Source organism: Pteropus medius, unplaced genomic scaffold (genome assembly GCF_902729225.1).
Source record: "Pteropus medius unplaced genomic scaffold, Ma_sr-lr_union100, whole genome shotgun sequence".
Lineage (NCBI taxonomy): Eukaryota > Metazoa > Chordata > Mammalia > Chiroptera > Pteropodidae > Pteropus > Pteropus medius.
This window is the reverse complement of record NW_024355206.1, coordinates 1447110-1519198: the sequence shown is the minus strand read 5'-3', so window position 1 is coordinate 1519198 and position 72089 is coordinate 1447110.

Here is a 72089-nt window from a genome sequence, read left to right as displayed (position 1 = left end):
GGTCCCAGGTGTGGGGAGAATGCTTGGCAGGGGTCTCCTGCCCCGAATGCACAATGCCGCCACCCCTTCCCTTGGCAACACCGACTATGTGAGCACAGGAGGGTGACGGGGTCTGCGCTTGATAAGGCTATGATTAAATCAAGGTTTCTGCTCTGATTATACTGCATTTAAATAAATGCAGCCTAGTAAGTAATTGTAATTGATGTGCAATTAAACATGTATTTATATCGCCACTGCCTTCCCCCCCGCATGCAGCTGTCTCCTCCCGCTTGTCACTGTGGCTGGGGACCCTGGAATCTGCCTGCTGCTCAGGAGGAGCGAGCCCCACTTTTGTCACATGGGTACAGCTCAGGGGACAGAGGGGACTATCGTTGAGATGCTTATCCCCCTGACTATTCTGGAAAGGTCAACGGAGAAGGCCTGCATATATGTCATTTAGACCCTGGACCTCAGGGGGCACTCTCAGAAATGTCACAGTATTCACAAATGTGTGGTCTTCTAGATCTCCTTAGCTTGAGTCTTGAGCGCCTTCATTTATTCATCAGATTTGTTTAGGTTCAGTGCCTGGCACTGCCTCTCTCCCATGTAATAACCACCCGATACGCGCTTTAGAGAACCAGTTTTCAACATGGTGAAGTTACCCACTGACTCTACATGACTCATTCTTCTTACATCTAAACGGGCTGTCATAGGTGAAGAGATTGACTTTTTTGCTGAATTTTAAGGTTTAGATCTTGACCTTTTATTAGGCAAACAGGTAAAGATGATGTACTAAGAATATTGTGATACCACATCTTTCGGTCCCATTTCTCCCTACTCTTGTGTGTCCTTAATCTTTGGGTGGAAAACACATTTTCTATCTTCTCCATGTGCCGGAGGGGGCATTGAACATGAACACGGTGTGGGAGGTGGGCGGCCAATCCCAGCTATGTAAGATACCCTGGGAGTCATCAAAAAAAACCAGTGATGATGGTATGCGAGATACTAGGTAAGCCTGAGAATTTCTACTGATTTTACCTCTCTGGCAGATAACCCTGAAATGCTGCAAGCTGGAGAAACACAGGTAAGAAATTGCATGAAGATTCAAGCTCTATTTATATTTCCATGAAGCTTCCTCGAGGCTAGGAGCTAGAATAAATCATAAGGCTGAAGAAGTTATGCCCTCAGGTTGTTTACAATCTAAGCCAACAAGAAGGCAGAAAAAGAGCTCAGGCAGAGGATTAAAACAATGGAAACAAAAGAAAAGTCAGGGGCATTAATGCTGAGCTCAGAGCTGACTTCATTTGGGATCTAGATGAATATCACAAACCTTTGGCCCGATTTTCCAGCAGCTGCGATGACACACATTTCAGTTGGGCCTTTCTTCACCATCAGAGTCCTAATGAAGGGGCCAGAGAAATACCCACCAGCCACCTCCTCTGTCCTTATTCTCTGGCTAAAAGGACATCATGCATCCCCCTGACAGCTCGTCGTTACACGCTGGGCTTCTGTCAGGGATGGCTACGCCCCCTTGCGAACCCAAAGGGAGACCCGAACTACACCGGGGCTCAGAAGAGACACACACTGTCCCTGGCTAAGACGGCTGGGCTGGTGCGGGTGTTAAGAGTCCCAATGGAGTGGAGCGAGACAAACCTCAATGGGCTGAGAGTGTTGGTAAAGGAGAAAAATAGGGAGGAGGGAGAAACAGCTATTTTTTGCTGCTGCAACTCCCTGAGTGCAGTTTCAGACCTCGGGCACCTGCGAGGTGCAAAATGGTTTTCAGAATATTAAAAAAAAAAAAAAAAAAAAAATGGAGTGTCTTCCAGGTTCTTAGCTCTTCTTACTGACCAAGAACCTCTCTCGCTATGCAGAATTTTATCAGACATCTATCTACGGTCGGTAGATAGATGTCTGATAGATGTCTGATAAAATTCTCTGATAGATGTCTGATAGATGTCTGATAAAATTCTCTCTAAATGGCTAATTTAAAAAACCGAGACCCAGAGAGATTACCGAATGCTTCAAGGTCAGAGGACCATGTAAGAGACAGGGCTGGGACTACGACCCAGGTTTTCCGATTCCCAGCCCCACGTCCTTTAAAAGGCAGACGGGTCAACAGGTACCGGGGATGTTTTAGAGATGATGGAAATGCTTTTGAGACTGGACGTGGCGATGGTGACACAGACAAATGTTTTAGAAGTCACTGTGCACTGAAAACATGTGCACTTTATGGTATGTGAATTCTATTTCAATTGGCTCCTAAAGAGTTAAGGCAGCCACATGTAGTGAGCAGAGCGCGGACTTTGCTGTCATTCTGCCGCGGTCCAGATCCTGATTCCGGCTCTTAGGTCCTTGAACGAGTTCCTTAACTTCTTTAAACATCCGTTGCCATCTCTAAAAGTCGGAATACTATCTACTATTCAAGACTGCTACGCCGATCTGGCACTACAGCAATAATAGCTAATTTTAGCTCTGTTACTTCCGATGACTAGGAACCGTAATGTAAAAAAATAAGGGAATTTGCCCTCCACCATTTGGTCCATCACTAGTGCTTATTCGTGTCAAGGCCGAACCTTGTATGAACATCAGGCGCATGATACTGTTTTGGTTAAAGCCCCACGCTGGAGCTTTTAATTGATGTCCAATCAGCAGAGGACGGTGGCTCCACACATGGAAGGTGTACAGATCCTCCCTTCTTAAACTGCTGGTTCTCAAATCTGACGGCCACTGGGGTCATCCGGGGAGTTTTAAGCATGCTGCATCTCAGAGAATCTGATTTAAATGAGACAGAGTAGGGCCTGGACTTGGAGATTTTTGAAATGTTCTCACGTTATTCTAATGGCAGCAAGGTGAGAACACCCCACATAAGGACTGAAAAAGGGGCAAATCTGAGCCTCACACCCAGAGATTCTGAGATAATCGGTCCAGGGTAGTGTGCAGGCATCTGTACGTGTCACAAGGTCCCCACGTGGTTTTAACGTGCGGCTTAGGCTGAGGGAACCGCTGCTTCCAACCTTCTCAAGAAGCCAGATGCCTTGCATGTGGGGGATCTGCTCTGCAGCATCCCCCCGCCTTGGTCCCCCCCCCCTGCTTCCAGGCAGAGAGTCACAGGATGGTATGTCAGGCATTGCCCATCACCCATTAGAGACCGGCCTCACATCACAGACCTGCAGCAATGAGGGGAGCCCTGGGGAAGAAGACCTCCCAGAAATGTAGGAAGATCATCGGGGGAAATGACTGAGTCCAGTGTGAAAGGGCCATTGCAGGGTGGCTAGCATCCTCCGTGTCACATGGTCTACGTGGTGCCTGGAGATAGGGGTGGGTCACCACGGTGTTTCCAGGAGATATAAGAAGCCACGAGGTGCTTTAGGAGACTCTAAGGATAAGATCCACCATCCATTCACCCCTTCATCAAATGTGGATGGAGTGGCTCCACTGTAGTAGGTGCTGTGACGATGACAAGCAAGACAAGACACGGTGCCCTCTTCAGAACTTAACACTGAAAATAAAGATCTACTCTGCTGCAGATGAGTCATTCGCTAAGATGCGTCTGAGCTGACCATCATCTTTTTCTTGTATTAAACCCGAATCTCTGCTGGCCACCCCAGCTACTATTCTATAATTGCTCCCACATCCTCCTACATGAATGCATGTCACAGACCCCACCACTCACAGTGCCCATGACATCCTGATCCAGCTCCAGTCGATGCTCCATACTCCCTCCCTGCCCCTGCCCCTATCTGGATCCATATTCTTTATCAAGCCAGTTCCCCCTCTAGAGCCCCTGAGGATGGAAGAATTGGTGGGGAGTGGTCCACGAGTCAAGGGGAACGAAGATGGGCAGATCCGGTCAGAAAAACATGCTTTTCTAAAGGAGTTTGCAAAACATGGTAGGGAGACAGAAACTCACTCACTGAACAGGTTCGATATGCATCACTTCAGCCCCTTTTCCAGTTCTTATGCCTGGGCCAGGGCACCGATGTCCTGTTCCTGGCCAAATGATGCATCTTCCTGTCTTCACTATTTGCCCCCATCATTTGTGGCCCCTCCGTATGTGGTTAGGTGGGGAGGGTGAGCCAGGTCTGGTAGACTTAGCTGGGAGAATCATCATGTGCCTCAAATCCTGCTGATTTGTATTCTCGAGAACAAGAGAACCCACAGGTCCAGCTCTCAATTTTCTCTCCTGGCTTCGTAGCTGCACTCCTTCCTTCCCTCTATGTCTATGTCTTGCTTTTTTTTTTTTTTCCTCCCAGAATAGATGAAAGTGATGCTATCAGGACAGCACTCAGAAGGAATAAGAGGGAGTGATCCTTCCACGGCTGTGTTTTGTGACATCGCTCACACTTAATCAGATGGTCTAAAGTATCTCATAAATCTAGTCCATTCAGCAATTGATCAAAAAGCCCTTCCAAACACATTTTAGAGGTGGTGCCAGAAAACTATTATTGATTTTTTTAACGGTCCCGTTCCTTTATCAATAAGATGGACATGGCAATAATTAATGAGATAAGGTGCTCCAAGTTGGTATCTAACTAATATAAATGCTACTATTTGTGGATGTTTTTGGTGACTGGGAATTACCGTATAACTATTTTAAGCTTCTGAAATGATTCCATGGTACGAAGAGTAATTAATGAGTGTTTGCCATGGGGTATGTATTATTTTAAGCATTTTACTTATCTCGTTTAAGCCTTACAACGATTTATCAGATGGGTACTGTTATTCCCATATTGTAGCTGACAGAAGTGACCACAGAAAATGTAAGTAACTACACCAATAATTATTCTCTGTGTTAATGAAACGTTTGGCAGAATCCAGAGACAGTGAGAGGAGTGGGGAAGGGAGAGAGATGTGCCTTGATGGAGAAAGAATGATCTGAAAAACAGGAGCAGACAGAGAAGAGGCATCGCGCAACATGGCGGGCGGGGCACCTGTGGAATGAGACACCTGGGTACTTGGTTCTTTGGCAAAGTCAAGTTCTGCTCACAAAAATGGCACGTGACGGGCGTTGTAGCGCATGAGTGAAAAGCAGGCTGGGGAGGGAGTGGAAGGAACAGAGATACGATGGGGAAATCGCATAAGGCAACAAACATGTCCTCTGCATTTTGGTCCTTCCTTCCACATTTAATCCCTGCCATGTACAGACCCTGTTCAATAAAACAATGGAGGAAGAAATGACTAAGGAATGTCTGTAGCCTCAGGCAGCAAGCATGGTGATATCTTGCTACTTCCTAAGCCCTGAAAACGAGTGTCCCTTTGAATCCAGTTATGAGTACAGTGCAGTCTGTGTCAAGCACTTGGGGTACAGATGAACCAAGTCTGCCCATCCTCTTCTCTGAGCACCACTGGGTTGAGGGAGATTGAGCATCACGCCAGCACAGAGGGAGATAAGTTTATGCCACGGAAACCACAGAGCAATAGCACTGGGGTCTCCTGGGCCCAAAGGATGAGCTGGAGAAGTAACAAATCCTTCTTTATTTTCAAAAACTGTCAAGCGATGGAAAAGAGCAACTCCTTCTATGGCCTCCCATTAAAATTAAAGCATATCGTGGGAAGAGGCCCTACTCACTCCACTTCTGAAGCAAACACGGCACCACTGAAATAGAAGTCTTGATCTCCTGGGAGGAGGATTTGACCTCAGGGGCTAGTGGAAACACCCCAGCAGGTCCTAGAGGCTAAGCCTGGTCTAACTGGTGCCACTTCTGTAGCTTTGGGGGATGAACTTGGCCACTACTGCTACTTTCTCCAGTCTACAGACATGATTCCATTTTCACCTGTTATAAAGGCTGTCAGGATTCCAGCAACGCTGTTCTCATGTGACTGACTCACTATTCTGATTCTTTCCTTGTGGTTTGTCCACGATTGGATGAAAGCAAAAAGGAAATAAGGAATCACTGGGAAGCACCTCCTTACTTTCATGACCCTATCCTAAGGCTGTCAGATTCGGGCGGCTACCGGCAGCTCTGGCTTGAATTTCCCAGCCCCGTCCCGATGTGTGTGCAATTGTTCCAGCGGAAGGCACAGCTCCTTCTTATGCAGGATGTACTCCCGCTGTGCATTACAGCCTGGATGCTTCGGCAACCAAGGGACATGCTTCTTAGGGACCTTCCCTAGGGACCTGCAATTTTTTGAGGCAAAGCAGAGAAATTGGTATCAACTGGAATCAGGCAACATTAAAATGTGCTGTAAGTTGGACTCACTTAAAATTTTACACCAGTGATGTTTCAATCTCCTTCCCACATGTCAATGGCGAAGCAAGGCATTCTCAGCTTTGCTGCAATGAGCAAGCCCCTGTCACGGGATAATGAGGAGCACTATAAATGCGGTAAATGCCCAGCCCTGGGTCCACTGTCTCCGCATGCAAACTCTAGCTCAGCCGTGTGCACACTCTGTGATTATAGGCAGGTCACTTACTCTAGCCGATGTCAGCCTCCTCATCAGTAGGGCTGCAAAGATTAAAGGAGGAATAACCTGCAAGGCACCTAAAATAGTGCCTAGAACACGAAAAAATTCTCGAGAAATTTTGGCTTTTATTGATATCACTTCATTCTGCTTTTCTCTCGTGGATATTTCTCTTGCTACCACCAAAGATGAAAGGATGAAGATGGCTACGATATCAATGCCAAGTTTCTCAAACAGGAATTTAGTCTAGTGGTTTTTCTCACTGTTTTCCCACCATGGATCCTCAGCCCGAGTTCAAACAAAGTCTAGTGAGAAGATCAACTTTTATCGTCTCCTATTTCATACAGGATGATAAATTCTCAAGGAATTCATTCTACACAGGTCAGTTATAACTACTCAAATAAGTGAGACCGTGCCTGCAATACTGCATCCAGTTTTGGGGACTACATAATAAAAAGCATGTTAGTAATCAAAGATACAGATTAAGGTTATGAAGGGACTTGATATCATATAATAAAAAAGATGAGCATTCATTTATTCCTTCCTTCACTCATTCATTTATTCCTTCTTTCACTCATTCATTTATTCCTTCTTTCAAAAATGACTTTTGGAGATAAGGCTTTCGACATGGCAAATTCTCTCAGCAAATCTTCTTCTCCAAGATCAGCTATACAACTGGACGAAGTTGTAAACACCCACGTGTGCGCATATGTGTGCGCACACACATGTACACACATGCACGCATGCACGCACGCACGCGCACACACACACACACACTTCAGACCTGTGTAAACCAACCAGATGCATATGCCAAATACTAAATTCCATGTAAGAAAACTCAAAGTCTATGGCATTTCACCTGGGGTTGTTCCCATCCCTCATTCCCACTCAAGTGACATGCCGGTTCTACCAGAGGCCACCAGCTTGTGAAAGCAAGAAGCTTCTCTGCTGGAGAGGGCTGACTTCATTTTCAGCAAGCAGGGAAAACACTCCCCACACTAACGGTGCTGTCAGTAATGATAGCTATTTCTGTCACAGATACAGGAAACACCAGTTGCTCAGTTAGAGCTGTACACCTAGTTAGGCTAAGCATTAAAGTGGCAGAGTAGCCAGAAATTTAGCGGGGAAATCTGGGACATGACACAGAGAAAAATGGGAGTAATTCCAACCTGGCAATAATCACATTCAATGTGAGTGGAATCCCCAGTAAATTACATGAATTGTCAGACTAGATTTTAAAAACATCACTTTCCACCTTTATCCTTTCTCTAGGAGTCGCACTGTAGATTCAAAGACACAGAAGGTTGACATTAAAAAGACAGAAATATCCCTCTGAAAATATTAGAAAATTTTTTTGACATGTTAGAAAAGGAAAACAATATATCCAAATTTATAGGATGCAGGTAAAGCAATGACTTGAGGGAATGTATAGCTTTAAATTACTGTATTAGAAAATTAGAAGAGTCTCAAATTAATTCCTTAAACTTCTACCATAATAAATTAGAAAAATACAGACTAAACTGTAATAAAGCTGAAGAAAGCAAATCATAAATATTTTGGTGAACCTTAACAAAATAGAAAACAGAAAAACAATAGAAAAAAATCGATTATGCCAAAAGTTTGTTCATTGTAAAGATTCACAAAATTGGCAGATAATTTTACTGTTGAGAGAACAAATTACCAAAGTTAGGAATAAAAGAGCTTTAAACAATTGCAAGGTGTTATTTAAAGGAACAAAGTTATACCAACGATTTAGATGAAATGAACAGATCCCTGGAAAGGCACAATTTACAAAAAACTGACTCAAGAAGAAATATAAAATCTGAATAGACCTATAAAAAGTAAAAATAAATACATAAATTATTAATTTAAAAAATTACTCTAAGAAAAGCCTAGGTCCAGAGGGCTTTCCTGGAGTTCTATAAGAACTGGCAAAATCATACTGGTCTTTCACAAAATCTTTCAGATAACAGAGAGGGATGAGACATTTCCCAACACAGTGTACGAGGCCAGTATTACGATCATACCAAAGCCAAAAACGTTACAAAGAAAATAAAAACAAAACTATAGGTCACTAGTCTTCACTAACGCAAACATCAAATCCTTAACACGATGTCAGCAAACTAAATCTGGAATATAAAAAATAAGTTTATTCCGTGACTGCGATTTACCTTAAGAATACCAAGTTGATTTGCTATCCATAACTCACTGTAGTCAATAATATAGTATATTGTGTATAGAGTGTAAACAAAGAGACAGCACAATTGTCTCAATCACTGCCTTTAAAAAAGAGACTGAACAAAATCCAACATCCGTTAATTATAAAACTTTTAAGAAACTGGGAATAGAAGGAAGCGCTCTCAGTCTGATAAAGGGCATTCGCAGAAATCCCAAAGCGAACATCATATTTAATAGTTGAAGACTGAGTGCTTTCTCTTAAAGATCAAGGACAAGGCAAGGATGTTGCACTATGCACCTCTAGTCAACATTGTACTGGAGGGTCTAAGTAGCTCAATAAGGGATTGATAAAAGACATCCAGATTGGAAAGGAATAAATATAACTGTCTTTGTTCACAGATGGCATGATCCTATATGTAAAAAACTCCCAAGGAATCCACACGAACAAAAAGCAAAGCTACTAGAACTAATGAGTTAAATGAATTCAGCAAGCTCACAGGATGTAACAGGCAATAAGTATGTCTATATACTAGCAATGGATTACATTACACTTATTGCTTTAGGATTCTGATGCTTCAATGTTTATAAGTGACAATATGGAAGGAGGAGAAAGGGGAAGGAGGGGAGGAGGGAGGAGGAGGGGGATAGAGAAGAGTGAAAAAGGTCCAGCCCCATGTTGCCTGTATTTAAACTCTCCTGTTCTTGCTATTGCAACATATGTCACTCTCCACAGCAAGGTCATCAGGCTGTCAGGGCTGAGTGAAGTTTTACTAATCCAATGTACTCTGCTTTCAGAGGTCCCTGTCAGAAGCATTGGGCTGTGATGGGTGCAGCTGTGTGCTCGTCAGGCAACTGGCTTTTCTTGCTGTTGTCCATGAAGGTCACTGTTATTGTTTACTCATCTGTAGATGTGAGTCAGAGGCACACACTCAATACCTGCTGCTCCTTCCTTGCAAAACTGCCCTCAGATTCACTCTAACCCCCTTCTGATCATCGTGCCCTCTCTGCCCCAAGGTGTGACATCTGACTTGTTTGCAGAGCCCTAAACCCTATCTTGGGTACATTTACTTATGCTTGGAGACTTGCAAGCATTTTCCAGATGGGGCTCACTGTCTAGTGAAGTCATCAAGGAAACAAGGGACCGGGAGCACAGTCCCCTTCAGTCAGTGATCAAGCAAGCTAGTGCATGCTTGCAAAGAAGAATACGCCTCCAACAGCACGGCAGACTGCACTCATCACCGGGCTTCACAGCAGAGAGGAATTCTGTGCTTCCAGCTGCAAGGAAAGACTGTATTCTCCCACAGAATGCTTGGATAATCGAAAGAATTAAGGAAAAATCCATTACTTCACTTGGATGCAGTACTAATTGGAAAGAACCAAACAGCTCACCATCATGAAGCCTAACTCCTTACCTTTCTCCTGCAGAGAGGAACATTTGCCTACATAATGAGCCCCTGTGGTCCCTTCATCAACAGTGAGATTGCCCATTCTTCCAAAGAACCCCGTGGGAAGTTCCTGTACCACGTCCGCTAGCTAGTTTCTGATTCAGAACAAGAAAGCCTCCTAATTACGTGGAAATGGAAGACCACTATGTGGCGGCCCTGGGCTCTGCCTGGCCACCGAGCTCAGGCAGTGGTGTCTGCAATATCACAGAGCGAGTTTCAAAGGTTTGATTCATTAGAGAGAAATCGATCGATCTGAGGTGCTTAGAGTCCAGAACAAAGTTCTTAGGCCATTCCTGCACTGCCACTTCAATAAAAGCACTCCCTTTCCTGAGAGCAAAAAGCACTCGAGGCAGGTGCAGTTACATTTTCTTCGATATTGATAGTCGAGGTCGCACGCCCTCCCTAAAATGAACACTTAGTTCTTCTGCGCTGTTGGTGGGAGTGAGCAAAGCAAAAGACGCTTCCTTTATATAAGAATTCAGATCCGATTTTCCCTTTTGATAAATCCAGAGTTTCAGATTCTTCCACTCGTCCACCCCTTCATCTGTCTTCCTTGTCTTTATTGACTGTCTCACACGAGCCACGCTCTGCTAATGGATTGGTCTCACTTTATAGATGAGAAAAATAGAGTCTCACAATAATTAAGAACTTATGCGAGCGCCATGTCCAGGAAGTGGGGGAGCTGCTATTTAACTCCGATTGGTCTTGCTTTGCAGTATAATGTGAAGTCAGGCAGAGTGATACCTCCAGCCTTGTTCTTTTTTCTCAGGATGGCTTTGGCGTTTCGGGGTCTTTTGTGCTTCCATACAACTCTGATGATTTTTTGTTCTATTTCTTAAAGAAGTGCTGATAGCATTTTGATGGGGATTGCATTAAATCTGTATATTGTTTTAGGTAATAAGGTCAATTTAACTATGATGATTCTTTCAATCCAAGAACACGGAATATCTTTCCATTTCTTTGTGTCTTCTTCAATTTCTTTAAATAGGGTCTTATAGTTTTCATTATGTAGGTCTCTCACATAATGTTAGGTTTATTCCTAGGTATTTTATTATTTTTGTTACAATTGCAAAAGGAATTGTTTTTTCTATTTCTTTTTCTGACAATTCATTATTAGCGTATAGGAACGCTCTGGGTTTTTGAACACTATTGATTTTGTATTCTGAAACTTCACTGTATTTGCTTATTAGTTTTAGTAGTGTTGTGAAGTCTTTAGGGTTTTCTATACAGAGAATCATGCCATCTACAAATAGTGACAGTCTGACTTCTTCATTTCCTATTTGGATGCCTCTTATTTCTTTCTCTTGCCTGATCGTTAACCAATTTCACCATAATAAAAATAAACAAACACATAAATAAATCTGATTTGTCTCACTTTAGAGCCCAAAGCCTGGTATGTATGCTGGAAATGCCAAGTTTCAGAGACAGATTGATTGAAATAAATTTTAAAATGGAAAAATGAAAAAAAAAATACATTTAAAAGATGATTCATAGTCCCTTCAAGACACTAACATCACACGGAACATTCTCTTAAATTCTCACCTTCATTCGGCATGTGCCTACAGGACCTGCATTTTTCCACACAGAATTCTACACCTACTACATTATTTGCTTTTTCTGTTGTAAATCCTGTACATATCTCACGTTTTGAACTATTTCTCTCTCCCAGTAAAAATATGTTGCTCCATATAACTGAGCAAAATTTTCTACTTAGACACTATCAACTTGCTGCCCAACCAGATATGAGAAAATTGTGACTTTCCTGGGAAGATAGTTAAACATAGACATTTTATGGGAAGGAGTCTGAGCTAAGACTTGCTTTTTATAAACACCTTGCTTATGGTAAGGGGAACTGCGGAGGAATAAAATTAAAATGGTCAATGGTATGGAGCTGCTGGCTTGACTGGGTTGAATGCTGTGTGCTCGAGATGCTTGAGAACAATCAGGGCACTGTCTTCTCTTCTTTGCTTTCATTTATCTCATATGCCAGTGGTTCTCAACCAGGGCTGATTTGGGCTCCAAGAGACATTTAACAATGTCTGGGAACAGTTTTATTGTCACAGTTGAGGAAGGAGACTTGCTAACAACTTATCAGTAGAGGACAGGGATGCTGACCTATCATGCACAGGACAGCCCCTCATCACCAAATATTGCCCAGTCTATGTTGGTGGTGCTAAAATCGGGGAACCCTGTTCTATACGGATAGTACCTAGAGTCCCCGGTGAGATACTCCCAAGCTTTGTGAGTCAGACTGATAAAGCTAACATGCAACGGACCGAATAAGAAATACGGGAACCCTGCCTTCAGAGGATGAGCATCCCTGAGGGGTAATGTATACAGAGTAGGATTTAACAGAACAATCGTGTGACAAGGTCTAAAGCAAGAATATTTCAATAAATTGTATCTAGAGTATCAGCTTTGTAGAGGCCCCAAATAAAGGTGTTCATCCAGGACTTTGCAGAGGACGTTTTGATCCACAATGTCTTTTGTTGGTGGTGGTGGGTATTTTTGTTTGTTTGTTTGTTTTTTTGGTTCTTTGATGGTACAGCAACTAAATGGTAGATGGATGCAGCTGGGTATCCAGTGCCAGCCATGTTATTTTGTAACTAGCATCTCCCCTCTCCTCTGTTTGAATTCTACCCTCACCAACCTTCTGATTATAGTTTGACTTCTCATCTAGCTCCCCCTATAGGAAGATAATGTACTGACCAAACAGATAAAATTATTCTGGTCTGCTTGGCTATTCTCTCTCTCGTACTGATTTGATGAGCTGACATTTTGATTCCTTTATCAGATAAAACTATGGGAATTTGGTGTCAGTCAGTTCCATGGGAAGCACTCAAAACCGGAGACCCCAGCCACAGACCACAGCGAACTTGCTAGAATCACATCATCACTGACAGCCGGGCAAACATTATTCCCGGGCATTATCTCTTTCACAGCCTAAAAACAGCAGCAACAGGAATAGCAAAGGGTTGAAAGGAACTAGTGCCATATCTAGCTCTTCCACAGGAGGCTATAAAAAAGAGTGAGCATTTTCCTTGCAACCACTGTATAGCCTCTTACATGAGCTCACTGTACGTACCGCACCACTGCCGTACACGTTAGTGATTTGTCTTTTCATAAGAAGAGTGCCTTGTTCGAGGCAGAAAGAAAAGTAAATGTTTCAAAGGGGAAATATGAAAGTAAGATATATTTTTTTTAAGGGTAGAATAAGGAAATGAGGGCTAAGTTGGTCAATCAGCCAAAAGGAGAAAAAAAAAAAATTCCCCACATGGCAAAGTAAGATCGTGGGAATGCTTTGAGGTGAAGCCAATTCAATTAGTTTCTGCAGCATAACTGTCAGGACCCCAAAACTAGGTGAAATAATGAACTGATTAAAGCCCGTAATTGCAGTTCGATGGAGGAAACCGTTCATCACCAAGATGGCAGCGTTTCCTATGTTCCAGATTGCAGAGAGGAGTCGCCAGCAAAGGCAGGAATTGGGGCCGGATGTGACTCCAAGGAGAACTACAGGCCTCTTAACAATCGAAACGAGCTTGAGAGGGGAGCTTGGTCTTCATCCAGTCGACTTCTGATTTCTGGCTTAACAACTGACATGTAGGCTTCTCTCTCACGCTCTAATCCAAGATCATTTTGAGGATACACTTCTAATTTGATCACTATCAAATTTCCTGGATTTTACCCAAAGCTAACATTAGTCAATGCTCTATGATGTTTTGCAGGGCTTAAATCTCATACAGTTTCTATCTTTGAATCAAGGGTCTGCTTTGTATCAAGGGTCAGTCAATTCATCATGTAAAGGATCAGATAGTGAATATTTTTGGCTTTGGGGGAGTCACACTGTGTCTGTTGCACCTCCTAAACTCAGCTATTGTGTCCCAAAAGCAGTCACAGAAAACATATAAACAACTGAGTGTGGCCGTGTTCCAATATAACTTTCTTTAGAAAAATAGGTGATGGGTCAAATTTGGCTTGGGGGCTGTAATTTGCTGTTCCTCGCTCTGTATACTCAATGGTAATTAAGATAGCATGCAAAGCAAATTAATAAATGCCATGACTTCTTTAATTTTTTGGAAGACATGAGAGTCATTTTGTACTACATAGCATTTTCCTCTGATAGCTGAGAAGATTTTTGGATTTGCCAATAATAAAAGCAGTAATCACCGCAGGAATCCTGGGAGCAAAGGGAACATGAATTGCATTAAACATGCATTGCTTCATTCATTCAATCATTCATTTATTCCTCGTTGGCTCCACAGTGTTTGTTGAGGCCAGGGTGTGTGTGCGGCTATCTGTGCTAAGCATTTTCTAGGTTCTGGGGATATGACGGCAAAGAAGAGAAAAATGATTCTTGCCTTTTTTTTTACAGATTGTATTCTACTACGATGAGACACATAGTAAACATAAATATGTAAGCAAGGCGATTTCGCATTGAAAATGACTACAAAGAAAACAAGACAACGATGTTCGATGGACCAGATACAGGTGGGATGGTGACTACTACAGCTGGAAAGACAGAGAAGGACCCTCCGAGATGATTCTTTCAGCTGAGACCTTAGGATAAACCTGCAAAAGGATTTAGGGAAAGGAAAGAGAGGACATTGGTATGGTCAGAACGCATGGGCGCCGTGAGGAAGACAGGACCAAATATAAGTGGGGGAGAAGACGGTGAGAGGATGGAGGAGGGAGGGAATGAGTGTGCATGAGGATATATATATATATAGAGAGGGAGGGAGAGAGACAGACAGACAGACTGGAGTCAAGTCATGCCTTGGGACCAGGGTGAAGAGTCTGAACGTGACTTCTAACGTGAGCAGAAAGCATTGCATGTGTGCAGGAGGAGATGACATGATCTAACGAGATCCTTTAAAGGGGAGCCGTTACTGGGGTGCGAGAATGGACGACCGCAGGGTTCAGGGGAGACTGGTGACAGGGATGTAAGTTGCATGGTGGTGACTTGCTATGCAGAGTGTCTTGTTCACCCATTTGCATTGTGGGAATTTATTCAGAATTGAGCTCTTGGTGGAAATTTATATTTTAAGCCCTATTCCATTTGAAGAAGTTACTTCTACCAAAAGGATCAAGGTCTGGGTCTACTGAGAGCTGGTGGTTTTGTTCTCTTAAGTCTCTAGTGTTCTACACTAACCTCCTTGATTTAATTGGTTTCTAGTTTAAGGGTCGACCATGTGGCCTACTGGACAAATTAGCTCTTGGATTTCAGAACACAATCTCCAGCATTTTGGTCAGTGAATATACTCTTAATTTGGTGCTAATTTCAAGATTTAAAAAAAAAACAAACAAACCAGGTAATCACCATTTAGCAGTGTAAAATTGATCTCCTGTCTCTCATGTGTTTAAGGGAAATAAGTAGTTGCCTCTGTAAGACACCAGAATAAAATAAATACAGTTTAGGCAAGAAATAAGCTAGCGGCAGCATGTTTCTGCTCAGTGACAGACTCAAAAATAAGAAACTGCTTTTCCTGCCCTTTGTGGGCAGGACCTGGCCCACACGCCTGTCTGAGACAAGATGGGCTTTTCTTGATATGATCCAGACGGCAACTGGATCATACATGTCTGTGAATGAAGTCAGACACAACTCTGATTTCTGCTCCATGCCTATCTCTTTGCAGGCTGACGTTCCACACCTGTGTGTAGGGGGCTGTCCACGATGGCACGGGTATGAGTGAGGGCCGAGGTGTACACGCAACAGAAACAGGTGGCAGGTGCCTCTGAGCCAGACATGTCTATAATCTCCTCGTGCCTTCTGGACCAGCCAGTCCCCAGGCCCAAGTGTGTCATGTGCATCAGGCCAGCAGTTCCCACCAACTGCGTGATTTGTAAGATCCGATCATTCCCAGCTTCTAATGGGCAGCTCCAGTCACACCCCACTTGGTGTCTTTTCATCAGGTGCTCAGTCTCTGCTACGTCTCGGTCACAGAGAGGAAACGGCTTTTCACATGGCGGGTAACCCTCTGCCATAGAAGGGCAGATCTTGCTTCAGAACTGGGGATTTGAGGTGTCGTGCTTGCCTCTGAGTGGTAGGATGGATAAGGTCTGATAACGTCCCCCTGGGCCCAATTCAGAGCAAGGTCCCAGCATGTGGCAGAACACTGCAGACCCCAAACTTCACTGCTGTGACATCTCCCCAGATCTCTACAGAGATTACCTTCCATTCTGGCACGATATGGAAAGAAAGGCATGACAGGTGTCTTTGGTGAGCAGGCTTTTAAAGAGTGACGTCCTCTCCAGGACGTCAAAAATATTTGCCTTTTCCTACTCTAATGTCTAATCAACACCACGTCCTAATATAAGGACAACTGAATGCAATACTATATCCTTTGACACCTACTTGCCTCTCTTATGGTCACCGAGGTCAGGGAGGAGCAGTTTTCCAGCTGTCCTGAGTCTCTTCTCAGCTTCCTGAAGGGTTTTGATTCCTTATTATTTCTCAATTTTAGTATCTCCAGATTTTTCCCCTCCACAGAAAGGCCTTCAAATATATCATTTTTTTTTCTAATTATGAAATGACTTTTAAATGGCCCTAGCCATTACTTTTGCTTGTCTCCTTTCCTTCGCAGCCGAACTTCCAGATAAATGCCCTATGACTGTGCTCCCATCTCCTGATATTTCTTTGGCCTCCATGTCACCTGTAAACGGAATGGACTCTATGAAAGTCTCAATGGCATTAAAGAATCTTGGCACTGGAAACAGCTGGGTGGGTGCAAATGTGTCTTTCCTGGGTCTCCATATCTCGATTCTGCTGTGCATCCCAGTAGGCTGCCCCTCCCCTGCGACTTTCTCTTGGCTTCTGTGACATGATGGAAGGCTCACTTGGTCCTTTTGCCTTTGTGAATGAGACTTCTCAATCCTATTTGTGACTACACAGAATTTTTCCTCTCTGTCCTAGAGGTGGGTGTTGCCCAGTTCCCAGGCTTTTGTAATGTGTCCCTGTCTTCAATGCCCTTGGAAGATTGGTTTTTATGGCTTTGACGAAGACCTCATATTCGTCTCCCTGCCCCATCTTCTTACTGTGTACCTAGCTCCTATTTCTGGCCCAACATAGAAACCGCTTGCATGAACGTGAAATACACGCGTGCCGCTCCCGCTCCCATCTCGTTCCCCACAGGTCTGAAGCAAACAGCAAACTGACTCACCCCTCCCTTCGCCAAATCAGCCTTTACCAAATTCCTCATCGCTATGAATGTTCTTTTAGCCTTGAAACTCTGAAATCATCCGGGACGACTTCATACTCCTTGCTTCTCTCTCCACGAATTTCACAAAGCTTTAAGATCCCTTATCTCCACCTCAGCCCCACAATCGGTAACCCCGAAACCTTAAGCATAACACTTATCTCCTGGGGGTTTGTCCTTCCTCTTTGCTCCAAATAGTCTTCCTGAAAGTGCCATTAGGTGCCTCCCCTGCCTCGATAGAACTTGCAGTTTTTATCAAAGTGGTGAATCTGACCTTTTAAGCCTTAACAATTTCCTAAATATGAACTCTCTGCCAGAAATAATTGGTCTCTTTAATGTCTATTACACACAGATCTCCCCGCTGACACCTAAATCCTTGCAGTCAGTATATTTTGCAAGGAAGGATATCAACACCACGCTAGAAATTGGGAACGGGTCCTATTAGCGCCTGTTCACCGATCTAGCCCAGTTCACCTAATACTTGTCATTTCATTTACTTACATCGTCCCAGTTCTAAAATTAGACGACTACAACTTGCAATATCTCCTAAATCGTCCAATCAATAAAAATTTCTTGAGTCTCTGCTGAGTGCAAGGTACTGAGATCATTACTTTGGGGAGATTAAAGTAAAAGGAAGTTTCTGAGTCGATTACCTCGCAAAGAAATGTCAGTTATTTACCAATATACAAAATATTATGTACAATTACGTAACTCTTTCCCAAGAGATATACTGGTGGCCAACTGCCATACAACAAAAAGTCTGGTTCTCTGACTATCGTACATTACGTACACGGGGGTGCAAGAGGGTGAGAGAGAGAAGTCAACCAACATTTGTTTGCAAATTACTACTAAGAGGTAGGCATTCGACACGTTGAATCAAGTAATCTTCGCGAGAAAACAATTAGGTATTTTCCACATCTATTTTATCGTGCAGGGAAATAAAGTGCAAAGGCATCAAGTAAAATCCCCAAGAGTTAACTTTTAGAATAAGTCAACAAAAATCGATTGTTTTCCATGGTGAGTGCAGAGATAATGCGCAGACAGCTTTTGCCCTGGTGAAATGTAAATAGTAACATGATCACAGAATCAGACTTGGACCAGATTATCCAGATGCCAGAGTCCTAACTCCTATTCTAAGAGACTCTCTTTTCCTCAGTCCCCCTTTTTATTTTTAACCTCCTGGAATATGAGGATTCATCTCCAAGCTCCACTCCAGGGAATGTATTTCTGTGACCCAGACCCTTCCACCAGTGAGCCCTTGTGGATATCGGTAGCACATTAATAGCTGAGATTCATTTTGAACTTCCTATGGGGATTCGGTCCCTGCCTAGGGACCCCATCCGTCCCCATCAGTCTATAGTATCAGTCTTCCCAGGCCTTGAGCCAGCACAGACGAGGGCAGCTGTCAGGTGAGACAGGGATCGAGACTCAGCTCCACCGCCCTAAGTCTGGAGTCTGTTCATTCGCAGTCAGCGCCCAAGGCCAACCACAGCTGGAAAAGGAGGCCGTGACTCCTTATCTCTCACAGCAGATGCATGGTACATAGGGCGGGAAAGACACTCCTACCTCAGTCTAGAGCTTTCATTCTCTCTGAAACTAAAGCTCAGTTCTGAATCTCCTGGCCTTTCACTAGCCCTACAGCCTGTTATTAATTATCACCACTACTCCCCATCCAGAATGCTGCTCCTTGTCCAAATACTGGTTGAGAACTTGTTTCAATTGCCAGAGATCTCCTCAGAACAAAGAGCCTGTCACCCATTGACAGGAGAGTTGGGTGAGGACTCCAGAGACTCTCTGTGTAGGCGTGGAAGGGATGTCGGGCAGAGGGGGCACTAGGATAAGGGTCGTCAGTGTTGATCTGCTTTGGGAGACAGCAAAGAGACAAACAACGTTCACGACTCTTTAGAAAAAGGCCATCAACGATAGAACCACTTCTGCCGAAACATCCCTTCTGGTTCAGAAATGTTTTTAGGACCATCTCCTCAAAGGAGTTTATATATACACTAAAACATTTACATTTACTTTAATTTGTATAAATTTAACGATACTTAAGATATTGTCAGCATATTGAGAACAGAGAGTCACACTGTGTATTGAGCACAGCACGGTAGAGCCTCAGAGCATGGCACCTAAGGTCCCGTCTGGCCCCTGCCGAACTCACCACGCTCCTCCACAGAGGCTGCCCATCTCTGCAGCTTTTCTCATCATCAGTCCTATCCAAAGGTCTCGCGTGCTCAAGGCTGTCTGTAACTCCCGACAATCACATCTTCCGACCAGCTGCCTGCTCTGCGTTTTCACTGCCTTGACTTTTTCTGCCTGGAAAGTTCTCATTCATCCTTCAAATCTTGCCTCTCCTAAAAAGAGTTTTACTTTCCTGCCCTCCCCGACCCGCCCCCAACAAGCTGCTCCCTGCTTTTCAATCCTTCTGGACTTTTCCATATGGACGTGACTGCGAACATCACAGTCTTCTTACATTCACTTCTTCACATGCTCTGCAACCCCCTAGAATGCCTCGTGTCCAGCCATCGGACACAGTGCCTGGGCTGTGCAGGAACCGCGGGTCTGAACAAGTGTGCATGCTGTGCACTTGCAAGGGCACACAAGGGGTGGCTGTACAACAGAAGGTGAGTCGGGGGCCGCATTCACATGAGCAGGTCAACTGCGATGGATGAACTTACAAGCCTGAGGCTGTGGGAACCAGCTGTGTGACTTAGGCACGTCTCGCAGTCACCTCTGGCTGCTTTGCTAAGTCCCTGTGCCTGGGTTCCATCACTTGGGGAACTTCAGGACATCTTGAGGCCCTTGGTGGGGTCTGGACACCAAAGCTTTTTTTTTTTTTTTAAGAACCCCCACAGATGATTCCCATGCCAAAATGAGCATTTTATTTGTTGTTTGAAAGAAGCAGCTTAACAAATCTTGTTCTCTTTGTATATTTTTCTAAGGTGAATTTCGGCTCACTGCCGGACGAAATCGTTCTAAACAGTGTTAGCTTTAAGAGAGCACGATGGGTGTGTGTGTGTGTGTGTGTGTGTGTGTGCGCGCGCGTGTGTGTTACATATGACACTGTTAGAAAGGAAAGAATTTCGGCCAGATTTCTTTTGGAACTGACTGTGGTATATGGAGAAAAATAGTCAATGTGAACAGATTATCATCCGGTGAGGCTAGAAGTCAGGAGACCTGAGCGGATCTTGGCTCTGCCCCTAATTAGCTATTTGCCCTTAGACCTTAGATTCTGAGAACACGTTAAAGTTTATAAAGCATTGTCCACATGTTGATTGATTTGAGAAGCAAGCCAGACAGCTCCTTTCCCATTTCTTCAGAGTCGAAAAACACAGAGCCTTAAACATGGATATCATCAATCGGTATGAATTAGTACATATGGTAGAGAGAGAATTGACTCTATATCAGAAACTCACACTAGATGTTTTCTGTAACTCTTCCCAAACTCAGTGACAGCTCTCACTATGTTAATTTAAGAAGACTCACTCAAAATAGTTGTCGCATCTTATATGGCACTATAACTTTCTTTTTGCCATTGAACTTCCGGTAGGTCTTTCCAGCATTGTGGAGTTGGGGACTGACCTCTCTAAAATCGTAGGGGACTAAGAATATCCCATTCCCATTTACTGACAGAAGCACCATGGATTTAAATATGCAACTATATTTAAATAAAACCGAAGGGGAATTTAGAGAGTTTTTAGTGCGGGACCTAGAAGGGCACAGAAAGCCCGTTAGTACTCAGAGAATATATTTGTCCATCACAGAGAGTCGGTTTTACCTTTAGATTTAAGAAAATGTTACAGGGCCATGAGACAGAAATGTATCTCCAGCAAGAACACAGTCACATCTATAGCCTCAGATGCCACTGCTATGGTTATCTCATATCTGAACTTTTCCAGTAGCTTCCCAACTGTTCTCCACATCTTTCATTCTCCTCTGGATTCTCTACCAGAGTTAAAAAACAAAACAAAACAAAACAAAACAAAACCCTCCTCTCTGCTAAAACATGGTCAGGGTTTCCCAGAGGACACAAAACAAGCTCCTTGGTGCATCGTAGATGATCTTTATTTAGTTGGCGTTCATGCCCATTCTTCCCCAACACCTCAGCTGACCTTCATACTCTAGACATTCTTAGTTACTTCAGCTCCAATGAATGGCCCCAGAATGATCCATATATTCTCATGTTGTCCTCCTGTCTGCTTACATCAAACTTCCTTGGTCCATCCGTGCACCAGACAATAACCAGTCCCTTCAGATCTGGTTCGTGTGTTGCCTCCTGTGGTACCATAGGCGAGGTTAAGTACTTTCTGTCCTGTGTGTGTCCAAAACCCTTCATTCCCATAAATTACCCCTTCGAGACGGACAGCTCCTTGAGGGGAGGTCCAGGTATCACTAGACTCGATTCTCACCAGTCTCACACTCAGTGTCTAGCAGACACCAGAAGTGCGTTTGTTGATCAAATGAACATTTTAGAGACAAGAGCTGAGGTTTAAGAGTAAGAACACTCCTCCAGCAAAGACAGAACACCAGTGAGGGAAAAACTTCTCCCCTGAGCTGGCCACTCCTGGACTCTTAAGGATTCTGAGAAATGGGGCTCATTAATCACAGCAACCCTGGAGTCTGAGACGACGTTAGGTCATTTAGCCCTGCCAGGACTATAATATTCTGCACAGTATATTTCTTAGTGTCTTATCCTGTCACACTTTAAATATTCTCAGTAATGGGGCCTTTCAGAGGTACTGATTAATAGGGTTTAAAGAAAGACTGTGAGAGAAAAGCTGCCTGACAAGGAGCCCAGGGAGAGAGATGAGCAACCCCGTGTCCTTGAGTCTAGAAGGTGCAACGGTCATGTCCTACAGGCCGTGTGTGGGAACATGCGAGAAAACATTAGGCTGTGCCGTTACTGAATGACAGACGAGCAGCCCCCAGATGCCTATGACTCGAGCATCCGAGAAGATCATATTACAGCAGTGTCTGCTTCTCTCTCACTCCTCCCTCATTGCAGTAGGACTGAAAACCTACTTCGTCCTAAAGAATAGAAAAGAACAGTTTTTTTTTTAAAAAACAAAACAAAACCTTCGCACTTTCGAACTCATTTAAGAGATACCTGGCTGCCAAACTTCTCACTTCAAGATGGAATGAACCCCAGACTAAATTAATGTGATGTTTAAATGAGCTTACAAAAACTCCCAAACCCTGGAACTCAATGTTTCTGTTCATATATATATTTTGGTTAGAGGGAATTATTTATTTATCTTGTTAAATACCTACTGATCTGACAGAGCCTTGACCAAAGAAAATGCAAAACTCATACCAAGGAACTACGAAGCCAGATTCATCATTACTTGTCCTCTTAGAAATGTTCCAATCTTTCCTGAACTTCAGCAATTACACTGAAAATTTGTGGTCTACCAAACTTCCGTAGATGGCTGGGGTCTCTAAAATACTCTCCATTTAAGTCAAATAGGCCTAGGCCTTTAGAAAGTGATCCAGTATGACTAGAAGTTCCCCAAATCCACACTTTCTTTCAGTAATTCCAAGGTATTGCTTGACTCTCAGCAACAACTCTTGTGGATTAAGGCAACATGTCCAGAATGTCGCAAACATGAAGTAGCACCAACAGCTGCTCGTAAGGTAGCACGTAGGATTAATGCACCAAATTAGCTAGTTTCTGAGTAAGAATATAAGGGAATGGGGCCAATATCAGACACATATTGATAAGGAGGGAAAAAGAATCTGGTTGTGGAATGGTTCAAGGTATGCGTGTGCCGGGGCAGGAGATGGCTTTTTGAGGTGTTAACTTTTGCCAGAGACTGTTTGGGCTAGAAGGAATCGCCAAAGTCAAAACTCTCGACCTCATATTTTGTCTTGGGAAGACCTTAGAAGTAAAAACTTCCAAGTAACCAGTTCTAAAAGAAGAAAAAAGAAAAGAACAACATGAATTATTTCACTGAACACCCCCATTACAATGGACCATTGTGCCTTTATGAAACGGATCTTAAATTGAATCACGAATCTCACACTCTCTAGCTAGTGACTTCCGGCAAGTGAATGATCTTTCCTAATCCATACATGTATGAAAATGAAACGAGACAACATATGTAACAAGCCTCTCTTCCTCTGTGTATCCATAGACAATTTTCTGCATAGAGAAGAGGGATTCATTAAAGAATCCAAAAGGTTACACCTTTGTTCTCCTCATCAGTATCTCACGCAGTGTCTGGCCCCATTGCAGGCGATCAATATTCACTGAATATATTACTGAATAAATTATGCAAAGACAAAGGGAAAATTCATCCATGATTAGTGATGATCAAGGAAAACAGAGACAACCAAAATCGAAGCCAAGAAGAATTGAGATAATGAAATTATGATTCAGACAATAATGGAATCAACCAATGCGTCAATGGAAAAGAAAGAAGGAAAGAAAAAGGGCAGGAAGAAGCAAATAAAAAACAAACGAGGATAAACAATAGGTTTTCATCTTCACAGACATGGAAGAGGTCAGCGGCCATCTTCCTATGACTCATTCGGTTCCTATGGGGACTTGATGAAGGCAGAGGGAAGACCAGTGGGATTCAGAGACAAGAACTTGTCCGCTACCTCAGGTCAATGCCATGTTATTAAAATCTTGGCCAACAACTCAGTTTTTTTTTTTTTTTCCTGAAAACTGTTGGGTGGAGCCTCGGGCAAGTCCTGCACAGAGAGCAGCATCTTCTCCATGCAGAGACCGGGGGTGTCATGGAGAAGCACATCTGAAATTTTCCCAACTGGGAAAGGCAGAGACTGTCATGTGTCCACTGGTGTTTGGAGGCCTTATTTCTCAGGATGGTCATTCTGTCTAAGGTTTAGGGATTGAAAACCCATTGGAAGAAAAGAAGGGAAGAAGCAACTGTTCTCTCGAAGTCATTTTCTTCTTCCATTTAATCTCCTTCTAACCTATAAGGTCAGGATCGTGATCGTGATCGTGTGGAAGACGATGTGGAAGCTCCGAAACATCTTATGGTTTCCCCTGCATTCCACGGCTACTGGGTTGTGGGGCTTCCATTTCCACTGCGATGCCTCCGGCCGTAGGTGGGGGCGTGGGGAGCAGACCAGGTGTAACATTAGTTTTACTTCTCCTTTATCCGATGTACTTTATAGACAGTTTCTTATTTCATAACCAAAGCCTACAAGTCAGATTTTATTTTCCCATGTGACGATAAAATAAATAAATAAATAAATAGAGTCATTCGGAAAGTTTAACGCACGTATTCAAAGTGAGGGTGCACTTAACAAACGCTGAAAGTTCCAGGTCCTCAAAACCCTCTCTTTTCACCCAAACTGGGACAGTTGGTCACCCTGTCCGTGGCTCCAAAGTCGACACTTTTCACGGTGCCCGGGACTTCCACGGCACACAGACGGCGCTGGCACACCGTGGGGCTTCTTGCCTTGTCGCCGAATTATGGGAGCTTCGAGTCCACTTTTACGAGAAACCAATAACGGCGGCAAAACATAGTTGTTTTCCCCCTTCTCCTCCTCCGGCAGCCATCACGGCCATCCACACGGGTCACCGACAGGAGTTACCCGGTGGGGAGCACATACTGTGTGCGAGGTCTGGCACTCAGTGCTTCATTTGCAAAGTCTCTCTCAGTTCTCCTCCAACAGATCTCTTATTACCAACTCAGAGAAAATGATAAAATGTGCAGGGGACACAGAGATAAAAGGATGTTTGTTGTCAGAGACAGCTGGCCAAGTGCTGATTTTTCCAGACCCTGCCAGCTCATTTGCAAGGCTAACGGGCTCACTTAGTGGGCCCAGCTGCGACTCACGCAGAGCCACAGTGGCTGGGCCGCTTTGCCCTGTCTTATTTAAACCCTCCCTCGGCTCTATTTTCGAGTTCAAGAAATTGGGACTTAGGGAGATTTATCAAGGTCCCACAGCCAGGACACATTAGAGCTAGCTTTGAGTACATTGATGTGGAATTTTCCTCAGAAAATCCAGAAAACGATGACAAATTCTGAGGGAAAAAAATAGACAGAAATTTATCTTCAGAGCCGCCATGTGAAGTCACCCATAAAGAACAGTATGTACTATGTAGCCTATAGAAATATAATTGAATATAATCTATGGATATATAGAATTAATTATAGTATTTATATATTATGGAAATAAGGCATAGAATATATATTAATAAATTACATATAACAGCAGTGAGCACTTATATGTTACTTCACATGCATCAGAGCTGTTTATAAGCGCTTTTACAGATAAAGTAACTCAGTTCCCCCTCTCAATAATCCTCCAAGTTAAGTGCTCTTATTCCTGTTTTAAAATAAGCAAGGAGAAGCACAGAGAGGTTGTGTAACTTGCTTAACTTCCCATAACTAGTGAGTATTAGAACCAGCATTTGGACACAGCCAGCTCCAGAGTCCCTTCCTTCAATTATCTCACCATTACGGCACGTAAAACTAAGCTGAGGTACGTCTCTTGAAATTTCCAGGCCCAGAATGTATTTTACATGGTTTTGACGACTTGATTCTTCTTTTAATAGCTTCGGTTTTGCTCAACCACTTCTGAAATGAGATCTCTCCTTCATTTCTCTCTCCCAGGTCATGTTTCCTGGTCTTGCTGAAAACTTGGGTGCCCTCCCATCCCGCTCAAGATTGACCTGGTAGGGTCGTCTGGGGGTGGTCCAGACTGCAGCTGTGGGTTCCAGTTTGATCCCAGTGACTATGACTACGTTCTTGTCATCCGAGTGAGTCATGGAATACCGGGTGCTCCTACACGGTACTGTCCCTGAGGGAAGGAGCTGGTTCCACATCTCTAGAATCCATCTTTGTATTCCCGGAGGCCTCCCACCCTTCCTCCCAACCTCTAACCCACAACAGAGCCCCGGTCAGCACAGCAGAGGTGCGGGTATGCTGGGCCTTCAGGTCTGATGCATTCTTGCCAGGAAGGAGATCCTGAGAAAGAAGACCCTGAGATCGACGGAGTTTGAGATGCTACTGAGCCCTGACTCTGTCGTTCCGGACTGAGGTGACTTTTCCCGCTGCGGTGGGACTGTCAGAAACTAATTAGGACTCCATAGTGTGCAAGGACCCTGGGGAGCCGCAAATGGGTTACAAGGTAAAAGGGTTCGACGTGCTAGGGTTGGTTATGGAATGCCTTTCCCTGACTTTCCTGAGCATTTAGAGAAAATTTAGCATTCTGTTTAGAAGAACATACATCTTTTCATTGAGAAACGGCATCTACGTGTGTACAGGGCGGGCAGGCGTTTCAGAGAAGAGTGAGAAAACCCATGGGCACGTCCCACCAACGCCAAGGGGCCACGTTAGGGCCTTCATTTCTTCCTAACAGCTGAAAATCATCCCAAGGAGTCCCTCGTCTTGTTCCTTCGGAGCACCGTTCCCAGTCTGCTTCCTCACGGGCACACGTCCACGTCACAGCGTCTCCCTTGCCCCTCCGAGCTCCCTGGCTGGCAGGCTCAGCAGAGAGTATTGGAGGCTCCGAGGACCGCACACAAAGGGACACTCTCCTTGCGCCTTGCGGGGTCTCGTGCAGGCGGGGAGGTGGGCTGAGCACGGGGCTCTGGACGGAAAGGCCAAGGAATGTCCGGAGATCTCTCAGAGGAGCTTCCTGCCCTGCCGCTCACTTAAGTCACCATCCTGGGGGTGAATAAAAACGTCAGCCCCTAGGGCCTATTCGTCTGGTGCTCCTTACAGACATAAAATTCAGTTTGAGAAAAAAAGACGAGGCGGGGAACCCATTTTTTTTTTTTGCAAAAATAATGGTTTGTTAAAATTTGTCATTGGCCCTTGGGTGAGAGAGCTCTGCTCAGCTCACCAATTATCTCCCGGGCCCAGAAGGAGAGCTCTCTAGTCCTGTGCAATCATTTTACCTATCGTGCTCTGGGAGCTGGGCTCTGGGAGTCCCCCCCACGCCTTCTCACGGGACCCCGCGCTTTCCCCGAAGGCTCCGTCTCAACATTTCCCTTGCTGGCTAATCCCAACATGTCCTGCCTTAGCTTGAAGCCCCTGGCTCGTATCCTATGCCTTCTGGCTGCCCGTGCTGCTCTTCAGTGTGAAGAGTGAGCTTGGAAAACAAGTCTTCCGGGGCGGCTTTGGTTCCGAGATGCTGAGATCCTCTGAGACATTCCTCCCACGTGGGCGTAAAAACGCAGGGCCTTGCCTTCCAGCCCTCTCCTTCACGTTCCCCGTCATGTCCCGTTATGCCTTCGCCGGGGACGGCGATGTAGCCACTTTCGTGCGGGAGAGAACAGCGTGACCCATTATTCCAGGTGCGTCTTGGGCCAGAGCCTCGAGAACTGGCATCACCCGTCTTGCAGGTGAGGGTCGCGTGACACTGCCATCGGCACGCAGACGTAGCATTCACGTTTGGCTCCGCTTCCTGCGGTTCTGTGTCTTTCCTGAGGTGGGATTCGTCGTTGCCGTTGTTATGATTTTTGATTTGTTTTTATGACGTTCCTGCCTCCACCGTTGGCTTGATGCGAGAAACCAGCCAAGCGGGAAACGTCGTGCATTAGAAATGGGTCGGAAAGTGCTGTATTACATTCAGACGCTGTCATGAACCACGTGTGTGTTTGCAAACCCGGTTTCGCAATGGTAAGTACTGCCGCTTACCTGGAGTTGTTTTTGAAAGATAATTAACATGAGATATGCCTGAAGCTGGTCACGGAACAAGCACTTAACAGATGGCATTCCCTTCTCCCGTTCTCGGATGTACTAATATGTAAATGACTCCCTTCAGAAATTATGGTGATTCTTTTCACTCTCTTAATATTTCTTACTAATTTTAAACACACGAAATTAAGAATTCACGGCACTAAGTTTTCTGTCCCTTCCCTTTGTCTAAACCTCTCTGTCTTCCACAGTGGGTATTGCTTTCCTAGGACCTGGCTTCTTTCATGCCACTTTGTCTGAGATGTCTTCAATCAGTTGAGTGACAGACATGTTACGAACACTAGGCCAGACTCTTTCTCTATGCCAGCATTCCTCGACTGTAGCACTAATGACATCTTAGACCAGATAGTTCTTGGTTGTTGGGGGCTGCCTCGTGTATTATAAGATGTTTAGTATTATCCCTAGCCTGTATCTACTAGATGCTAGTAGCACCACCCTCCCTACCTAGCTGTGACAACCCAAAATGTCCTTACACACTGCTAAGTGTCTCCTGGAGAGCACAATCACCCCTGGCTGAGAGCCACTGCCCTATGCACTTCTCATTCTCTTCCCTTCAAGACTTTTAGGGTAAATTTGCTCCATGCCAAGAAGCAGAAGCAATACTACTGTATCGTTTCATAAGGTCCAAATAGCCAAAAGATCAGGGAAAACTCAAAAGAGAGATGCCAGTGGTCTGACACGCTTCAAATGGAACACCTGTGAGAAGCTAGAATTTCCTCTAACCTTTTCTGCAACGAATAAGGATACATATTAATCGATATATATGTTAGCGCTACATATGTTGCCGATGATATTAAATGAATCTAAATTTCTCACCTTCACATTGTCCCTTCACTTGGGTGGAATTTCCTACAAACCAAATAAAAAAGAAAACTCACTTCCCTAGGGAAATTTGCCATGATTTTGGAGTGACAGTTAATAATACTACAAACAACTGGTCCAATACTACGATAAGCTCCTTACCCATCTTATATTATCAAAACCTTACCATAGCCTGTGCTGAGTGCTTTGTTATGTCTTTTTTAGAAGTGAAGAAATTGGAAGTGAAGAAAGGTTAAGAGACAATTGCCATGCATCATAATTAGTGAGTGACTGAGTCACAATTTAAACTCAGGTCTGGCTGGCCACACATACACTGAACTAAACTCACCCCATGATTATATTCATACACAATATTGAGATAATCTCCTTATTTTCCTGTCCCTTCCATTACACTACGAGCACATTGAGGCCGGGAACCATATACATACATTTCCGGTTCCTACGTTAAAGAAACTGAATCTCTTGATTTGTTTGTTTACATGTGCTAAGCTGACGTATTGAGTGCTAAGCCTATGTGAGACTTAAGAAAAAGCAGGTGTCTATCACCACACCGGGTTCTCTAACATCGAAACACGGTTCTACTTTGCGATTTAAAGAAAAGATGCAGCAGACCTATGGCCGGAAAGTGCAACAGGCAACAGGTGTTTAGTGAGTTCCCGCCGAGTGCCAGGCTCTGTGCTGGGAACTGGGACACAATGGTGAAGTAGTAGACACAGCCTCTGCCACCACGAATTTCTGTTTATTGAAAGATTTGAAAAACTCATTAGAAAAGCATCTGGTCCATTTGAGAATGGGAGGAGTAGCCCCAAGTCTAAAGCGATTGGAGGTTTGAGCTAGTGAGTTGAACTCGAAAAAAGCCACTGGTTGTGTGCATGGGATCGTGAGGAGACTCACAAACTTAGTATTCTTCCACAATTGCAAAAAAGACCATGGCAAATTTAAATCCCTCGCTATCATCGACAATGTTTTCAGGGTTTATTCCCACCATCTCGGGCTGTTTATTCTCCAAGGGAAATAGTTTAATTCTTCTGAAGCTTAACAGCATCCATGAATTGCTGCCAGGGCGTAAACATGTCTCATTTTCAGCACTGACTGACCAGATTCTGAGTCCCATTCCCTTCAAGTCTCAAGACTCTCCAGGTGCCCCCGTGGCCCTTCTGCAGAGGTCCCACATAGCAATGGCAGCAGAGATCTTTCTACTTATTGGTTCTTGTATCCAGAGCATGTCAACACCTGGGTCATAAATCCATCAAATCTGTCTGTGACATGGATTGACAGAGACTTTAAATCTGTGCTGTGATGCAGAGACCTCCACGATGAAAGCTAAAAAAAAAAATTAGGTAGATGGAGACAGGTACATGCCAGACGTGCTCGGGAACTTAGTACCTTCCATCTTGAGGGTTGTCAGAAGTGAGAAATTCCTTACAAAGGAAAAGCGTGATATCACATGCATGGGGACTGGTGTCTGCAGGCAGATCGAATAAACTAGAAATGGCCAGGGCCGCCTCAGATTCAGAAAAGCAGGGCACGCGATCATCTGTGAGGGTTGCATTGGGCTTTTGCATCTGTTGCTACCACCAAAGGGAAGTTATTAATGGTTTGAAGCTAAGAAAAAAATGCTTGAGTTCTTTTCTGCTTCTCCCCATTTTTCCAAGGAAGAGTTTTGCTCCTGGAGAGCATCAGAAGAGGAACTTAACTTCTAAAACGACAGGCACCCCAGTGATAGCTACTAAAGGAAGCAGCCGTCTTTGAAGCTGAGAGCTGGCGAGTGTTTAAGAGTCATTTTCAGGAAAGGCCCCGAGGAGGCATTACACGCGCAAGTCTCAGGTTTTGTTTTTGTCTGAAGACAAACGTGGACCAAGGAGAGAAATCTATTTCACACTCAATTGTCCTCTATGGGAGAAATCTGCTAAAAAAAAAAAAGTTTTCCAGCACAAATCTTTATTATTTCACTTATCTCACCTCATAAAATATTACCCCGTATAACCTGATTCGGTTATTGTCTTCAGTCAGATAATTCCGTTCTCTCTCTCTGGCCTTCCTCCCATCATTCCTTTATATTGCATTCCACTTCTGCCTTTGTCAGTCACTTTTTTTTTTTCCTTTTCTTTTTTTACAATCAGCCAGGGAACTGTAGAGCAAATATTTTGAAATGGGGTAGACAGCATGCCCAAAATGCTTTGAAACAAACTTGCCAGGTGGTGGTTGCTAACATATGACTCCTGCTTAAAACTGGCACAGCGTGCCAAATTCAATTTTTAAATTACGTCTCACTAAAAACAAACAAACAAACAAACGAACAAAAAAAACCCCAAAAACTCCCCTAAACGCATAAAAGGCCAGTTTTCTAAGCCGAACTTTTAAACTAGGTATGTGGAGTGAGAACAGGATAACTGGAAATATATGAGGGAAAGTATCACATAACAAATAAAATGATGGGAGGGGCGTTTCCGGGTTCCAGATTTTAGGTTTGGCTCTGCCTTCGAAGCTAATCTCTTGTCTTTAGGGCAGACTATTTGTAAGGATATAGAAAGGACAGAAAGATCAAACAAATGTAAGTTTAATAATCCTTGATGCAGACGGTACGTCAATAAATTCAAGAGTCTTTACACAGTTTCAAATCTTTTGTAGTTCTGTGGCATACTTTTTTGCCACGTAAGGTCCATAAGAATATCTCGACATAATCTCTGTGAATAAAATGTGCCTATTAATTACCAGGATCCATGACAAAAACAGTAATATCCTATCAAATGAGATCATTCCAATTATTTCATGGTGGTGCCGGTACTTGCTAAAGAGAACGTGTCCATCAGATGCAGACTGGCAAACAAGCATGATATTAGCTACTCTCTGACAAGATATAAGAATAATGAAAAGTTGCTGGATGCTCTCAAAAGGAATGCACTATTCTAAGAAGCCCACATTTTCCTGAGTGTATTAAGCTGCATTTTATACCTGGGTAATTATATGGGTATTTTCCTGTTCTTCACTGTAACCTTAATTTTCTGATCCACACACTGCCAGTTACATGGTAATTAATCTTTGAACTTTTTGATGACTTCAAGTATTATTAAGCTGTAATTTGCAGAACCATTTCATTACGAGGTAATGATTAGTTTTTTATGCAATTCCCTAGCACTTTTCAGCTAAGAATTTCAAAATGACTTACAGATTCAAGATGAAGTTGTTGGGGCTTCATTTTTCTTTCATTTTGTTCCAAAGTCAACAAACAAGTGAAGGTCAAAGTACTTCATGTGTTTTCCCATCTGCCTGGCACTTACAGGATTCCCCTAATACAAGAATTCTGTTACTTAGCTAATTCAGCCCCAACATCAGAACACCCCCTCCCTTTAAAAAAAAAAAATTCAATCGGCTGCTCTGAAATAAGTAAAAGGATGAAGAAATCAGTGTTCGTGGAATGACGAAGAATATGAACTAACATGCTGTAGCGAGAACATGATGTTACCTGCTACGTAATTGCTATAGTCTGGATGAGTCTCATAATGGCCACCCCTTTCCCTCATCCTCTGGACTGGCCACGTCTGTGTGGTTATGCATTTTTGCAGAAATTGGAGATAAGTTTTTAAATATAAGGGGGGAAAAAAAAACACTAAGAACTTATGCCCATAACAAAAGGCCCTTCAAAGTTATAACTACGTTTGGATCTAAACAAAAGAAACCAGAGATGACCTTTCAATTAGATCGGGCTCTGAATCCAGGTTCTGGCTACCAGCTCCCATCTGAATGCTGAATGCACAACACTCGGTATAGAAGAAAGATAGTCCCCAAAGAAAGACTTATCTCCGATAAATGCATTTATTTTACTTTACCCCCGGGTCCCAAATGAAGGTTGCCAAGCAAAGGAGCTTCTTCCCCAACTTCTCAGAACTCAGCAGAGTCTCCTCGTTCAGGAGATTTACTTAAAACAACCCTCAGAAGAACAAAAGGACAAACAAAATAACCTCCACCAACAACAGCTGAGTATCTGGTCTCCTACACTGCTGTTTCTCCCATGTCTCCAATATGTGTGAGACTCTGGGCTTCACAGCTCAGAGATCTAAGTGCTCGCCTTGGGTGCCTAGACGCACTGCCTACCGTACACGTGGTATAAACAGGACAAGTTACTTAAATTGTCTATCCTTCAGTTTTTCAAGGGTTAAACTAGAATAAATGATATTTATCTCATGTGGTTGTTACAGGGCTACAATCTGGCATGGAAAGTGTCTGACTTATTGCAACTACAAAGTTGTGGTCCATTCAACAGGCAGTAGCCAATCTGAGTGGCCAAAGGAACCGGGTCCTCTTGGTTCAAATTTCCAAAAATGTCCAGGGAGTGGGAATTCTCCCGGGATGAAGCCAAAGACTGTTTGGGTGTCCCGTGTAATTGGTGTATGCGGTCTTTAAGGTGTAATGCGGGTCTTATAAACATTCAGAGGCTGACTCAGTGACCTCTGTTCCGATACCCTTGTAGCATGCGTGCCAGGTGACTTAATGCTAAAAAGCTGAAGTGTAAATATCCCAGACACTTTTGTGTTCAGGATTCCAGGGATAATCTGGCTTCCAACGAGCAAACACTGTCACCTAGGACTTTGAAGGCAGGGGACATGGTAAGGCAGTGGCTGCCTGTTTCCTCCAGCAAGTATGTGGTTTAAGCAGGGTGTGTGTGTGTGTGTTTCTGTAGAAATAGCAGAAGTTTGATTGGATTTTGTGGTCGGCATTCTCATGGTTACCAAAGGACGCAAGTAACAGTCTCGATAAGAGGCTAGGCATTTCTCCTGGCTGCATTGTTTATGGCTGGGTAGCACCTAAACTTAGTGATGCAGACCTCCAAAAATTTCTGTGTAATAACTAATTGCCTCTGATAAATCGCTTTCTGCTTAAACTAAAATGCTGACCGATTCTTTAACAACAGTGTCATCTGACAAGAGGTCATAGAAAAAAAAAAAAAAGAAGCTTTGCCTCACATCCAACCTCTGCTCTTATCCTGAGCCCTCCAACTCCAGTGGCTGGCTTCTTCCCATTACAGGTTGGTCTATGTTCATCTCAATCCATTTTGCTGATGGATCTTTTATATAACTCTTCTTATATACGTTGTAAAACTCTACCATCAAGGCCCTTGCCTCTAAAAATGCATTTGTGTGTGTGTGTGTGTGTGTGTGTGTGTGTGTGTGTGTTTTCCTAGCAGACACTCTGCCATAGAAATATTGAAAAGGGACCTCTCTGTCCTGACCCATCTCAGTTCTGATTAGCTGGATGGATCACTCAGTAACCTGAGATGGTTGAGACAAAGGGAGAGATCAATAAGAAGGGAACTGTTAGTAAATTGAAATTGCCTAGTGCATTTTTTATTCATCAGAGTGGGTGAGTTGAGATGCCTGCAGGGTGACAGGTCTCTGGCACAAAATAGACCAAGGAGGAAAAGGAAAGAGGGGGCATTTCTGCTAGTTTTTGAAGTGTCTCTGCTTTTCCATTCCATTCTTAGAGCTTCAAGGCATTCAGACTCCTCCTGTTGGCCATGCCTGATTGGGATATGAAAGGCAGCGTCCTGCCATCCTGGAGCAGCCTGCAGACAGTGAGAGCTGGTGTGTGCAGCCCCATAACGCCAGTTTAACTGAAGCCCTCATGATGTGAGGATACAGTCTTTGGAGAGTCATATAGGAAATACCATTTAATGAGATCTGCCACATGCTGGCACTCGGCTAGGTGATACAAAGAACCCATCCTAATCTTCCAACAACCTGCAAGGTACTTCACAGGTGAGGAAATTCATAGTTGAGTGACTTCTACCTGTATGCACATCCCAAGAGTTGTTTGTTTGAACATGGGGTTGTCTGATGACCAGAGTTTGTCTTCTGATCACAGCTAACTCAGCCTCGCACGACGGATTCACATTTATGGACACTAGGAGTTACTATGTGTAGTGAGAAAGAACTCGAAAGCTCTTTCCTCCTGACCCATAAATAGGGCGTGAAAACTTTTCTCTGAAAAGAGCCAGGTAATGAATATTTTAGGCTTCGTGGACCATATAGTCTCTGATGCAATGAATTCACTCAGCCTTGTGGCAAAGAAACACCTTATAAATAAATGGGTATGGCTGTGCTCCAATAAAACTTTATTTACAAAAAAAAAGGGGGCAAAGGATGAATTTTGCCCTTGAGCTATACAGTTTGCTGAGCACTGACTGCTGTTAAACTGGACAAAGGCTTTCAGTGTTGCATAAGCTGCTAAGTGGTACGGACCAGAATGACTCTCCAGCTCTGAAGCCATAGCGAAACCTTTGGCCATTCTTAAAGATTCCTGTCATGTCCTAGGTACGGGTCTCAGGTGGCCATCGGCATTTCGGATGGTGCACACGAGAGGCAAGCAATACAGTTTCATCTTTGAACTTTGCACTTATCTGATGCTGAAGCAGATGGAGACCAATAACTTCGAGTGGTCAGAGAGCTCACTCTTGAGCTTTATGGAGCTTAGAGATGATCCATTATGACAGGAATGAAAGGGCAGAGGGCACTGTGCTCAAAGTCTGGTGGCATTTAACTTTCTGAGGCATGAAATGTCCAGTCAGCCAACTTGTCTCTTCACTCTCCCCACTGTGAGGCGGAATAAACGCGGCCTCGTGGACGAGAAAGAACGAGAAAGTGCTTGTGCTAGCAGTCTCTTTTTCTGTGTGACCTTGGGCAACTCACTTCATTCCCTAAGAGGACAGGCACCTTAACTGGGAGATGAGAACACCAATGGACGCCTCTCGGAGTTAACGTGACAATTAAGTTGTTTAACATATAGAAGAGGGATACTGTACAGTGCTGGGCACAAAGTGGCATGTGACATTTTCTTAATCCCATGAAACGGAGGGGCCATATCCTCGGGAAAGTGGTCTACTGCTTCCTTCCTATGTGCCCCTGTAAGACCAGGAAGAAAGCAGGCAGCCCAGTGGTCAGAGGCCGGTGCTGGGGGCAGGGTCGAGGAAGACAGTGCCCTTTGCATGGGAAAGCTGAGCTCCCCAACATGCCACTGGAGCTAGCAGAGTCATGCTCCTCCGTCCAAGTGACGGGAGCCCCAGGGAATGTTCGGGAAGGCTTTATCTCCAGAATGAGCATCTCTGAATGCACCACAAAACTTCAGGACCTCTCCGAAAGCCCAGAAGGCTTTAAAAAGGATGGGCTGTCAGATATCATAACGGGGCTCCCCCAATCTACCACACAATGATTGGTGTCCTCCTATTTCTCATTTTCAGCACTCCGGGATGCAGGCAACAGCAGGGGGTCGATGATCTGACAATTAAAGTTGAGGATTCCCAGTGCAGCCCTCAGAGCTACGGAGACGAAATTTCAAATTCTGATAAGCCACCTCCATCAGCTGACCGTCAGCAGATGGCCCTCAGCACCAGGTCCTGAAGCTGACTGATTATCCCTAGGGTGTGGAGTCCACCAAGTTTCCTCTGGTGGCAATCTTCCTGCTTTTTGGCAGTGGCTGGTCTACAGGTGGGAACTTTCTGTGATGAGATTACACAGCTCATCCTGTTTGCTTTGGGACTCTATCTAGAAAACTCATGAAACTACAAAACTAGCCACTCAATCGCCTGTGTACAGCCTCGTGTTTGGGACTGGACGACTAACACTACTACCCCACATTCGGAGACTCGGGGGTGGGGGAAAGCAAAATATTCCTACTATGCGGGAAAATCATCAGGTATATGTCTAAGAGCTGCCCTGTTTCAGAAAATCACTGAATATGAGACGAGACGCACTGAAAAATTCTTAATCTTTTAGCAGGAAATGAAATGGGACCTCTCTTGCAGAGCTAATCTTTTTAGTAGACCTAGTTAACTTTTCCTCCTTCCTTTCTTTGGAAGAAAGCTCTCCCTCAAATCCTGATAATTGCCCTGGCGACTCAGGTCCTCTGGCTATTGATAAGGGTCATCAGCCCATTGTTAAGCAGAAATGGTGTTAAGCCAGGCAGGGCCCTTAGAGTTTGGGGGGGAGAGGGGACTTTAAGCCAAAGGTCTTTCTTTTTACTCTTTAAGAAACATATTAACCAAGCTTGTTTCCCTTTATTCACTTAATAGGCAAATCAATAATAGAAATTAATAGATGTATGAAATAAATAATGAGTTTGTATCTTCTCTTCCTTGTCTAGGGACTGAGGTGGCACTTCAGCAGGAAACCCAAGACCCCACCCTGACTGAGGCAGGAAGGGAAAGAGCTCCATGAAGCCCAGGTAGGCAGGGACTGTGACCATTCTCAGCAGGAAGCAGATACAGAAGAGACCTCCCATCCCTCAACATCCATACTAATAAAATAAGGGGGTTCATGGCTCTTAGAAAAGAGGTAGGCAGGAAAGTTAGTTAGGGGGTTTTGGGTCTGCCTGCAAAGACACTGAGGTCATCCTATCCTATCCTTCAAGCAAGCTAGAAGGCATTTTTTAACTCATGAAGAAACTAGTAGGCAGAGATTTAGGTACCAGTATAAGCCAGTCACTCGCAGCAGTGCAATGACGATCTCAACAACCTTCAACTCACCCGAGTCTCATTATACCATCATTATAATATGATGCATATGCCCGGAAGTTCATCAATATCATTATAACAGACTGAATTCTGGGAACGAACATGCGCAGAAGGCAAAATGATGAATCACTGAGTCCTGTCAGTCTTAGTTGTCAATCAAGGAAGCTCACTCCTCTAAGAAAAATAACCACCCACAGCAAAAGGATCAAAACCCTGAAGCCTCTGTGACCAGGCCTAAGTGGACTTTCCTTTCTAATAAAACCTTTCTTTTCTACTGTATTTCAGTGTCTTGCTCAATTCTTCGTTCGAGACATCAAGAACCTGGACGACGCGCCGGGAGAGGACCCCGCTCTCCGGGAACAAATATAGGGTTAGAAGAAAGTATACCAATGTGGAAGTAGTGATTTTTTCCCCTATTGCGATAAAATTCACAAAACGTAAAATTCATCACCTTAACCCCTTCAAAGTGATCAATTAAGTTGCTTTTAGTCCCTTCATAATATTGTGCAGCCATCGTCATGATCTCATTCCAGAAGAGCACCCCAAAAAGCGACTCCGTCTCATTAAGCAGCCCCTCTCCACAGGAACCTGGCCGTCCCCATAATGAAGAGATCTCCAAACACCCTTTGCACAATAAAAGTCTCTTTCTTTTTCTCTCCTTCCCTCTCTCCACCCTTTCCAGTCCCCTGTGACATTAACAAGCCCTGAGAGCTCCTTTCCTGTGGTTAAGTCACCCGAATGCCTTCAGGACACAGCATCTACAGCTCTTCCTCCTGGAGAAACTGGCAGTGCTTTGTGATTAGAAAATGATGGCTGAGTGCAAATCGCAGCTGTGTGTACCTCCTTTGGAAGGGTTTGCATCCCCTGGGGCGAGAATTAAGTAATGAGAAGGCATCAGTACCTTCAGGAAAACAACAACAAAAACACCCTGATCTTTAAATAATGCCTCACCTTAAGAAATCGGATGACAGAGGAAGCGAACGTAGTGAGAATCAGGAATAATGGTGTGTTTCTGATTGAGAGGTAGGGTGTCTCTTTTCATCACCAGAGATTATTTAAATGATCGGAGCCATTTAAGCAGAACTAAAGAGGCATGGAGAGAAATTTCAGAGCTAGCTCCAGGGGAGGGTGACATGTCCTATGCCCCCCACCAAGCATTCTTTCCCTGGTCAAGTAAATATTTCTATACTTTCAAAAACAAAGGGGGTTTCTAAGACGTAGGAAGGCTGCTAACACTTGCCATCACTGGAGTGAGTGGTCTTGAGAAATTTTCTGGAAATTCTAGTGAAACGGGCTGGACTGCAGTTTCGCGTAGAGCCGGATGGTTGGCTGGGAGGTGTAATTTAAAAGCTCACTGCTTGCTCCCCTCAGCTTTCCAAGAGGGTGGAGTCGGTCTGTTTGTATTCGCCTGACTGTCTCCAACAATGGCATCATCTATAAACCTGCGTGAAATATTCGGCCAAGAAAATTTAAACAACCCGGCAGCACATAGCAAAGCCAAAGCAGAAGTTTCCGTGTTGGGAACTGGGCAGAGATTTGCCTTAGATAATTCTTACCAAACTCTCTTCCCCCTAGTTAAAAAACCAGAATCTGAGTTCTGTTACATTTACGTCCCTGGGAGAAAATCCTCCTTTTGTTGGATCACTCAATGGTTTCTGCCTAAAGATGGAGTTTACAGAATCTCCAGGAACAGAGATTAAGACACACCAGCATAGAGGCAACTGGGCTGAGCTCAGGAGTTAGGAAAAGCTGCATTGGGGTGGCCTGTATGGGCTGGTTTCTGACTCTAATCACATAGATGAGTGGACTGAGATGCTGAATCTCAGACTTCACCATAGCATATTTATTCTCCTAACCCCTGTCCACATTATTTCCTCTAGCTAGAAGGTTCTGAAGCCCAGTCTCCATCCTTCCACATTTTGCCTGGTACAACTTTCTCTGCAAACCCTGCCCTTCGACCTCAAAGCCCATTGCCTGCCAGAAGGTTCCATTACCCCCTTTTCAGTGACTTCTGTTTACCCATGAACCCCAAGCTCATTCTCGCCTTTCGGACTTGTGCTTACTCTTCTCTTTGCATGGAAAAGTCTCCTTCCGCATTTCATATGGCCAACCCCTTCCCATAACAGACCTCTCAGCTCAGACTTTTGCTTCTCTGGTTATCCAAGCAGAGGGAGACTCACTCTTTGATACTTCCCATCATGTTATCCTTTTAAAAATACGTTCAGCACGGCATTTATCATTGTCTGAATTATCTTGCTTAGGACCTTATGTATTTAATGATGACTTGTTCAGGGAAGTGACTTTATTTGCTGCTTGCTTAATGATCATTTCAATACACTTAAAATACGTGCTCCAGTTCTTGCCTCTTTCGTTCACTGCTGGATCCCAACTCCCCATAGCCAACACTCAATAAATATTTCACAAACGAAGAAATCGGTGGCTCCAATGTTATCCAGTCTTCAGCTCTACGAAGGCTCTCGTCACACCATCTAAACAATGGCTGCTTGGCAGGTGAGTCTCTCTGACGATGTCTGTGTCCCCTTCACATTCTGTACGTAGTGTGTGTATAACACTCGCAGCCTGGTACACCGCCTGGCACATAGTAGGCGTTCCTTAAGTGTTTGCTGAATAAAGTAATAACCGAGTTACTTATTCTTCCCTTGATTCATCTTTGGTTTCATGGCGATAGGGCTGCCGATCCCACAGACAAGAAACCTAAGCAAGCATCTAGGTTCTTCCAAGTGCTCAGTCTCATGAGAGGGCTGGGCTGCCTCAGACCCCATAACTTTTGGACCTTTTCACTCTGACCTTAATAACTTACTGCTATTTCCCATTCCTACACCGCCCCTGTGGTCCAAAAGTTTGTTGTATGCTTCAAGGAGGTGATCCCCAAAAAGATACCCCACAGTCTAAGGGGTATTTTCTACACAACTAACCAGCAAGGATTAGTGTCCAGATATGTAAAGGACTCCTTGACGTCAACATTAAAAAAGGGGGAAAAAAAAATCAAAAGAGACATAGGTCTAAGATACTGACAGGAAATTCTTGGAAGAGAAAACCTGAATGGCTCAATCTCAGCAGTAATCAAAAAAAAAAAAGGACAAACGAAAGCCACAATCAGAGAACGTCAATCAAATATTCAATTGGTAGAAATGAAAATGACAAAAAATATCAGTATCGACAGAGAGGTGGAACATTGAGGACCTGCATACCCTTGGTGGGGGCGTAAATTGGCACCATCCTTGGAGACCAACTTAGGGACCTCCAGAAAGTGCACGTACATTATGGCCCGAGCATCTCCATTCTTGGAGAAAGCGCAGTACAGGAGGCAGGAGACACATGCAAGAGTGTTCAATGCAGCCTAGTGTGTAACAACAAACGGATAAATCGTGATGTGTTTAGACGAGGCAATTAAATGGCTGGATCTACACACATTAATGGATGTGAAGTCATTGCAAAAATACACGCTGCATGAAAATGAAAGGTGGGTACATAAAGTGTGACAATTATATGAGTTAAAATGTGATTTAAAATCATATAAATGTGGTTTATGAATACACAACAGAAGTAGTAAAGGTGTAAGACAGGCCTTGGAACGGTAAGAGGTAAATTCAATAACGTGGTTACCTTCGCTGGTAAACAGGGAGATACATTATGACAGGGATAGAGAGGGCAGTTCATTTTATTTATAATATTTTATTGTTCAAGCTTTATAGTAAGTTCATGTGTGCCTGTTGTATTTTTCTCTCTATATTTTATACGCCCTAAATATATTATTAAAAATCATCGGACTTAAACTCACAGGTACAGAGAATGGATCTGATGGTTGCCTGAGGGGAAGGGGGCTGAGGGCTGGGTGACACGGGGGAGGGGATTGAGAAGCACAAACTTGCAGTTATAAGTCACGGGAATCTAATATGCAGCATGGGAAATACAGTCAATAATTTTATAACTATACACAGTGACAGGTGGTTCCTAGACTTACTGTGGTGGTCACTTCGTAAGGTATATAAATGTTGAATCACTGTATTGTACACCTAAAACCAGTATAATACTGGATGTCAACTATATTTTTAAAATAAAAATTAAATTAAAAGTCATTGTGCCTGCTGACCTTTGTGCCCATTACCCACTGGCACAGAGGTCTTGGTCAGGGACTAAGGGACTCAGCCATGTGCCCGGCTCTGTTCTTTTCCCACCACCAGTGTGGACACTCCCTCCTTCACGGAACACCCAGAAGAGGACAGGTCTGTGGGGTTCCGCGTCCGGCCATCCTCGTCCTACAACTCAAAGTCTCTGGCTGCCGTGAGCTTCCAGAACCAAGGCTTTGACTCAGAGGCAAGTCCCAGAAGAACCAGTAATAACCGTCCAAGAAAATCCAGAGAAGCACAACGTCTCTGAAGAGAAACTGAACCCCGTCACAAGCATCTACCCAGCGGTGTTTGTGCACAAACCACTCGACCCTCCTGTAGCTTAGATCCTGAGGCACCGATGCTAGCGGGGAACATAAAAGCATCTCCCATTTCCAATCAGTCTCTAACCCACTCCTGATGGACTCGGGCTAGACCTACTGAAGACCACGGTATTCCAGAATACTCCATGGGCCAAGGCGCACTGACTAACTGGACTCCAAGGTTAATTCTGTAAAGCACCAGAAATCAGTTACCTTTGAAATCCGGCTGGGGTAATAGTGGGGACATTTATAAGGAAAGTCAACGTTCTTTTAAGCACTGTAATGATCTCGAATCAAAATCCAGTATAGTAATCTTTCAATGAAAACGTCTAGGTTACTTTGCAAAAAGCAGAATCCTGAACTCCAAGGCAACCAGAGTAAAACCTCTAAGGCTGGAACCTGGGATTCTGCATTTAGACCAAGCTTCTTGGGGTTTGGAGGGAGTATTCACAGTAAGATCTGAAAAGCATTGGAGCAGTGGATGTACTCTGCCAAGCCGAAATAAATGCTGGCTATTATTTCTGGAATTTGCATAACCGCATCTCCTGCTCGCACTTAACTAGTTCACAAAGCAAATTAACTTTTTGGCCATATTTTTCCTGAATTCTGTCAGCAGGTTGCCTCTGTGGGGAACAGTTCTCTCTGTGCCCCAACCTTATTAATATGATTATTAATATTTAACATGGCACTAGGAGCTTATAACTGCCAGCTCTGTCCTAAACACTTGATATATGTTGTCTACGGCAGCTGTTCTTATTAGTCACAAGTTACAGATGGGAAGCTGAGGTTACAGACTGTACAAAAGTGCACAGCGAGTAAATATTGAGTCAGAGATTTAAATTTATGTCACTCCGATCTCAAAATCTATTCTCCTATCTCAACTGCAGCACTGTCCCTGTCCTAAATCAGAACTCTGATTTTCTTAGTGCCCGCAGAACCTCACAGTGAGTTCCTCTAATGTCATTTTTAGCTTAAAAAAAAAAATACTCAGCTTTATTGAGGTATAATTAATAAAAATTATATATCTTAAAGGTATACCACATGTTTTGTTGTATGTGTACATTATGATTACCACAATCTAGCTAATTAGCATATCTATCAAGTCACGTGCTTTTTTTCTGCGAGTGTTGAGAACACTTAAAATCTACTCTCTCAGTGACTTTCAAGTATATAATACAGTATTATTAGCTATAGCACCATTCTCTACATTAAATCTCCAGCACTTATTCAACCTGTGTAACTGAAGCGTTGAAACCCTTTGACCATCATCTCCCCATTTCCCGTCTAATGAAATTTAAAACAGAGATGCTAAAAAGCTGATGGCAGGGATTCTGGCCCTGTGGCCCGCCTGCCGTGCACGGATGACAGTCTGGTGCACATAGACAGCACACCCTTGCTGGTCACAGGTGGAATTCTTCCACCCCGAAAGGGAAAGAAAAGGCAAAAATAAACAGGAAGTTTGTTTCACGGGATGGAATTTGTTTCTAGAGAGCTTTGCACTGTAGCTGATTGACAGGAACACAAAGCAGGTGAAAGCCTTCCAGGAAGAGGAGAAAGGAACAGGAGGGGGGGCCAGAGCTTCCTCCGGGAAGTCTGCTTGCATCCGAATGGATTGACCAGAAGCCCAGGTCACAGGTGGGGACATCCCAAGCGGGGATAAAAATTCAAAGAACAATCTCATTTAGTGGAAGAATTTCCTTAAAACAAGTGGAAAGAATGAAGCAATCTTATAGATATGCATTCCCTGGAGATCCAGCTGTTTTTTCTCAGCCTTTTAACTATTATGCATGCCATGGAGATGGAGATGGAGGGAGGAGGGAGGGAGGGAGGGAGAGGGAGAAAAATCACGCACAAGAAACAAACGAGCAAAAAGGGGCCTGAGTTTGTTGAATGCAAGTCAAAACTCATTTCACTTCAATCAAATGCAGGCGGGGAAAGGAGTTAGCTTTGGGGCTTTCGGCAAACTAAACAAAGAAACCTTCACCGTCTTTCAGCCTTGAAACGTTTCGTTGCTGACTTTCCTGAGAATAAAATGCCCCCTTTATTATTGTGTAGCAAAATTCCAGGGGACCTAGACATTTACAGACAATGTTTTCTAGGGCTAAAGGTTGGTTTTTCTTCCTTCTCTACTGCCACCTGCTCCCTCTTGGTCAATCCTGAATTTGCTTGATATACTCAAGGTCAACTGCAGCAGAGAGCAATGCAAGCATTGGAATGTGAGCCTAGATGAGCTGCCCTTGCAGATTAGTTTCTAACTACCTGTCTCATCATATCTTTCACACCAAAGAAGGAAGTGGTTGTTTGTGGAGCTTTCTTCCAATTCCCCAAACAAGATCAGAATAGACTAGGTAGCATTTGAAACCCAGTTTAAAAAGTGGGAAGCAGTAAAATCCTGCTGTCTCCCCTACAATCCTGTCCACCTTTGCAAAACACAGACACACACACACACACGAGCTCATATCTACCAGTTAACACTGAGTCTAATCAGACATTATATCCAAAAGGTTTATAAGTATTATGGTTAAATAATCCTCAAATAAAAAAAAATAATAAAGAATTTGAAGTGAGTCAAAGGCCTTTGATAGAGTATTCCCGGATTATGTTAGGACTGATATTTGAATGAGCTTGTGAGATGGAGACTCCAGTTGCAATTTTTCCAGATGAAAAAGAACAGAAAGTTCAAGATTCATAAATTGTGATTGAGAGGGTTTATGAAGAGCCAGGAGACACTCTATAGTGGAAATGAAAAGGCACGATTCTGTTAATAAACTAAAGTGCCCTATTAAAAAAGGTGTTTGTTTGTTTGTTTGTTTGTTTGTTTTTAGGGTAGAAACTTTTTGTGTTTCATCTTCCCAGCAGGTGATCACTGTCAGTTTTAATAAGTCACATTCTTTAACATGTCACTTTTAGGGTAGGTGGAAGAAGCTTGTTTCTCAGATATCAAAGTCCTTTTGTTTGATATCCAGTCCTAGAAAATTATGTAGAGAGTGACACACAGACATATACAATGAAAGTGAGGGAAAATGATTTTTGTATTTTGATAATATTTCTAAAAATCAGAGTAATACTCGATAATTATCATTTTTTGAGTATATAATGTGGGCGATACACTCGGAATACATGGCCTCATTATTGCTACTAAATTCTCATATCAATTCCCACAAAAGAGGTATTACATTGAACTGTTAGGGGAAACCAATAAAATAAAAACAGAATACGCACCTTCTAAAATAGTAAAGAGAAAACTAGAATAAAATTGATCAACTCTATGGAAAAGCAGAAAATAAGGGTATAAAAGGAAATATAAAACATGTAGAAAATTCAAAATAAGTGAGAGAAAATTATATTAACACACATCAGTAATGTAAATGGGCTACACTTGTCAGCAGACAGAAATGGCCAGCTTGAAAAAAACAATCAACTACATGTTATTTAAAAGATATGAAAAATGACATAACATTAACAAAGATAGATTTTAAAAAGACGAAATACCTAAAATGTCAAATACCTGTGAAGAAATTAACAAAACTTGTACGAGACTTCTGAAATGAGGAATTAAAAAAATTCTTGAGAGAAATTTAAAGAGAAAAAAATTAATGGAAAGGATAGTCTCTATTCACAGAATGGAAGAGTTCATCTTGTCTGGTTTCCAAATCTGCCCCAGAAAGTACTTACTAGGGAAGTTTACAAATTATTCCTAAAATTTTATGAAAATGCAAATGCCCCAAAATGGGCAAAGTAATCTTGAAGAAGTGAATCAAAACTGAAGGACATAGCCAACAAAGTATCAAGGCCTACTGCAAAGTTCTAATAAGATAGTGTGATATTGACCTAATAACAGACAGAAGAATCAGTGGAAAAGAACAGAGTCCAGAAATGGTTATGAACCTATAGGGTCATCTGATTTATGACAAAAGTGACACTTCAGTGCAGTAAAGGCAAGGATGGTCTTTTCAATAAACGGTCCTGTGTCAATTAAATATCTCAATGGGAAGAAAATGAGTCTTGACCCCTACATCATATATATATGAAAAATAACCAGACATGGGTCATAGACCTAAATGTGAAAGGGAAGACGATAAAGTTTTATGAAGAACACATAACAGAATAGCCTCATGACACTACAAGAGGTAAAGGCTTCTTAAGTAAGACACAAAGAACACTCACCATAAAGGACAAAAATCATAAGCCGTATTGCATTAGATTAAGAATCACAAATATTCATCAAAATACACTGGTAAGGGAGTAAAGAGTCCTTGTGTGTGTGTCTAAAACGCACACTTCTCCAAATCAATCAGAAAAACACAATCGAGTCAATAGAGCAATAAACAAAGATTCGAATAGCCTCTTCACAAATGAGTATACTCACATGGCTCATGAAATATAAAAATGAAATGCTCTACTTCATTAGTCACCTGAAAACATGCAAATTAAACCACAGCGAGATATCACTATTCTCTCATTAAAATGAGTCAATAAAAAAGAAAAATCTAATGACTGGTATTGTGGAGTGTTAGAATCCTCCATATAGTCCTGAAAAACCCTTTTGTGGATGTATCTACCACCAGCTGAATGTACGTATACCATACCTAAATTTACCAAAATAAATGTTTACTAAACAACAGATATAGTAATGTTCATAACAACAGCATTCGTAACAGCTTCCCCCTAGAAACTCCCCGAATATTCACTGAGGAGTCAGTGGATAAATTCGGTGAATAAACACAAGAATGGACAATATTCACACAACAGAACACCATGCAGAGATGAAAAGGAACCACTTTATGCAATACGGATAAATTTTACAAACCCCAACATTAAGTAAAAAATCAGACTCAAAAGAATGCATAGCATATGATTCTATTGACATGACATTTTTAGAAAGGCAAACTATTCTACGGTGTTTGATAATAAAGGCCACGAAAGAACCCTAGGAGGTTTATAACTGGAAGAGGACACAGGGGAACTTCTGGGGGATGCATAATGTTCTCTTTCTGGGTCTGGGTGACAATTTCTTGAGCGCGATTTGTTCACTTATCCATATCCATGTGCTACATGAATAAAAATTAGAAGAAAAGCAGAAGGAATATGGTTACTGTCAAACGCAAATGGACACTTACTTACATGACAAAACGCAGTGCGAATAAAGTTTGAATGTTCAAAACCTTTAGGGCCAGAATGTGAAATTTTATGGAAAGATTAAAAGAAACCCTGTAACTGAAAACAGATGTATGTACATGGATGGCAGTTACTGATATCATAAAGACCCCAATTCTCCCAAAATTTGCCTGCTGAGCCAATGTAATTCCAGTCAAAATCCCAGCAGGACAAACATAAAATTCTTATGAAAGTCGAAAACTGAATAATGGCTAGGACAATCTTGAAAAAAAGAAAAAAAACAGACAAAAGAGTCCATGGTGATAAGAAGGATATAGAGGGTGGAAGGACAAGTGGGATATGGGTTGAAATCAGAATTATTTTAACATAAATTTATATTTAATATATAATTGTAAACATTATTAACAATGGTAATATTAAAATGCCAATATTTTAATTGGGTGGTACATATGCAAGAATAGAAAATAGTCTGAAGGGACAGGATACAAAGAAACAGATCCTGGTGTTTGAGAGCTTGCACATGACAGAGGTGGCCTTATGAAGACCGTGGTGACACTGCTGAGACCATTAATTGGCTGTCCGAAAGAAAAACTGAGCCCTTACCCTTGCCTATATGTAAAAATAAACTCTAGATGGATGAAACACCTAACTATGAGAGGCAATTCTGCTATATTTTGGAAGAAAATATAGAAAAAAATAGCTTTCTTGTGTTGAGCTAATAAACAATTTCTTAAACTGTACAGAAGAAACAAAGCCTACAGGAGAGCACTCACACACAGATTTCGACACATTAAGTAAAACGAGCAAACCAAAAAATAAAAACCGAAGGGGGGCGGGGAACAAAAATCAAGGTGGAGAAATGTCTCACTCAAAAAAATGAAAAGACAAGTCACAGACAGTGTAAAGGTAAGTGCAACCCCCGAATCAAACGTAAAGACCACTAGTTAGGATATAACGAATTTCTACAAATCAGCAAGATAAAGAACATAACAAAGTGAAACATCAAATCGAAAAATGCACAAAGCATATTAATAAGTGACTCAAAATAGAAGAAACCCACATAGCTAATAAACTATGGAAGGAAAATTCCTCAACCTAAGAATCAGAAAAATAGCTATTAAAAAAATTATGAAATAAAATTTAACTTCGAGACTGTCAAAAAGTAACTACATGGATACCACTAGCTTTCGATGAGGAGACAGTCCAGCAATTCTCATTCTTATTAGCTAACACGGAGAAACTTTTCTACAAGGGAAGTTACTGTCGCTCAGTAACTCAGACGGATACTCTGTGCGATGGGATATGTAGTTATTAGAAGAAATTAACTGAATCCACTTTTACCAACAGAGAGAAATCTCAGAGCAACATTTTAAATGAAGAAGATAAGATGGACAATAATAAAGTATAACACAATTTCTGTAAGAGTTCAAAACAAGCCATATGTTTGTGGATACATCTATGTCCAGTAAATATGGGGATATATGGAATGACAGTCACTGACTCGAGGTGATGTTCAGGATGCGGAAGAGACAACAATAATGACAAATAAATCTTAACTGCATAAGAAAGATACTTCGAGCAAACGATGCAAAGTTAACTTTTTAATGTGTATTAGTGATGGCTACATATCGGGTATCTGTTATATTATTTTCTATACATTTTTATGTGTTTGGAATATTTGTAATTAAAATTCTAATACAAAATATAGCAAGATCTTGGAAAACAGTCTTCTGGTGTGAGTTCAAAATCTAAGGAGAATCTGTACACGCAACACTGGTCCGTCAAAAGGCCCAAATATGAAATTTTAAATCAACATTTGCACCTTAACCTGCACTCAGGCTTTTTCATGTCAGCTGTCCAGAAACCGGTGATGGCCAAGGGATCTTGTGCCGAAGGTGTGACATACTGACCGCTCTCTCCACGCAGCCATGCAGGCTTGGCTTTGTATGTCATCTCTCACCACTGCAGGATTTAATTCTAACAGGCACCAATTGACCTGCAAAGCTTGCGTGAGGAATTGACATGATGAGCCCTATCATGTCATTTCATCAAGAGAAGCTCAGGGTCACCAGCCAGGTGCCTCTGCCATCCTTCTTCATATTCATAGACATAGTATCCGGCGATCTCTATCTCTATCCCATCTCAGGAATCAGTTAATTCCTCCCAGGTCCACTGTTAGCCTTGGTCTAAGCCACCACCATCCCCCGTCTGGGCTTACTGCCACAGGGCTCTACGATGCTGCCCTCCCCAAAGACTCCTTCTCGTCATGCTCCACACTGACACCCCACGGACCTCTAAGTCATGTGTGTGATACCTGTCTTACTTACAAGGGCAGGGATCACAGCTGCTTTGAACACTGCTCCATTCTCAGTGTCTGGCATATAGCAGAGGTACAATAGGAATTTTCTTAATATGAACAAGTCACTGAAGATTTCCTAAAGCATGAATATGAGCATGCTTCCTCTCCAGCTACGACTCTTTCACGGTTACCTGAAGGATAATGTCGCTCTTCCTTTGTGAGGCTTTGCGACCCTACATGATCTAGTCCCTGTCTACCTCTCCATGTCATTCCTCACGTCCACCTTATTCTTTCAACGAGTGTGCCCTGCTTATGGCTCCTGGCCTTGATACACGTTGTTGGCACTTCACAGAACACCATCCTCTGCTTTTTCCCCAGCATGAGTCTTAATTTCCTTTACACTTTACCTCCCTTCCCCGTCAGCCTTTCGTGACCCTTCAAAGACTGGCTTACCTGCCTCTTCTCAGGGTTCCCTGCATTTACTTAAGGCTCCCTAGGGTGGCAATTATCTCACTGCACTGAAATGACTTTGTTGATCTCTCATAGATTTTATGTTGTTAAGCACAGATACTGTTATGTTCAATATCCTTGGCCCAGTCCATGAACGAATGCTAAATAAATATTTTGTTCTATGAATGAATGAAACAAAAGGCCAAGAGCGTACGAAGACTCCGCTGTACCTGTTCTATGTCCCAGCCGTCCAGTGATGACCCTCCAACCTTGTTTTAATATGCTTATTTGAAACCACCTATCACTGGTATCCATGGGCCGGATGAAGAGGCCAGACAGAGTTTAAGTTCTGGCAGGGGAGAGTGACTCTGTTTAGGGGATCCGTTAGGCTGTCAGAAATTACTCATCTGGGTGACAGGAAAACAGGGCCACAGAGAGAGCACTGGGCTCAGGTTTAGCGTCTTCTCCTGCTACTCTACATGCCACTCTGATTTCTCACACTTGAAGTTCCTGCTCAGGACTGAAGTTCCAGAAGGCCTTAGTTACGGTTGCTAGGCAAAACCTTCTGGGATGGAACCACCTGCCCTAATTAAGAGGCGAACATTTCTGAATGTGGGTCATTGGGTCTTGCCAACACGCACGTCTCTGAGAATAGATTTCTGTGGCTGTGTGATCGCTCTCAGAGCCAAACTATTGATTTTTCCATGGCTTGTTAAATAGGTCCCCATCTGTCAGAGGCTTCCCTGCGGAGCTAGTATATTTCTTTCCGAAACCCCCACGGAGATAAGCAGTCTAGGAGAGATTCTTTAAGATACACACCTACCGGCTCTGCCTCTTCCTTTTGCATGGGTTACATAGCCATGAGTGGTGATTAGACCACATTGCAAGTGTAAACCATCTGACTTCTAATTTTGTGTACATTTATTCCACTAGGTACATGTGGGTGACTTATACCGATGTCCATTTTTGGTGGACTGGCTCCATGCACAAAATAATGATATTTCCAAAGGGATAAACTTAAATTCTATGCATCTTTCCAAGATTTAGTTCAGCTGTCGCCTCCTCCAGGGGGCCTTGGTTCCTCCTTCAGGCCTGTGTCCTCTGTCTTCTTTCACTATAGTACGACGTTGGGCTGGAAAACTGTCTTTGCCAGTCCATCTCCCCATCTAGCTGACCATTTCCTCAAAGCCAAGAACTAAATCTTGTTCAACTTATAATCCAGACCCTAACACGGGGAATAGACCTAATAATACTGCTTGGACATGACTGAACCATGGATAAAGAGCTAAGTATACATCTGCTCTCGATTCTGAGAAATCCAGGCGAGTCGAACCCAAAAGCTCGATTCGTCAAGCATGCGTCCAGCTGCTGCCGATCACAGTATTGAAACAGCTCTTAAGGTCACCAATGGCATGCACAATTTAGCCACCAAGGGTTGGATTCGTGTTTGGACTAGCATTTCTCGGTCCTCAGCACCTTAAACCTGTCGGCCCCAGCCAACATCCTCCTTACTTCTCTTCCGCCTTAGTTGACACAAAGGCCTCCTTGATTTTCCTTTTTGTCTGTCCTCATTTGCAGACTCATTCTTTTCTGCTTAGCTCTTACACGTTGGACCCAACACATACCCAAGGCCAAGCCCCGGGCCTTCTCTGCTCACTCTTAACCTCACGTATGCCCATGAATTACATCACCATCAAGGCACACGTGACTTGCAAATGTCTATCTCCCGTCCAGAAAGCTTCTCTGAAACTTGGGCCCAAATTTCCAGCTGCCTAATTGAAATTTCCCTGTGACTGTGACAAAGGCACCATAAATGTAATGTGCTAAAAAGTCAAGTCCCGATCTTCACGCCCCCCCCAAAGGTGTTATTCCTATGGGTTTCTCTATTTTCCTCTAAACAACTCAATTCGACCCGACCACTTTCCCAAGCCAGAAATGTAGCAGCGATTGTTAACGACTCTTTATTTTCTGTCCTTGATTTATTAATCCACCCATTAAATTTTATATCTTGAATCTCTCTCTATCCTGTGTTATTTTCTCCATTCTGAGCTCTACTACTCAAATCCGGGCTACTAACCTCTCTTATCTAGACTGTCGTAGTCACCTCCTAACTAGAGCTCTCCCATCCGCTCTGGACTCTGAACTGTGCTCTCTCTACAGTGCAGCTAGTGTGAGCTCTTCGAAACAACTCTGAGGATGAAACAAATGTGAGGATGTTTCCCTCTTGCTTAAATCCTTCAGTCAGTTCCCATTGTGTCTGGAGAAAAGGTCCAAATCTTTATCCTGGCCTAGAACCCAACGTCTAGGTATTCCTTTGGATTGCAAACGAGAACAGCTCAACTCGAATTTAGACAGAACGAGGAAATGTATGGCTTCTAATATTAAAATCTTAATGCATTTGGTCCACTTTATTTATGGCTATATCTATAGCTAAACGATGTTATCTGGGTATGTTTCACTTTTTTTTTTTTTAGGATTTTCTTTTTTTATTAAATTAATTGGATTAACAAAATTATATGGGTTTCAAGTATACAATTCAATAACATGTCATATGTACATATGTATATTGCATTGTGTGTTCATCAAAGTTAAATTTCCTTTTGTCACCATACATTGGACCCCCTCTACCCCTAGCTACGTCCTTCCCCACCCTTCTCTCTGGTAACCACTAACCAACTGTCCATGTCCATGAGTCTCTGACATGTTTGTTGCTTTCGGTTTTATATCTCACATATAAATGAAGTCATATGGTTCTCAACTTTTTATGACTTATTTCACTTAGCCTAACAATCTCCAGATCCACCCATGTTGTCACAAATAGCAGTATTTCATCTTTTCTTATGGCTGAGTAATATTCCATTGTATGTGTGTACCATTGAATCTTTATTCAATGATTTATCAGAGGACACTTAGCTGTTTCCATGTCTTGGTCACTGTGAATAAGGCTGCAGTGAACATCAGGGTACATATATCTTTATGGATGTTTTCACATTTAAAGTGAAAATAAATGAATGAGATTATATCAAACTAAAAACTCTCTGCACAGCAAAAAAAAACCCGTAAACAAAACTAAGGATATATTTGCATACAGTGCCTCCAATGAGGCACTGTATGCAAATATATAAAGAACTCATACAACTCAACAACAAAAGAAAACAAACAAATCCAATTCAAAAATGGGCAGAAGACCTGAACAGACACTTCTCCCATGAAGACATGCATACATCCAACAGCTATGTGAAAAGATGCTCAAGTTTACTTAAAAAAAATCATTTAACAGTACTTTTCCCCATGAGGCTGCCTTCTTAGACAGGCTCTTCTCAAGGAATATTTCTAATACCCCACTGACCGAGGTAGTTAGAGCTGTCTATACAGCTCCAGAGCTATTTCCCATGACAGCACCAAAACATCTTAGGGATAACAACTACTGTTGCTGCTTCGGCAACTCATCCATTCCTAGAGCAGGAACTGTGCCTAGGGACACTGGTGGGAGACAGGGACAGAAATAAGCGACGGGTCAGGTCTGGGTCAGATGCTCAATCCTGGGAGCAGAAAACGGTGCTCGGCCCCAAATTAATTTCAAGGACTAAGCATGGAGGAGAGGCGATTTCCCAGAGATGCTGCAGTGCCTCCCAGAGACACCTGCCTCACACTGAGAGACCCAGCCACACTGGTCTCCCTTCTGTCTTTCAAGTGAACCACACCGAAGACGTGCGTGCCGCCCACCTCAGCCCCTCGCCTCACTCCTGTCCACGTTGGAGCCGCTAAGCTTACTTCCTGGGGAAGGTACATGTAAACACTCGTTTCCTAGAATGGCTGTTTGGCTGCTGGTGACTTTCCCTTCCAGCAGCCTTGGGGACCAATCAACTCTGACTAGGAAATGAAATGTGACTTCCAGCAGCTGAGACGGGCAGAAAGGCCACCGCTTCGTGGACATTCTCGGTCCGTTGAAGAAAAAAAATAAATAAATAAGGAAAACCACAAGCAAGTCCATGTGTGAAGATTTTGTTTCCATGCATCTGTGAGCATCTGGCAAGCAAGGGACAATTATGCATGAACAGTTTCTCCTTACTGACCATACTGCTTCTTGGAGATGAGAATGCTGTGTTGATATACTAAACCAAGGATGGAAATGTGGAAGAAAGCTATCTGTTCCCCTTCCAAACCAAAAGAAGCAGAGAAGGATGCAAATCTCTACAGAGAAGCAAAAAAGTTATCTAAAGTCCCTTGAAGCTAGCTTTTGCAGAGGAAAAGTGTAAGGCTACTTAAGCATATTGGAAAGAGCATGCATTTGATTCCTTATTCTCTCCATTTACCAGCCTACGTTACTTAAGCGCTTTGAGCCCTGTTCCCCTTCTCGTTAAATTATGGGTAATAATACCTGTATTGCAAGGTCATTGGAAGGATTAAGGATAATGTACCTGAAGACATCTAGCATTATCTAGATCAATTACGGTAGCACTTCCGACTGTAATGGAGACACCCTGAAATACCAGGGGTATTTTTACTACCATAAAAACTTATTTTTTTTTTTACCCAAGTAAAAAGCAGTGCACAGTCCTTCCCATGGGGACTCAGACACCTGCCTCCTTTCCTATGTGACATCACATCCTCAGGGCCTGACGGTGCTTTGCTTCTGGCCAGTGAGTGGGGAAAAGCAGAGAGAGGTTTCATGAGCAGGGCCTGGCCGTGGACAGCTCGGTCCATGCTCGGTCACATGGCCACATCTACCTGACAGTGCAGCTGACGCAGGTAATCTGGCTGCCCGCCAGGAAAAAGCAAGCAGATTTGAGAAGAGGCTGGTCTGCTTACTGGGTCACTCATGCAGAGATGACGTTTGAACGTGGTAGGGATGTTACTGCCCACCAGATTCACTTGCAAAACTCCCGATTATTCTTTAAGAGGAAACGGAAAGCTCAGTCCATCAGTTCAGTGAGTTATCAAGCCCCCCATCTGTGAAATCATGGTGTCCTCCTTCCTTCCGAGGCAGCCGTGACCCCATTGCGGGGTTTGTAACTCTCCGCACTATTGACATTTTGGATCATTCTTTGCTGCGAGAGAAGCCTTGAGGATTGTGGGATGTCTAGCAACATCCTTGGCCTCTGCCCCGTAGACGCTGGCAGTAATCCCACATCCCCCACGCGTGATAATCAAACGTGTCCGGACATTGCAACATCTCCTGGGGGCAGGGAGGGGAAAATGGAGCGACAAAATCAACCCCACATAAGAACCCCTGCCCCGTTATAATTAACTCAGTCATCTGGAGAGGCTATGTGTGACCACCTGTCTAAATTCACCTCTGCCCTGCATCAAGTCATTCTCTACCACAATGCATTGTTAGATTTTCTTCACGGGAATTATCACCAGATACAAATTAGCTTTTTAATTTGTTTACTGGATAGTTTACTCATCCTCTGGAATGTAAACCCCATAAGGGCCTTTTCTATGCAATTTACTGCTGGGCCCCTGGGCTCACAGGGACCTCTCAGGTGTAACAGCTGTTACAGATGCAAACTGTACTGTTGGTGGTGAGCGTGACGTAGCACGCACAGATGTCAGTTTATCATGTTGCATGCCTGAAACGTATAAGTTGCAAACCAATGCTTCCCCAATAAAAAAAATTTTAAGAAACAAATTAAAAAGCTGTTGGATGAGTGAACGGCTGAGGAGATTAAACATTTAAAACATGATGTTACATCAGACAAGGTGAAGGATATGAGACTGTAACATACTTGCTGGTTTATTACTCACAACAAAAGCTGTCACCAGAGCAATAGGTAACATCAGGTCCAGGTGCCCCATCCCCAGATGCACGGAAAGGAACGAGAGAAAGAGAGGGGATGGGAGAGAGGAAGAAATAAATCCCATTTTCACTCTAGAATGCAAGCAAATATTTTCTGGGGAGGGGAAAGAGAGAGAGGTCTTTATCTTTACTACCTGTGAGGTTGAGATCTGCAAATCTCCACATTTGAACAGAATACAAGCTTGCCTGACTTGTCACTTTGGGCACCTTAAATTATCAGACAGTGGCGCGTTTTACAGAATGCTACCTGTGAGAATGTCACGAAGAAGAAATAGCACTGGTTGTGACCCTGGAAAATCTGACTTTAAAACCTCTGTTTCTACTTTGACGGACTGTGGGATTTGGGGAAAGACTTCAGAAGCAAGGCTCAATTTTCTCAGCTGTAAAATGGGAATATCGACAATTCGATGACAAGTTTTTGAGAGCTCTAAGTCTGAGATAACAAATATAAAGCTGCTTGGAGCTCAATAAATGCTCTATTATTTCCTTCAGTTCAAGATATAGGATTTTGAGTCTGTATGACTCGAGAATATGTGCTATTTCCTGAAACTAAAGCATGCTTTGGGTAACAAGCCTTCTCTTCATTTATTATGGGAGGATCTAACACTAACAAAAAAGTATTTTAAAGTTCTTATAACGAAGAATACAGACAAGTAAAGAGGTGTGAGGGGGAAGCTATCTTCCCCTAGCTTAGCATTACTTATTTTAGAATAATTTATAAGGTCAAGACAAAGGTCAACTAGTCTATGCCTCTGCTTTTCACAGATGCATTGCCAGGATGCCTGCAATGGTGCTACACTTCATGATCAAATTAGTTTAGGGGCATCTTTTCCTCTCAATTTTTAGAATTCATCTCTGTGTAATACTTCATTCTTTAAAAAAAGATATTTAAAAACCAGAACTTCACTTATATTGCTAATATGTTGTTAAAAGACTGACACTTTAAAAACAGTTGGAGGGATGTGAGGATTTAGTCACAATAGGATACTTTGCCGTTGACCCTTCAACAAGGTTGCTAGTTAATACAACATACATCTCCTACTTAAATTGTAATATAATCCTTTCTACTAATTTACCCTAAATCCTGTATCAGAGCTATAGTTCTTTTTTCTCATCCACCCAGCTAGATTTTAAAAAGGGGGCTTTGTAGATTCTCAGAGTAGTGTGTGCGTGTGTGCGTGTGCGTGCGTTAAAATTCTTTGGTCTAGATTTAAAATATATGTATATTTTAAAAAATATTCTTATCTCTGACCATTTGACTTCACGGTCTTGGCTTAAGTAAATAAAAGAGAGCCTCTACTTACTATGCTTCCCGAGTCTCATGGCTCTGCTTCTCGCATTACAGACGGCAGTAGAAATAAGAATTTGATGAGGCCCATTGCCTGAGAGATCTTCGAGGATTAGGACCGTGTCTTTTTGACTTTATACCCTTAGTGCCTGAGCAGCATCCAACATATAAACACTCAAAAAATATTCGACAAATAAATGGATGGATAGATAAGGGGATCTCTACACTGAAATATAAATCACTCTGACTTGTTCTCCTGGATTAGACACATTTCTATATGACAATCTGTCTCTTCACATGCATTTTATGTCTCTTATAATTGATGGGCCTCGAGTGGAAGAAAAATGTTGAATGAAATAATTTCAGTAGCGATGTGTTTAATGATGACATCCATTATTAACATGTGCAAGACACAGAGTTAGACCTACAAAATCCTCAGGCTATACCATCAAGGGTTTTACAAAAGACCAGTGTCTGGCCCAAAGGAATCAAATTCTAAATCACAGGTAAAGGATCAAACGAGCAAAAAATAGTGGAATGTCTTTGTAAATGGAAACACGAATCGGGTTTTACTAGATGGGGTGGCATAACCTGGGAGTGAGAGAATGGACTCTGGATCCAGACCACCTGGGTCTGACTCCTGGCTACACTCACTGGCTAGCTGGGCGACCCCGGGCAGATGAGAACCTCTCGGCACTTTATGGGTAAAACGAGAGAATCATTGCAACTCATCTCATTGGGTTGTGAGAGTTAAGTGAGTGAAGACACGTGAACGATACCTGCAACAGGAAAGTTCACTAAGTGTTGGTTGCACTGTTATTACTGTTGTTATTATTATTATAAATTACAATAAGCCTGGATATTAAACAGCTAAAAGTACTTTAAAGCAAATAATTGCTCACTAAACTAAGTTCAGCTCTTCCTTTCCTACAAACGGCCTAGAGGCTCCTTCTGGCTCTCTCCACCAAAAACACCATGAAACCCGTGTCACGTCAAGTCTCTATAATGCTGGATACTTTTTATTTCTCCTTTGGCTAAATTATTTCCCAGCCACCAATATCTTTCTGTCTTCAGACTCGTCCTCTAATGAGGCAGCATCTGCACTGGCATGAGAGGGATTTTATTTTAAAAACAGAGGTCTAGTCACTCCTACTGCATGCCATCGTTATAGTCTGCACTTCGAGGTGTCCTATGATGCCTCAGCCTCTCAGGGTTCAGAGGTTTGTGAGGGTTAATTTCATATGTCGCCTTGACCAGATAGCTGGTAAAACATTATTTCTGGATGTGTCTGTGAGGGTGTTCCTGAAAAAGATGAGCCTTCGGATGGGTAGACTGAGTAAAGATCACCCTCACCAAGACAGGAGGCATCACCTGAGCCTGAAATGAATAAAAAGGCAGAGGAAGGGCAGACTTGCTCTTTTCGCTTGACCTGGGACATCCACTTTCTCTGAATCACACCCCTAGCCTCCCTGGGTCTCCAGCCTGCAGACGGCAGACGGTGGGACTCTGTGGCCTCCATAACTGCAGGAGTCAATTCCTGTACTAAACTCCCTCCTGCACCTCTCTCTATAGAGCCTACTGGTTCAGATTTTCTGGAGAATGCTGACTGGACCCTGAGGGGCTGAGGCATAATAGGACACCTCGAAGTGCAGACTATAACTATGGCATCTTTTTAACTTAGCCGAGAGCCACCCTTCCAGAGGCTACTTCATTCTCCGGATGTTTCCTCTGACCCATCGGATGTAAGTCGTGTGCCCTTCCTGCACCTCACCCCACCTGCACCACTGACTGTCTTTAACAGCAGAGCTTACTAGTTGGGACTGCAGCTGTCTGCAACCTGCTTCCTTTCTCACAAGGCTGTGGGAGCCTTGATGAAAGTATCTGGGTCATGCATATCTCTATGTCCCTAGTGTCCATCCCAGTTTCTAGGTACTTTCTAGAAACACAGCGATTCTTTGTTCAACAAATAATTTATCACCGGGAAATAAGGCAAGGGAACTGGATACAAAAAAAAACAAAAACCAAAAAACAACAAAACAACAACAAAAAACCACTGTCAGAAAAACACACGTCAGATGCTTTTCTGCCCCTGGACCTGTGTCAGGATTTGGGGCACGAACAAAGTACACTCCAGTCCCCAGACACACCCAGTGGGTCTTGACAAGTTTCTCATCCTTCCGGTATCTCCTAAGAACACGAGCCCGCCACCTGGGCGACTCCCGCCTGCCACAGAGACACCTGTCCTGGGGGAATCAACAGCTTCCGTGAGCGAAGAATGAGAGGTTCAGCATTGTTCATCATTGCCTGGAGGTTGGGTTCATCAGAGTCGAGAATGAGTACATGTTTTCTGTATAATTCACATTTACCCAGCTCAAAGTTGGCCCAAATTAACATGAAAAAGTCACTTTAATGTTCACTTGCAAATCTTATAAAAAAAACCTCCTGGTCATCCATGGTTTAGATATATCATCCTCCTAATGACCTCAGCAACTGAGTTAAAGCCGCCGTAAAAACTTTGTTAGAAAGGGAAGTCTCTGTAGGTGATCAAATCTATAATACTATTATCAATGTTGTTGTCAATTATATATGATGTATTTAGTAATTTAAAAATATTTTATTCTAAAAATAAATATAAAAAAAGAGTATGGAGGATTTATAATAGGCACCCATGTGCCCAACTGTTAACTGTGTTAACAGTTGACATATTTATCTCAGATCTTTTTAAAATATACACATAGCATTAGACACATTCAGTAAAATACTTCCACCAATGCCTCATCCTTCTTGTATCTTGCCTCCTGGTAAACCTATCTGACAGCAGCATTTTCTGTCTTTTGAATGTTTTAAAGTATTTAATATGTAGAGTCGTATGCACAAACAGCTCGTGTGTTATCATCCTGTACTTAACCCGTACGGCTAAGCTGCCGACAGTTTCCTGCTCCTTTCTGCCTTCACCTCCCCGTCCCTAATCCTTGGCTTATTTCCGGAAGCAAGTGTGTTGTAAGGCTCAATAGTTCCAAGCAGTGGCAGTTGGACTACCTTCCTAACCCATCTCACCTTCTTACTCCTCAGAGAGATCACAAAAACATGCCATCTGCTCTCCCCTACTCTGCCTCTCCCCATCAGATAAGCTGTTTCACATTTGTCCCCAAGCCTCTGTCCACTCATTTCTTACCCATGGAAAATACATTTCCCTCACTTCATTTCATTTGTGACCCGTCTCTTGACAAGTGGCAATAATCCTGGCCAATGAAGGTGAGAGTTGTGTCAGGCATTCACCTCCATCAACAAAAAAGGAACATCATAGGCTTAGAAGTAAAATAACAAGAACTAGGGACCGCAATCTCTAAAGTCTTATAGACCAGCTAGAAATTGATCTTTGAATTCCAGTCATTTCATCTATTCCCTGATCCTCTTTAAATATACACAAACGCAAGTTGTTTTTATTAAAATGATCATTTTGCATATTTTATTTTTCTAATGTGTTGAGCACAAATGATCAACATAAGCAATATGTTCTGCCACTATTTATTGAGGTACAGAAATTGTCAGCCAATGTGTGAGTTAAATAGCTCTTTACTGATATACCCAAAGAACCCAGAACATTTTTCTTATGGAAGAATATTCAGGAGATTGCTTGAGTAAACCACATCCTAAGTGCCCACACACATAAGACACAGGTCTCAGAGTCACTACATGTCTGTCGAGTTATTATTATTATTGTTGTTATCAGTGGAATGCAGACAGTAAGTGTGAGACGGGACCAAAATACGCCCATGCTCATGCAAATCCAACATGATGCTATCGGTCATGGCTCTCGACTTCTGCTACTCGACCTAGCTTTTCATTTACACACAGTGATGCAGCCCCTGGAGTTTATGTGATTAGATACTCAACCCTATTGTTAGCACCGTGGTATTTTTCTTGCACTCTGTCTGTCTTACTCATCCCTAAGCAAATAATTCTTACCCTCTCTCCCCCAACTTCCGCGCTTCACTTAGATGCGTTCTCTTTAAAACATGCTCGGCTCTACCATGAATATTCAACGAGAGGGTATGTAGAAGTCCACGCACCCCTCGAGTTAGCATCGCAGAATTCCAAGCCGCCGCAGAACTTCCTCTGGTTTCACAGCTGAAGAAACCAGATGTAACTTCCCTCGGGTTGCACAGCCCGGTCATGAGACTCCCAGGGCATGAACCCAGGCCCCGACTCCCGCTTCTACCCCTTTCCCAAGGACGTGGCTCTGGCGTAGCGTCGTCTGAAGCCCACCAGTGACGGCTTCCTTCCTCGGAGCCTGACGAGAACCGATAATGACTCCTGAGCCACAAAGACGTCACCAGGATTCACGTCCCACCTTTCTCTCGGCTTGCCGAAATCTCCTCCCCAGAGACTCCCGGGATATTCAAATCACCCTTCACTATCCCGCCCTTGAATGCAAATTGCTCGAACGCTCATCTTTTCTGTACGCAGAGAGAACCACTGTAGTTGTGATCTCAGATGTGGTCCTGGATCAGATCGGCCCCTCCCACTACCAGATGAACAGGTGCAGATTCACCCTGGAGCTGACGAAACCAGAGGCCCTGCCTCTCACTTGGACAGACACCCTTGGCAGCCCTTTACCCACATTCACGTCCCTTTGTTTCCTAAAGGGCTCTTTAAATGGTATATCTTTTAGGCTGCAAAGAACGGGGGTCTTCCCTCAGCTACGTGGACTTATTGAAATCATTACTGCTCATACGAGTTTTTTCACCATTAAATTTGAATAATAATCCTTACTTTGTAGTGCAGCTGTACAAATAACTCTTTTAGTGTATGCCACGTTTTTTATTCCAGGACTTGACATATAATAATAAGTCCTCAATGAACATGTCATTGCTATTACTGGCCTTCTAATCTTGCCTGGAAGACAGTAAATGAGAGATGAGAGCTTCTAAGATCCATGATCAAAATTAATTAGGGAATCAGAGGCGAAGACCTGGCACACTCATCTCAGAAAAAGGCTCCTAAAAATCACTCTGTGCACATGCATTAGGATCGAAAACTACATTGCAGGGGGAGAAGACAAGGCTAAGATACGGTTACTTCCTGAAAATTACTCAACGAAGCTATCTGTCTACACCTCACAATTGAATCAACCTCCTAAAGGGCCGTCGCCAATCTGTTTGGTCCATGAGCCGGTTTTACTCAGCTCCCCGCTTGACTCATCTGTAGACTGCACAGAATCCTTAGCTGTGGATTCCTAGGATGGGGGGAATCAAATTTGGTGAAACCCAATTAATTCCCAGAGCTAGCAGTCGCACTAACCACCGAACCTCCTCACTCTCCCCATCCACCTCCTGGTTATGACAACTGAGAAAAGGCAGTGCTATATTGCATATGCCCAGGGAAAGACACCCAGGTGCGAACCGCGGTGTTTATTTTTACAGAAGGAAAAGAAAGACAGGAAGCGAAAGCTTCTCCAGTTCTCGGGCCAGCATCTGGCTGGCCGAGTTATATCGATCATTTCATGCTTCCCCGGGTCCATTTGCATTCACGGCAGCAGGAGGCAGGCGGCAGAGGCATCTCTCAGTCGTGCGTTTCCATAGCGTCCCTCATCCTTCACCCCTTCTGTGGTTTTTCTCTGCACTTAGAAAGTCCCTGAGAAATGCAAACGGTCAGGGGGGAAAACCGGGACCAGGGAATGACGAATGGGCCCAGAGCGAAATGAGGGTGTGCGGCTAACGCTTTCCTACAAGTGATGATTAAACGTCGCGCCTCCACCTCTCAGCACCCAGTTGTCCCCGCGGCTGATTCATGGGCGACACGCTAACGTACGGTTCTTGCAGTTCTATTAGCCGGGAACAATTTAGTCATGAAAGGGAGCCGGCCCTGCTTCTCATTTTCTCCCGGTCCGAGAAGAAAGGATGAAATGTAAACAACCACCTCGCTCTCTCAACACCACAAAGACGAAATAGCATGATACAGGAACGAGGTAGGTAGTCACCGGCTGACGATGGCAAAGCCATTACCTCATGGGAGTCATTTTCCTGTTCCAGACATAGAATGTTCCTACAGTTTCTATAAATGGAAAGCTGCGGTGGCTGCGGCTGCTTTTTAAGTTGGTCTAAATATAGCCGCACGCCTCATTTTTCCAAGTGTCAGCGTGCCTCCCTTTACCCACCTAGGAAAGGTTACAAGGGTACCGTAAGTACCCAGACATAATGTGGCGGTGTTCGTGATTTTCAAACCGATGACAAGACACATTCCCATGGCGGGCAGAGACAAATTAGAATCAGGTGACGATCGGCGAAAAGAAGGTGCGGTCGAATCATGATTCTTCCCTCCCTAAAAGGATCTGCTTGCGTGTTTTCTGTCAAAGATTTTAATGCCTTCCGAGATTCCTTCTATTTTCAATGAATATCTAAAAATGTCACCTAGAATCGTTACTTTCTAATAGGAGTGTGGCAGAAAGAGATTGGGTCTGTGATCTTCAGAGGAAAGCTAAAACCAGTCAATTAATATTTACTGATTCTTTAATAACTTAATAATACATATTAATCCCTTAAGTACATAAGAGCAAGCATTTATTGGACACTTAGGTTTGATGCCCTGGACTATGCTATGCACTTTGCAGAGGTTATATTGTTTTATCTTCATCGATCTTAGGTGGGAGTTGCTATGACTGTTTCTATGTTGCGATAAGGAAAGAAACTTAGAGGGAAACTAAATAATTTACACAAGGTCACACCGTGCTAAGCATCATGTGACCTGAAGAAGGCTAATGCTAGAACCCAGACTTACGGCCATGGCAGAGCCCTAATTCCCTGCATGCTTTTTCCTGTGACGTCCACCTGCTCCTAGCCAGTGAACTTTCATAAGCATAAATGCATCCCACGGCAGTTAGGAGTTCTGAGCTAAACAGGAATCCTGTAATGTTTTGGATGAAATACAGAGGTCTGAACCGACATGAAGAGTTCTGTATCAAGATACAGTTCAAAACTCCTCCAACTCACAGACATCTTTATTGAACCTGATCATACTCTCTAGCCTCATGAATTTAAATTCTCACAGACGTGGATCCTTGACACCGAGATCAGAACAATTTCAAGGGCCAATGAGTCATCCATAGCAAAATCCAGAGCACTCATCTCAACTTTCAACAGCTGTCTGCCGGACACCTACGAGCCGGTCACCGAGATCGCAATGCTGCCCTGAAGCAGAGTTGGTCTCTATCCTGAAGTTTATAACCCAGGGAATGAGAAGGACATAATCAATCAATCACAACACTAAATGCAAATAAACACGACCACGGTTATAAAGGAACCATCCTTGGTACTGTGGGAGCATATAGCAATCCCGTTGTTCTATGCGAGGGGTCTAGGGGACGGAGTCCTTGACAGAAAGAAGAAGGATGAATTAACTAGAAGGGATGTAAAAGGTTTCCAGGCGGAGAGACTAAGCAAAGATCTTGTACCAGGAGGGAGCTTGGAGTGTGTGAGAAACGCAAGGCAGGCCAGTGGCGACGGAGCACCAGAAACAGGGTGGACTTGACATTGCATGATGCAGGGGAAGGGCCATGGACCATCAGTGAGTTGGAGGCCATAGCACAGTTTTTGCTTTTAACCGTAAGAGCATTGGGAAGGCATGGGGATACTGACTCGGAGTCAAAATAAACGTACGAATAGCACTTCAGAAGCCCTGATTCTCTTAAGGTCTCTCCTTACTTTAAAGGGAGCAATACACCCCAATATTCATGACAGCACAATTTACAATAGCCAAGATATGGAAGCAACCTAAATGCTCATCAACAGACGACTGGATAAAGAAATTATGGTTCATATATACAATGAAATAGTACTCAGCCATCAAAAAAAAAAAAAAAATGAAATCTACCATTTTGCAATGACATGGATGAAACTAGAGGTTATTATGCTGAATGAAATAAGTCAGACAGAGAAAAGATAAATACCATATGATTTCACTTATTTGAAATCTTGGAACAAAAAAGAACAAACTAATCAAAAACACTCACAAATATAGAGGACAATTTGGTGACAGTCAGAGGGCAGGGGCTTTGGGGGGACTGGGAGAATGGGGTGAAGGGTTAAAGAAGTACAAATTAGTAGTTGGTAGCTGGTCATGGGAATGGGGAGCATGGCCGAGGGAATGCAGTCAGCATTAATATGATGGCTAGCTGGAGGGCCAGGGGAGGGATGGAGCAATTGAGGGGATCGTTTTATGAACTATATAGATGTCTAACCAATGTACTGTATACTTGAAACTAATTTAAATGAATGAATTTAAAAAAAAAAGAAGAGCAATGCTAATCTCTGCATCAGCGGGGGCCGCGAAAGCCTGTGAAGTGGCATGAAATGCCCAGAATCATTTGCCTGACCTGTCAAGGTCAGAGTCAGGAAGAGAATCTGGGTTTCTGAAATTCATATCTGCCTTTAATGCCTGCTACCACGAGAAAAAGAGCAAAGAGTCATCCGTGGCAGAAGCACTCATGGTTCGAAACTAGAACCTACAAATTAGCTTAGAGAGGTATAATGGACCGGATAAGACGAGAGGGATGGGGGGAAAAAAGAAAAAGCAAGCCCGAGGGACTAGGACACAGCCAACACAACCTTCTGTGATGGAGAAAATTACCAAAAAAAAATTGCAAAAAAAAAAAAAAAAAGGTGTGAGACAAGACTATTTGTCATTTAAAGCAAACGTGTCCATTTTCTTCTCTGTTTTCCAAGGGTATTCCAGAGCTATGTGAACACTGGACAAGCCACTTGACTCCACTGAGCCTTGGTTTCTTTTTCCTCTGTAAAATCAGAGTTAATAGATCCTTCTCAACAGTGTCATGGAGGCGGATCAAAAGAAACAGCAGTGAAGAGTACCTTTCGCTTTAGCAGGTGCTCAGTAGAAATCAGGTGACTCTCCTGGTTCTGAGCGGGACATGAAAGCTGACGGCTGAGGAAGTGATCTGTTATCTCTGGCTACAGGTGGGACACGTGGGACTACTGCTGTTCTAGTAGGAGAACTTGGAAGAACTCTCTGGTTGCCTTGGGTCAAGCTTGCACAAGAAATACGCCACGAGGACCATGCTTTTTCGATGCGGCTTCAGAGCGCTGCTTCCAAGGGTAATCCTGAATAAACGCGCCTAGACATCCGGAAATGATAAGAATTTCTAAATGCAGGGCGAATGTTATACATATGTAAGAGTTATTAATAAATTCTCTGCCCCGTGAACAGTTTTGAAAACCTAAGACGAGACAGTCTCTGGGAAGTTGCTGTTGTATAATTAGTCATGGTGGAATGACGGAGGATGGGGCAAAAAAGAGACATGCTCATTGGATTCCAATTTGGTCAACTCACCTTGGACCAAAGGACAGGCAAAGGGAGCTATCTGAACTGCCAACTTTCTTGCTTTAAACCCCTAAGTGGCTTCCAGGTACCATCCAGATGAAGTCTAAACTCCTTACCATTATTTATAAGATGGACTCTATTTGTCCAGTCTTGACAGCTCCCTTATCTTCTTCTGTCTGTCCTCCAAGATCCAGCCATATTGAACAGCTAGCTCTGCCTTCATGCACTCACTCTCCCCTCTCATGATTATAAAAACGTATCACGTTCACCGCATTTCCAGATGTCCCTGGGGATGTGTGCTCCGGAGAGGCAGTGGTAGAGCACCCAAGGCTCAGTGGCGTGGCCAAGTCCCCACCTCTGGCCGCCTTCTTCCATCGTGGTTCTGATGGCTATTCTTTTTAGGGGCCATCTCTGAGGAAACACGTCCACGTGTGTCAGGACTGGCCAGTCGTCCCAGGAGGTCCTCTATCCCACCCTTCCAATGCTGCCTCCTCCTTAGTCAGGATAAAGCGACAGATTCTGCGCTAGAAAGACATCAGTTAATGACGAAAAGCCAGTGGGCACAGCGACGAGTCAAGCAATATCTGAGAAGAGCTGGAAGCTGAGTAAGAGCTAAAATCAAAGTATTCCGTCTACCTTCAGTAGCCACGGAGAAGAACATAAATAAAGGTGCAGGAACTGCACACGCTAGAGTGTCAAGTAAGCATAGATGTGTATGGAGGGGAAGACAGTCCATCTGGGAAGACTACCTGGGAATTTTGAGGTCGATCTAAGAGAAATGGTATTTTATCTCCGAAAAACGTAAAGGGTTTTTAAGAAAGGTCATTGGTCCCTGTTGCCATTGGAAGACAGGCAACAGGATTTGCTCTGAGATTTTGACCTTTTTGGTGCCATTTTCCTATCTTTTTTCTTCACTTCGAACCCGTGAGAAAGGCTTAGCCCGTCATGGACTCTCCGTGTAAATACGTTCGCTGCTCCTCAGTTTTAACAATAACCTGGACTTGAAACATAGGAGTGAGTTTTCTGTACAGTCTGCAGTGCACTGAACAATTTTCATTCAGTGTTTCGTTCGGAGTTTCGTTGTCGTTTTGAAAAGGGAGGATGAACTGGCGTTCTCTATTTTTCCTAGAGAGGCAGCCAAACGCCTGCGACCACCCGCCCTCATTCTTTCCCTTTACCCCTCCTTTCCCTTCTCACTTTTGTCTTTCCCACAAAGCAGACCCCAGTACAAAAGTCCACCAATATAGATTTCCTCCATCTGGGGTCTCTTCCTCAGACAAATGTACAGATGATGCGATTTCCCACGTCGCTTTGCAACGAAAGGTTTCTGACGAGAGTTTCTCAGACTTTGTGTCGCGCAAGCCCTGGTTGTCTTTGGCTCGTCTGGTTCCGCGTGTGCTACTGGGAAGAAAATGAGATCAAAATTCTAGAAGAGGAAGTGGAGGACGTTAAGAGAAGGGAGATGGGGAGAGAAAGGGGGACGGACTGTTGAGCTCGGCACGGCGCACGAGCTGAAAGGTCAGCTGAAGGGACAGAAGGGTGAGAACAAGAAAAGCACTGGACACAGAGAGATCAGTGCTGCCCGCAGCAATAAATGGACACAGCCACAACCAAACACCAGAATGGAAGATGACGCGGGGGAGAGGCCTGGCCGACACTTCAGAGTGTGTGAGCACTTGTCCAGCTGGGAGGGGCGGGCGCACCAAAGCCTTGTGGGAATGTACGCCAAGGATCCAGGGGGTCAGGAGCCCCTTGGACCCAAGAATGGATACAGCAGAGTTGAAATGTCTGTCCTCGTCCTATCAACAGCCCCACTCACATGGCATAACTACCTTAATGCTTGAACTGACTGCAGAGCAAAGGAAAAAAAAAATAATCCCAAATAGCACACACCCAGAGACAGTCCCATTGACCCATCGATATCGACTGAGCACCACTTCAATTCCTCTGTACCCTGAGACTTCAAAAATCCCGTGAGCCATGGGACTGGCCCTCAAGAATCTTGTAATCCAGTTGGGCAAGCAAGACATCCATGCACGAAAAAATTAAGGCCGTATTTCTCAAACATGGAGTAAGCACAAATCCCTTTTAAAAGATAAATGCTTCCTTCAAGCTGTTGACTTAATTTTTAAAATAATAGTGTTTAGGTCTGCACAAACATGAAACATGATATTATATTTAGAGCTCTTACACTCCTAAGCTAATAAAATTTAAACACATCATTATAATTCATCGTGATAGACGTCGCTGTTTTGCCGCAAGTAAATCAGTGATGTGGTTTTCATGATTTAGTTTCCCCCGGTGGGCAAGTGAGCAACAGTCGTCACAGCATACTGCGATGAGTAAGCTTCTCAACCAGACTTTACCAAGAGCCTGTTGCTTGGGAGATGTAGAAGAACAGTGGTCCTGGCTCTTACGTCGCTTCTGCCTTGCTACAGAGAGCAAGTGAGTCCCCTGACAAGACATCAAGATACAGGGACGGACTTGTCCTGCAGACATGCAACGTTTTGACGTTCGGAGTTTAACATGGACAAGTGTTGTCAGGGGTAACAAAAAGGCGTCGTTCCCCTCTCTTCTGAGTATAGGCTCCCTAGATAGGATCTGCAATTAAAAAGACAGCCTTGATAGCTGCCTTAGAGTACTCTTTTGTGTCCCTAAGCAAGTCTGTGGCTAATGAAATTCCTTGGAGATGACCTAAACCCTTATCGGCTGCCTCGCCCCTGGCCAGACTCCTTGGCAAGCACAGCTATAATGGAGATTGAGTTGGAAGATTCCAGTTCCGGGGTCAGCCAGAGCCACACTGAGGCCATATAATAATAATAATAATAATAATAATGATGATGATGATGATGATGATGATGTAATATAGTGTCCATATAATAATAATAATAATGATGATGATGATGATGTGATATAGTGTCCATATAATAATAATGATGATGATGTAATATAGTATCCATATAATAATAATAATGATGATGATGATGATGTAATATAGTGTCCATATAATATAGACACACAGTCTCTAAATGCGTTTAGTCTCTGCTGGGTAACAAGGTCATGGAACAAAGTGACTTCAAGTGGAAAGACTTCTCAGGGAGAAGCAAATAGAATGGCCTCTAATACACGCTGGCTTGATTTGGGAAGAATTGCAAAAAAAATAAAAATAAAAATAAAGGGAGGGAGAGAAAGTTGGAGGGAGAAAAGTTTATTCTGTACTTAGGAGATTTTATATGTGAATATTGCAAAATTTTGTCCGTGAATATTGCGATACTCTGGTCCACAAGTTTTGCTAATTCACTGTCCCTTATCTAATCATATGTCCTTGACATTTGGTTCAGAAAAAGAACTCTGGAAAAAAAAACTGGCACATACAGAACCACTCCCCATAAAACACAAAAGAGTTGGGTCATGAAAAGTTTGATTTGATGTTTTTCCTTTCTCCCCAAATATAGTTTCCCATATATCTATATTTTTGGAGGATAGGCTAAGGCTGTTACCCTTAACCTCAGTCCTAAAAATATGTATAACAGTAAAGAGAGCTTAGGGAGACTTCCTGCCTGGTCTCTAACCCCTGGCAATGGGACAGGGAGGAGGAGCGGGGCTGAAGTTCTGAGCTCTTCCATTTGCCTTCGAACATGGGATCCTGCAAGGTGGTGGCAAGGGAACAATCTGCCCACCTCTACCACCACATCATTCAAATCAAACTCATTGCCTGGGGAAGTGCCCGGAAATCCCTCTTAGACCAGATACAATATGAATGACCTTGTCCTACAAACTTGGACAGATAAAGACCTTTCGGAAAACATCTGTTTTGCTGCAACAGCCAGCACGCCACAAAACTCCAGGCTACAAAGGCAGGTTCCAAGACTCTGGAAAGATGGGTAAGCAGAAAACCAGGCAGAACAGAATAGAGAAGGTGGTGGACGCAGAGCTCTGAGCTCACGGAATAACCTCTGCACAGTTGGAAGGCTCCACTTAGCCTTTGGTCCCCGTGATGGCCATGCCACACACACAGAGGTGCCGGAATGTCCGCCTACGGTATATTAACTCCTCGCTAGGCAGGGCCACTGGGACTGTAGAGTGATTCACAGAGGAGCATGAGGTGAAAGTTAATTTATTCCACACACATAACAATTGAACCGAGGTAATAAAGTGTTGCCTCGGAAACATCATTATAGAACAACTTAGATAAATATGGGGCGGGGGTGGGGTTGTAAATAGGTTAGCAGTCTTTTCATGTCAAATGAGCATTTCTAAAATTCTAGGACCTGTGATTAAAACATGTTTTTCTTTGCAAGGGTATAGTCACTGTCTGTGGAATTCTGTCTGCATTATGATTTGCTTAAAAAAAAAAAAGGTATTGTTTCTAGCTGATTTTAAGGCAGCCTCTCAAGATATATGCATACCAATAAATAAAACAAACCAAAAAAAGATTTGCAATGATAAAATATTTAAATAAAACATGAGATACAATTTTTCAGCCATCGAATTAAACATTCAACATTGCTGGGGTGGCTGCCGGAAATGGATCTACTTCTATACCAATTACTGTGACTCGGAGGGTAATTTGGCAAAATCTTACCAAAAAACAAACAAACAAACAAACAAACCTCATAAGCCTTACCAACAATCCCCCCTTAATATTTATTTTGGAATTCCAAAATAAATTCCACTAGAAAGAGAATGTCAGTTAACGTCCCTGCCAGTGCTGGCTTTAAAAATGAAAACCACAACACACCTGGGGAACAAAGATGCATCTGTGGAGGGCTGAAGAAATAATGTTATCTCCACGCAATGAAATACTACGCAACCGATAAAAAAGAATGGGGTTGTTCAGTGTGTATTCTTGCAGAGACATTATCAGGATACACTGTTCTATGGAAAAGTCAGTATAAAACTGTGTATGGGATGATTCTCTTTTTGTATTAATAGGAATTATACACACACTATCATTTGGCTGGACACATTTTCTTAGAGGAATATTAAAACTCACTGCTTTGAGCAAGAAGTTTTTTTTTTTACGCTTTTACAGCTTTTATGTATTTTGTAATTTTTACACATGTTATAATTTTGCATGCTTTTTCATCTGCCACCTCTGTTTTCTAGCTACGCGTCTGTAACACTTTGATGGACAGAATGTCCGTCAGCAACTCCAGGAGACGGAGACACGGTCATTACCGTTTTCTTCTAAATGCTTCTGATCAAGTGTCTAATAAATACTACTTTAAGTAGGGAAATACTTTCACGTTCCTCTAGTACGGCTATGGATTCCCAGTGAAGCAGCGGGAAATCACGGTCTGTATGTGGAGCCCACACGCTCCTAGAAAGGGCAGGGCCAACGTGCTCCCTCCGGGATCCCGGGGGGGGGGCGGTGAATGCCTGGGGGGCCATGAAAGCTCGGGGCCCCGGGCGGTGCTCGATCTATCCATTTCCAATTTCTCTCACGCTAACGAACGTGGCACTTAAACTGTCAAGATACTGAATGGTAAGTTTTCGTGAGGCCTCGTGCACTCCGTGATCGCTAAAAAATGTCAATCTGTGATTGAAGAGGTTTAGGTCATCATGTAATAGAGTCTCTTGTTATGTTTTTCTGTAGAATTTATCAGAATTTGTAATGACATTGCGTGTGTTTATGCAGTTGTACAGCTCTGGGTTTCTGCCAACAGACCGAAGGCTCCATGAGGCCAACTTATAGGAGTTTCCTATTTTGTCACCAGCACTGAGCACAGTGGCATAACCACCACCAGAGGGAAGATTTATTCACAAAACAGCCATTAAGTCCTTCCTCATTTAACAGGTATTTCTTTGGTATCGGCTTTGTGTCGGGCCAGGTGCTAAGCAGTGGGTGCATGATGGTGAATCAGATATACACGGTTCTCAGCCTCATGGGGCTCAGATCTATTGCACACGTGGGGAAGAGCATGCAGGGGGCACGTGCTAGGACTGAGGCGTGTGCAAGGTACGTTCTGAGTACGTCGCACGGGAGCAAGGGGGGCGCCTCCTGCCATAAGCAGAGCGCACACTGAGATATCAAGGACGGGTGCCAGGTGCACGAAGGTAGGAGGCTTAGATGGTGGGAACAGCAAGGTTAAGGCTCAGAGGCGAGAGAAACTAGCCTGTGTGAGAAAATAA